Source organism: Melitaea cinxia, chromosome 3 (genome assembly GCF_905220565.1).
Source record: "Melitaea cinxia chromosome 3, ilMelCinx1.1, whole genome shotgun sequence".
Classification (NCBI taxonomy): Eukaryota; Metazoa; Arthropoda; class Insecta; order Lepidoptera; family Nymphalidae; genus Melitaea; species Melitaea cinxia.
In genome coordinates this window covers 6,573,732-6,645,820 of record NC_059396.1, presented here as the reverse complement: position 1 = coordinate 6,645,820, position 72,089 = coordinate 6,573,732, and the positions used below count along the sequence as shown (strand labels likewise).

General features: G+C 33.8%; 4 protein-coding genes across 4 annotated transcripts in view; 3 read left to right on the top strand and 1 right to left on the bottom strand.

Moving 5' to 3' along the window:
• Positions 1-4,645, top strand: part of LOC123669129 (NHL repeat-containing protein 2) — a 10,112-nt gene extending 5,467 nt beyond the window's left edge. Inside the window, exons 10-11 of the mRNA XM_045602763.1 lie at positions 3,252-3,364; positions 3,523-4,645. Coding sequence (XP_045458719.1) covers positions 3,252-3,364; positions 3,523-4,329 — 920 coding nt within the window. The 3' untranslated portion in view covers positions 4,330-4,645. The remainder of the gene's footprint in view (positions 1-3,251; positions 3,365-3,522) is intronic.
• Positions 4,646-10,460: 5,815 nt separating this feature from the next.
• Positions 10,461-11,243, top strand: LOC123669739. The gene has a single exon (XM_045603329.1). The coding sequence runs from the start codon at positions 10,461-10,463 to the stop codon at positions 11,241-11,243; it is 783 nt and encodes a 260-aa protein (XP_045459285.1).
• A 15,178-nt stretch (positions 11,244-26,421) lies between these two features.
• On the top strand, positions 26,422-57,515 carry LOC123669347. Its single transcript, XM_045602953.1, has 5 exons — positions 26,422-26,508; positions 41,227-41,335; positions 55,007-55,186; positions 55,352-55,488; positions 56,863-57,515. Exons 2-5 carry the CDS (start codon positions 41,227-41,229, stop codon positions 57,106-57,108), a joined length of 672 nt encoding a protein of 223 aa, XP_045458909.1. The 5' UTR covers positions 26,422-26,508; the 3' UTR covers positions 57,109-57,515.
• Positions 57,516-58,939: 1,424 nt separating this feature from the next.
• On the bottom strand, positions 58,940-60,469 carry LOC123669738. The gene is made up of 5 exons (XM_045603328.1): positions 60,311-60,469; positions 60,035-60,235; positions 59,647-59,793; positions 59,427-59,538; positions 58,940-59,352 (listed from the first exon to the last, which is right to left on the bottom strand). Exons 1-5 carry the CDS (start codon positions 60,467-60,469, stop codon positions 58,940-58,942), a joined length of 1,032 nt encoding a protein of 343 aa, XP_045459284.1.
• Between the last annotated feature and the right edge of the window lie 11,620 nt (positions 60,470-72,089).

The following is a 72,089-nucleotide window of genomic DNA, read 5'->3' as shown; positions in this document are numbered from 1 at the left end:
ACCCCGCCAGCGCCGCCTTCGCGCAGCCCGCGGGCCTGGCGCTGCGCGCAGGTGACCGCCCCTGCTGGCCCCGGGCCGCAGTGCGACATAGTGACTTAGTGTGTAGCGGGCTCGGGCGCGGAGGCGGCGCGCAACAGCTGCTACCCCGCCAGCGCCGCCTTCGCGCAGCCCGCGGGCCTGGCGCTGCGCGCAGGTGACCGCCCCTGCTGGCCCCGGGCCGCAGTGCGACATAGTGACTTAGTGTGTAGCGGGCTCGGGCGCGGAGGCGGCGCGCAACAGCTGCTACCCCGCCAGCGCCGCCTTCGCGCAGCCCGCGGGCCTGGCGCTGCGCGCAGGTGACCGCCCCTGCTGGCCCCGGGCCGCAGTGCGACATAGTGACTTAGTGTGTAGCGGGCTCGGGCGCGGAGGCGGCGCGCAACAGCTGCTACCCCGCCAGCGCCGCCTTCGCGCAGCCCGCGGGCCTGGCGCTGCGCGCAGGTGACCGCCCCTGCTGGCCCCGGGCCGCAGTGCGACATAGTGACTTAGTGTGTAGCGGGCTCGGGCGCGGAGGCGGCGCGCAACAGCTGCTACCCCGCCAGCGCCGCCTTCGCGCAGCCCGCGGGCCTGGCGCTGCGCGCAGGTGACCGCCCCTGCTGGCCCCGGGCCGCAGTGCGACATAGTGACTTAGTGTGTAGCGGGCTCGGGCGCGGAGGCGGCGCGCAACAGCTGCTACCCCGCCAGCGCCGCCTTCGCGCAGCCCGCGGGCCTGGCGCTGCGCGCAGGTGACCGCCCCTGCTGGCCCCGGGCCGCAGTGCGACATAGTGACTTAGTGTGTAGCGGGCTCGGGCGCGGAGGCGGCGCGCAACAGCTGCTACCCCGCCAGCGCCGCCTTCGCGCAGCCCGCGGGCCTGGCGCTGCGCGCAGGTGACCGCCCCTGCTGGCCCCGGGCCGCAGTGCGACATAGTGACTTAGTGTGTAGCGGGCTCGGGCGCGGAGGCGGCGCGCAACAGCTGCTACCCCGCCAGCGCCGCCTTCGCGCAGCCCGCGGGCCTGGCGCTGCGCGCAGGTGACCGCCCCTGCTGGCCCCGGGCCGCAGTGCGACATAGTGACTTAGTGTGTAGCGGGCTCGGGCGCGGAGGCGGCGCGCAACAGCTGCTACCCCGCCAGCGCCGCCTTCGCGCAGCCCGCGGGCCTGGCGCTGCGCGCAGGTGACCGCCCCTGCTGGCCCCGGGCCGCAGTGCGACATAGTGACTTAGTGTGTAGCGGGCTCGGGCGCGGAGGCGGCGCGCAACAGCTGCTACCCCCGCCAGCGCCGCCTTCGCGCAGCCCGCGGGCCTGGCGCTGCGCGCAGGTGACCGCCCCTGCTGGCCCCGGGCCGCAGTGCGACATAGTGACTTAGTGTGTAGCGGGCTCGGGCGCGGAGGCGGCGCGCAACAGCTGCTACCCCGCCAGCGCCGCCTTCGCGCAGCCCGCGGGCCTGGCGCTGCGCGCAGGTGACCGCCCCTGCTGGCCCCGGGCCGCAGTGCGACATAGTGACTTAGTGTGTAGCGGGCTCGGGCGCGGAGGCGGCGCGCAACAGCTGCTACCCCGCCAGCGCCGCCTTCGCGCAGCCCGCGGGCCTGGCGCTGCGCGCAGGTGACCGCCCCTGCTGGCCCCGGGCCGCAGTGCGACATAGTGACTTAGTGTGTAGCGGGCTCGGGCGCGGAGGCGGCGCGCAACAGCTGCTACCCCGCCAGCGCCGCCTTCGCGCAGCCCGCGGGCCTGGCGCTGCGCGCAGGTGACCGCCCCTGCTGGCCCCGGGCCGCAGTGCGACATAGTTGACTTAGTGTGTATCTGGCGATTGCGGGTTCGATCCCCGCACACGACAAACGTTTGTATTGGCGATACAGATGTTTGTCGTGGTCTGGGCGTTCGCGCTTGTATATTGTGTGTGTTCCTGGACCCCCGACACAGGAGATAATCCTACTGGGAGCCGTGAGTGTGAAGCGTTTATTTATTTATAAACTAGCTGACCCCGCAAACGTTGTTTTGCCATATATGTTATTAACACCCTTAATCCCCCCTCCCCTTATAACTAGATGTTGGCCGATTCTCAGACCTATCCGATATGCCCACAAAATTGTATTAAAATCGGTCGAGCCGTTTCGGAGGAGTTCAATGTTTAACATCATGACACGAGAATTTTATGTATTAGAATAAACTAAGTGTGCGAAATTATATACTCTTCCGTCAGCGCAATTGTTGTAAAAAGGGGTACAAAATTTTTACTTCACGTATTAATATATAGATAGAAGGGCCGCCTACCAGTTATTTATTTATTTATTTTATACTTTATTGTACACCACAAATATATTACAAACAAAGCATAAAGATAGTTACAGACAGTGAGGTACAATGGGCGGACTTATGGCTCATTAGCCATTTTTTCCAGACAACCCAGTTATAATTTTGTTGAAATTTATAGCACATGCAAATATCTTTGTACTTACGATCAACGCATTAGAATCTTGTACTACGCCAACTTGGTGAAATTCTAAAATAAATGGTTCTTACTTAACCAGATTTGTATCTTAAATTTTATTTCTAAAGGCTTGGTCATTTGGAGTTCCACACTTCGGGTAATTTTATTTATAGTCAATTCCTGCTTATATAAATTTTAGCGAAATTCATGCTGACAGTAAGAACTCACGCAGCTTTCATTCGCCATCCTCGTCTAACAAGTGGTGTTGCGCGATAGCTCTCTTACACTTTGTCTTTAGTACCTACTTTTTTAAATTGCTAGTAAACCTTATTTGTGGTTATTTTCTCACAGGTAGTGGCATATTATTATCATATTAAAAAAAATAAGCTTTAGTTTAATATAAAAACATAAATATATCATACGTCACGAACGTTTTTTACATTACAACAAATTATTACCTGTTTACATCTGACTGCTAAGTAGTTGCGGCCGAGTGGGCATCAGCACCCATGTCTTTTCAATGTTTCTATATGAATTACTGTGATGTGAATAATATTTCATTTAATCAAGAAGTTAATGGTTTTTTTTTTTTTTTTTTGGAAAATAAATCATTATAATTAAAAGTGTTTGTGGGCACTTTTTGACTGGCACCCTGTTATCAATATATTTGCCTGTTCACAAAGGATTGTAGAAATTAGAGTTTGGTTATCTATCTACGTATCTAATGATGAATGTAATGATTTTGCAGCGGGATCTTAGTCTAATCATTTCATTACTATTTTATTAACAATAACCTTTTTATTTTATACAGGTCATACCAACTCCGAAGTATTTATAGCTGATTCGGAAAGTTCTTCAATTAGAAGACTAGCTCTTTCGACTGGACAGGTTTCCACGCTTTGCGGAGGAGATCGAAATCCTTTAGTAAATATTTTATGCCTATTCTGCTTGTCAAATACAGATAGTTCTCTTTTATGTCATCTCTTAACACATATTGTATTTATTTATGTTAATTTCTATGAATTTTATGTTTTATGTTTGTTAATTTCTATGAATGTTAATATAAAATTATTTTGTTTTAGAACCTTTTTGCTTACGGGGACGTAGATGATATCGGTGTCGACGCAAAACTCCAACATCCGATGGCAGTCGCGTACTGTGAATCTAACAAAACTCTTTACGTAGCCGACACATACAATAATAAAATCAAGAAGGTGGAAGTTGGATCCCAAAAAGTTACCACTTTGAACCCAACAATGATCGAAACAACAGATCCAGCGAAGTTCAACGAACCGTCAGGTCTCTCGGTTAGTTCGGACGGAAAGTATCTTTACATAGCGGACACGAACAATCATAGCATAAAAATTCTCAATCTAGCCAAAAACGTATGCCAAGAATTCAAAGTACGTCTTCCAGATCCAAAGTTCACTGAACCCGAGAACCTCATACTGTACAAGAATGACTTGTTCGTGAACAGAAAATGCGGCAATCTTATCATATACTTTAACGTTAATTTAGACGCTGAAACGAAAAGCGTTAAGTTTACACCGGGAGCGCCGCAGAACTGGCACGTTTGCGTTCGTGATGAAAATAATAAAGACGTCACTCTTGACGATTTCGAATTCGTCGGTAGTTCGCACAAAGGCACTAAACTACCAGGTCGTGTGGAAATGAAACTTAAGACAAGGACTGATAAGACACATTATCGCTTGTACCTAAGCTTCCAGACGGCGCTGTGCGACACCACCGTATGTTTCGCTCACTCGTTCACGATACGCTCTACGATTTTAGTTCGTGATTCCGTAAAAATGGTTGAATCTTACAAAATAACTTGCAAAGTAAACCCTGTTAATCGTAATGAACAAAAATCGGAAACTAATAAAATTTAACGCTTTTTGTTTGCTAAGGTCTCACATGCTTTAAACATGACCAATAAGGCCTTTTATTGCAAAAATAAATATTTATGTAAATTAATATTTATGTGATTAAAATTCATTTACATACATGTAAAAATACCTAAAAAACCTAATGAAAAGTAGTATATTTTTTCATATACTACTTTTCATTAGGTTTTTTCACAATTTCTATATGTAAGCACAAGTTTTTTTAAAATCTGGGTTATATGTTAAGACGTTGTTACCTTTATATATATTTTTCCAATTAACATAATATACGAATAATATAATAAATTTTTAATTTTGTAAATTTTTATTATTTCATTCATTTCTTTTTTCAATATTAGCTTAAAATGGCCTAAAATAAAACGTTTGTCCGGGTACCTCACCTGTTATAATTGTTTTACCGCAAAAAAAATTGCTGAAATAATGAAACAACCAAACACAATGTCTAATCTGTTAGTGCTCGAGTAATATCCGTTTTAAAACGCAATAATTATTATTATTTTTGCATTTGAAAACGGTTATATTAGTAGGTACGGTTATTACCATGTAATCAAAAATTTTGAAGATAAACAATATTGTTATAAATATAATGATACGAAATTGTGAGTACTTACGTACTATCATATTAAAAACATCTCAAAGGAAGCCTGGAGCTCCACGATCGTCAATGCTGCGAATAACTTTTTTTTTGTAGAATAAATATACTCTCAATATCAAAAGCGTTACTGTTACTCCTTAGTAAGAAACAATAACAACGAATACCGTAGACTTGAATATCGGGAACATAAATGTAATACGGTACTCTTAAATTTGAGTATATCCCTAAAAAATGTTTTATGTAAAAGATTTTCGTTACTTAATTTCAAATATCTTTTTCTATTCGTCTCTTTTCCATAAAAAAAAAAAAAAAAACAATCTACGACTATTTCCAAGCACAGAATTTTTTGAAATACCAAGTCTTCAGAAGCTCAGCTTTGCTTGTTCAAATCAGAATTCAGGATCACTGTCTTTAATGTATCTATGTATATTGAAGTTGATAATACCTAAATAAAAGTCTTGGAATCTTGTACTACCAATACCAAGAAAGGTGGCTTTGACATTTCTTACCAGGATACGAGTACGTGATAGAAACAACAGCAATTTATATGATCACGACCGCTGTGACCTCGCCAAATATTACTGTTGAAGCAGTAAATGAATTGTGTTTTCTCATCTATAGATTTTACGCCAGAGCAACAGGATACAACTAAATAGTTATTTAATAGTACCGATTTTGTATGATTAAGAAACAGATTGAGCTTGTTGGTAAAGTATCGACAAACAGCTCGATACAACAATCTTTTGATTTGCTTAGCACAGTTAGCAGTGCTTTCCGCTTTAAGGCTGTAGGTCCGATTCCCCTAGTATGAGTATAAATTGCTTCCTTAAACAGAGACAACAATCTTCCTAACTTGGAAAAGACGACCGAATATGTTCAGTGTTAAACTATTTGTAAAATAAGTTTAATACAGGTAGCACACAATTACACAGGTATAATCGCATAATTGTAAGACAATAAATGTAAAAGAATGTCGAAATATTTTATAGAAAGGACTTATCATTATTATTATTACCTAAATCTCAACCTAACGAGTAAAAGAGAGAAATAAAACGTATAAACGGTCCTTGTATCTGTAGATGTGATCCCAGTTGTAAAATTTGTTTCTTTGTTAAAAAATCACTTATTTTCAAGCAAGGTTACATAAATCAAAAAATCGAGATCAATAGAGAACCAGCTACATGTTACATTGTAAGTAATAGGCTTCGTAGTTGTTGAAAATGATCCATCCATCGTTGGTATTTTTTTTTTCAAATTTTGGAAATTTCAATAAATATTGACTCGCATGTAGGAGAAGGATCAGAGTTTAATCCACCACGCTACTCCAATGCGGGTTGGCGGATATATTCCCTACTATGAGTAAAGATTGCTCTCAGGTATACATGATAACAACCGAGACCGACGGCTTAACGTGCTCTCTGAGGCACGGTGGGGAGACTCAGAAGGACTGCACAAACACCTAGACCACGGCAAATGTGGCCAATACAAATGTTTGTCATGTACGGAGATCGAACCCGCAACCGCCAGCCCAACAGCCACAAACCAGTGTTGTGACTGTTGCGCCAACGCGTCGTCATTGATTCGTCTGCCATAATATAATTACATTATACAATTTTTTAGTAAAACAAAGATGTGTTAGACTTTTATACCGCATTGCATTATTGTATACAATAGGCACTTACTGATTTTGCAAATTAGGAGTCTACAAGGATTACGGCGGTAATGAGCCATGTGACAATGGTTGCATAAAGGCCGGCAGGAACCGTTTTTATATTTTTATATGATGTTATAAAATTACTATATCAAACGTTCAGTTAGCGCATCCGATCAAAAGACCCTGATTATTGATACACGATTTGTTTTTACTGAGGTCTCGGCAGTTCGCATAAATAAGCGTAGGAACCAGATCAGTGGCCTCTATTGAGCTCAATTCAAGTCATTACTAAGGAATATAACTTACACTTATGAATTAAATGCAGATACTTTGCTTGTATGCCCATAATTTGGGTAGACGTGAAGTCACGATAACGGGTCGATTGAATGACCTTTAATAGTGGGTATACCTGCTTTATTTAAGCTATCGCCCGAAGCTTTTCAAGTTTACGCAATGCTCCATTCCTTAGCCCCATTTAAAGATAGCAATAATTGCTAATTCTTCTTGCATTAGACACAGTGGTATAAAAATTAAAGGTCATTTATTGACTAAAGCTACTTACTTATTAGTAACAATTTACTGAATTAAACAATTACCTTGATATTGTATGAACACTTTAAATCTGCGTAAAATTAGCTTTACCTATTCTTAGAGTATCGAAAACATTAACGTTAATACAATATTGTGTGTTATTGTGTGACCTTTAATAAACCACAAACTTAGAATTATAGCAATAAGTAGTGACATCTTAGTGAGTGAATGATTTGAACAATTCACCGCTATCAAGTGCAAGATGCTCGAGCAAGCAGGCTAAGGTCGCCCCAATCATTACAGCCTCAATGTCCCAAAACAATCACATCGTGGGTCGTCAATTAGTTGCTTCTAGTTCGTGCTTTAAAAACTCTTTAAAGTTTTAAATAAATTTCTGTAAGCTATGATTACTTTTTAAAAAATTAGCAAATAATTATACTCGTCAAATATGACATGACGAAGCCTGATTATTTAAATTACAAACGATGTTGTTATTTACTTTTAGTATTAGGTAACATGTTTTTCGCTGATTAAGTATTCGATTTAAGGGTTCAAGTAATGCATAAGTACCTATATGAATATATAATTTTCTAGATAGGTTTTAATAAGTGATGTAGTAGTTTTTAGTTTGTTATAATTTAAAATATTTTGTCATGGTCAAGGAAACTTCTTTTTTCCGATTTTTATAAATGCGTATATACAATATAAAATCTCAAATTTCCTTGTAATATAAAAGTCGCTGACGATTTAGACATGGATAGCACAAATATTACCTAAGTTTCAGAAAATGCGCCTAAACTTTATAAATATTATTTAAAGGTTTGAGAAAAAATCTAATTGAATTAGTAAAATTATCATATATACTAATTAATTAACAATCTTTATCACCTTGTTAAATATACTATGATCAATTTCAAAAAACAAAATATTTATTAATTTTTTATTTATTTATTTACTACTTCTTGCATAAATATAGTCAAACACTTTTACGTAGTAAACAAAAAGGAAAAAAAGTAGCAGTACAGAAATAAAATTAAACAAAAAGTAGTTACAATGACAGCATGCAAAGGCGGTCTTATTGCTATAAGCAATCTCTTCCAGACAACCCCAGGTAAAGGAGATTATTAGTAAGAAAATATTTTAGATTTTATCACAAAATATCGCGCTCAACCTATTTTTTAATACCTCAAAGAAAAACTGCGAAATAATTTACGGCCATCGGCATTTATTACTATCGGCTAGTACCTATGTATTATGAAGAAATATTGATTTAAGATTGCCTATGTAATTTTCGTGAGAGTGCACGTCACCAGCGCTCTTTAGGATGAGCCGCCTCTGTACAAAGCTAAAATAAGTAGTTCATCTTCACACACTCGCATGCATAATAGGTATAAGATGTATTTATGGTTTAAGCTTCCGTTGTAATAATTCTTTTGACATATTATTATTAGCCAGTTACTGGTAATAAAAAAACATTACTTGTACTTCGTTGATCCAGGCTCAGCTGATTAGTCATATATGTTATAGCTGTTCAGTATATACATATGTTAGGTATGCAAAGCTTGCCTTCAGTCGCGTTACAAATAAGTGAATAGAATTAATAAGCGCTTCACACTCAACGGATCCCCCAGTAGGATTTTCTCCTGTGCTGGTGGTCCGGAAACACATACAATACACAAATACAACGCCCAGACCACGACTAACATCTATATGATCGATATAAATGTCTGTCGTGAGCGGTAATCGAACCCGCGACCGCTGGCGCAACAGCCAGCGCGTTAGCCGTTGCGCCAATGGGTCGTCTTAACCGTTGCGCCAACGCAACGGGTCGTCTGTAAATAATACGCACATTCTAAGAAAATGTATAATACAATATATATATATAAATATATATATATATATATATGTATATATATTATGTTTTATAATAGTTGTATAATACTAATACAATCTACATAAATATATTCTAACATTACTATGCAATAAAAATAAATGGAAGGTAGTTATTTTTGTAGTGCAAAGACTTAAAATCTCGGAAAAAACTCTTACATACCTATAGTATAATACTATATACGCAGTTTATTTATGTTACAATTGCTTCATATTTTATTTTCCTAAACTTGAAATTCATTTTAATATATTTTCATAACTGGAATATAAAAACGTATATACAAATACTACGCTATGAGTGTTTGAAAGGGAATTGTAGGTAACTATTAATGTCAACAAAGTTTTAAGTGTAAGCGTTTAATAAATAATAGAATTCGTGTATAAAAAGTAAACTTGTTTATTATTTAACTTATAACACACATATACTAATATACCTAAGTAATTGGTTTGTTTGTTCGTTTGGAGTTATTCGTTTGAAATCTCTATGTTATGATATGTATACGAAAAATTTTATTCATATTAATTTGATAGTATATAAAACAAATAACGAGTACAATAAATATTAATGTTGTAGTATAAACTATATTACTAGTTTTGCTCGCGACTTTGTCCGCGTGGAATTTAACAAAATAGTTACTGTTCAGTTCGCAGTTATAAAATAAAAATAATAACTCATATAGTCTTGTCAGAACTACGGAAGATAGCGGAAGTGTTTTTGTTACTAATTCAATTATTAACCTTTATTTTCATTTTATCAACCTCTTTGTTTTTTCGAGGTCGAAATAATTTACTTATTTATGAATCTACATAGTTGAGTGTGTGTACTTTCACCAGTTAAGTGCTTAATCATCGTTTGGTGTTGGTGTTTTACATTGTTTTTACATCGTCACTGTGCTGATTTCTTGATGAATATTGGGAGATACCCTCATAATCATAATTATAAACTTCAATTACATAGAACATTATAAGGAACAAGTTTTTCGCTGATCATTAACAATACAACGCTGGCGCAGCGGCTTGTATGACAGAATAGAAGAATTAATCAATCGATATAACCCGAGTTCCAATCCAAGTCTAACACCGAGACAATTTTTGTATATTCAATTTAATCTTTGGTTTATTTGAAGTTTATTTGAAGTTATTGTAATTTTTAAAATGAAATACGCTTGTTGCAAATCAACGGCAGGGGACGCCACTGGCCGTATCAATTGTAAACAGTGTAAGGATACATATCATATTAAATGTTTATTTCCTTGTGATAGAAACAAACAATTGTCACCGGAGTATATGAGGGAATGGGCATGTCCTGTATGTGTGTCTGCACGCGATCGTCGCCTTAATTCAGATAATACCCCTGTACGTGGTTCAACCTCCACGGGATCTCCCAGTGAGAATATAAACACAAAAAGAGGCGGTTCGACTGTGTTGAATCAGTCACCTGAGATTATGACGAGCGATTTTGATATATCCACTCAATTTGAGGGTATTAAGGAATTTATAGCCAGTGAAATGGCAAAGTGGAAAGTAGATTTAGAAGCGTCGATAAGCAATATGGTGTCAACACTTCTTCAACCAATTAAGGACGATATTACAAGTTTGAGGGAATCTGTGTCTTTTATCAATTCGAAGTATGATGAGTTTAATAATAAAGTCATTGGATTAGAAAAAGAATTAAAGTCCTTATCCTCACTGTCTATTGAACTGAGTACTTTAAAGAAGAAAATTGATACTTTGGAAACTGAAAATAATAGCCGAGAGCAATGGTCACGTAGATCAAATATTGAAGTTTATGGTATACCTGAGAGGAAGAATGAAAACCTAATGGAGATTTTAAAAACAATCTCAGATCGTACTGGTTATCAATTAAATCCTTCTACAGATATTGATTTTGTTACCAGAGTTGCTCATAGTAAAAGCGAAAATCGGCTTATTAAACCTATAGTTATTAAGTTCCTGTCACGTTGGAAGAAGGATGACTTCTTGGCTTTAGCTAAAAGAATAAAACTCCAATGTAGTGATATTGGTTTTGCTGGTAATAGCTCTAATGTGTACTTTAAAGAACACCTGACACGTTCTAACAAAGCTCTTCTGCAGGAAGCTAAAAAGTTGGCCAAAGAGAAAAATTTTTCCTATGTTTGGATAAAGAATTGTACTATTATGGTCCGACGTACAGATACCAGTCCAGTATTACATATATTAAGCAACAGCGATTTGAAAAAAATTGTGTGAATGTCGTTATACCTTCCTCTGATTATTTTTTATTATTTCATTATTATTTTTTATTCTTTCATTATTATTTTTTATTCTTTCATTATAATTTTTTATTTTTTTATTTTATATATATTCATTTTGTAAAAATAAATTTATTACTAATTGAATTGTCACCCTATTGTATAACTAATATTGTAGGTAGCGAGGACATCTTGACTTGTGATTGTTTTGTGTTTGCTAATTGCTTTGACTTTTCTGTTGTGTTTCTTGAGTTGCATTTGGATCGTCTTTATACTTTAGTATTACTGAACTGTGAATATGTTTTCTACGGAAATGGATGATAATATCTCTATTTATTATCAGAATGTTCGTGGCTTACGTTCTAAAACCAATTTATTTTTTCGAAACCTACTTAAAACAGATTTTGGAATTATATGTCTGACAGAAACATGGCTACTGGAGGGCATTTTTAACGAGGAATTGTTTGACTCTCGATATTGTGTCTACAGATGCGATAGGGATTATAAGGTACGTGGAAACACTTTAGGTGGTGGTGTTTTAATAGCCGTCAGGCGGGACTTTTTTGTAGATTCTGTTACAGCTATACCTATTATCGGTGCAGTCGCTGAGGTTATCAAAGTGAAAATAAAACTTAGTCGTGAACGAAGATTGCATTTTTTAAACATTTATACTTGTTATTTTCCTCATTGTCAGTTGCATTTTGAGGCACTGTGCGGGTGTTTCGAAATTATTTCAAATGACGTGATTAACGGCCCCGAAGAAGATTATTTTATAGCGGGTGATTTTAACATTTCCGTAGCTAAATGGTATTCTAATGACTCTGTTATGTGTTTGGATAGTTCTAATTTAGATAACAATCTCGTCTATACATTATTTAATTTTCTAAGTTTTACAGGTCTGAATCAATATAATTGTATTCCAAATGTAAATCATAAGTATCTGGATTTAATTATTTGTAGCTGCCACTGTGTAACTTCTAAATCGATTTGTGCGCTTGTCCCCGAGGATAGCCATCATCCGGCAATAGAGGTATGTCTCAATGCTTTTAACCAACAAACCCTTTCTTCTAAATCAAGGACTGTGCGACTATATCGTGCCGTTGATTACAATATTGTCAACGGGATTATTGATAATATTAATTGGTATGAGTTACTGTCGGGCCTCGATATCGATACGTCTGTTACTGTCTTTTATCAAACCATTAATGAAATCATATCCGAATGGGTTCCTGTTAGGGTCGTAGCAGATAGTAGACATTATCCGTGTTGGTATTCGAGCGCTTTAATTAAAATTGTTAGGGAAAAACTCAAATATCACAGAAAGTGGAAAATCTACGGAAGGATTAGTGATTATGATACTTTCAGATTATTAAGGGATAGACAAAAAAGGGCACAAGTATACTGCTATGACACTTATATTAATAACTCAGAAGAGAAAATATTACGACACAGTAAACATTTTTGGTCATTCGTAAAGTCTAAAAAAAGCTGTAATGAATTACCTGGCACGATGTTTTTGGATCATTTGTCTGCGTCAAATGGTATAGAGATTAGTTCTCTTTTCAACAATTATTTTAAATCAGTTTTTCGATCTAATACGCCCAACACAGATTACGAAGTAAATAACTTTAACACGTCTCAAAATTGTCATGATAGTGTTTCAATTGGAACTGTCGATATATCGCGTGGGATTGTATCAAGATATTTAAGGAAACTTGACGTTAATAAGGGTTGTGGCCCTGACCTTATACCTCCATATTTTCTAAAAATGTGTAGTGACAGTCTTGCGCTTCCAATATCTCTGCTTTTTGATAAGTCCCTGAAAACCGGAGTTATGCCGCTGTTATGGAAACAGTCATTTGTGGTGCCCATTTTTAAGTCTGGTAATAAACATAATATTCAGAATTACAGACCTATTTCTAAATTGTGTGTTATCGCTAAATTATTTGAAAAAATTATATATGACAGCATTTTTCCAATTTTTAGGCCTATAATTATTGAACAGCAACACGGTTTTATGAATAAAAAATCTACAGAGTCTAATTTGAATGAATTTTTACACCGAATATTGACTCATATGGATAGTGGTTGTCAGGTTGACGTCGTGTATACCGACTTCTCAAAAGCATTTGATAAAATTTCGCATTATTTATTAATTCGTAGGCTTGTAGAAGTTGGTATACATGGCGATCTCCTACGTTGGATGATTTCGTATCTTAGGGAGCGGAGTCAGGCTGTGACAGTTAAAGGCTTTTGCTCATCTTTTGTACCCGTTACCTCAGGAGTGCCTCAGGGTTCTCATCTCGGCCCTCTACTTTTTAATCTATTCATAAATAACATAAATAAGGTATTTAAGAACTCGGAAATATTATTATATGCTGACGACATGAAAATTTTTAAACCAATTAATACACCTACTGATTGTGCATTGTTGCAGGATGATTTGAACCGTTTATTTGATTACTGTCAGTGCAATGGTCTTATCTTAAACATCGAAAAATGCAATGTCATTACTTTTTCGCGTAAACGTAATACAGTGGAGTACAATTACTGTTTTAACAATGAACCAATCAAGAGGGTTACTGAGGTGAGAGACCTGGGAGTGTACCTTGACTGTAAACTTTTATTTAACTGTCATATTGACTACATTGTTGGCAGGGCGTTTCGAATGCTGGGGTTTATTCTTAGGATTGGAAAAGATTTTCGTAACAGTGCCACACTCTTTACTTTGTACAATGCCTACGTTCGCTCAGTTCTCGAATATGCTTCAACTGTGTGGAACCCAATATACAATGTATACATTGATAGAATTGAGAATGTTCAAAAGAAATTTAGCAAACATATTAGTTTTAAAACTAACTACCTGTTCGCGAAGCCATCCGCTCTGATCTCTTTAAAGGACCGTCGAATGGTTAGGGACGAGCATTTGCTTTATAAAATACTAACCGGTTATGTTGATACACCTTATCTTTTGAGTAATATTAGTTTGAGATGTCCTCGTTTACAAGCTCGTAAAAAATTACAATTTTTTGTACCTGTAATTAGAACGAAATATGCTCGGAATATTTTTCTTTATCGTGCATGCAACTCTCATGACAATGTGTTTGGTGACATTGACATGTTTAATGTTAACTTAAATAGATTTAAATCTATCACGATGAATGTCATTTCTCGATGATATTTTAATTTTAATTAATTTTTAATTGTAATCTTAATATCTGATATTGTTAGAATTCTGTCACTTTTTTTGTTGTCATTTTTTTTTTTTTGTTTTCAATCATGCTTTATTGGCATTTTAATTTGGTATAAGAAAATATATATCTAAATTTAGACCCTTAGAGTTGAAATTAGTATGCTTTTTTTTAATGTACTAATTGCTATTATTTGTGCTATTATTATGTGAAGACTTAACTGGTAAATGTATGTCATTTAAATTTAATTTTTAATGTATATCAAACTGTATGTCTTCCTAATAAACATAAATAAATAAATAAATAAATAAAATAAAAGTAGTTTAAAATACTCCTTATTACATCAGCTATCTGCCAGTGCAAATCCCGTCAAAATTGGTCCAGCTGTTTCAGAGATTAGCTGAAACAAACAGACAGACAGACAAAAATTAAAAAAACATGTTAATTTGGTATATGTACCCGTATACATACCTACGTATGAATTTAGTAAAAAGCGGTTATTTTAATATTACAAACACACTCCAAATTTATTTATTTGTATAGATGTATAGATGAAGTCACTCACAGATTTAAATATTGACGGGTGTCTTGAATAGGAGAGCGACGTCACGTGTCGCTATGCAAATTATGCATTATTAGCGAGCGTCACGTCGTTAGATATCAACAATCGTGCCTGGTATTAGCGGTCTTTACGTTAAATAGGTAAATGTATTTTAAAATTATCTTAATGTTAACTTTATATTACAAAACTTTATTTAGTTTATATTTTGTTTTTTCTTTGAAATACTTCGTAAATGAAAAACTAGAAAATAATTTTTCATTACAAAGAGCTTATATTACAGTAGTAGAAGATCGAACAATTAACCATAATTGATTCCTTCAAAATAAAATTATAATAAAATTTAAGTTATTAAGAGAATGATTCAATTCAAAGTAAAAAAACGTGGGGTGCATTTTACTATATTTTTATAACTTTTTACTATGTTTTTATAACTCTCCGCAAATAGATAGTTGTAAGTAGAATAATTGTTACGCTTAATATATCAAGCACCTAGTCTAAAACAACAAAAACGAAAAGTAGAATACTAAAAGTTATAAGGCATTAAGGGCCTGTATCACTAGTTGTGGATAATGCTATTTGACGGATGATAGCATCCGACAGTAAAAAGTTTTTGATTCATTATTCTTTTTTACCATCGAATTCTACTAAATTTACGAGATATTTGTATTCGCGTAAAGTAGAGTAAAGTTGCAGTTTATAAATTGAGGAGAAACAGGTCCTATTTGTCTATTCTACCTCCTGCTGTTAAAGTCTATTTGTATCGTCATTTGATTTCATTTGGTTTTTTTACCTGGTGGCCCTGGTAGTAACCAGGTAAAAAAAAAAAAACAAATTTCGCTTAAAATGTCTGTTGGTGATAAACACCGCACAAACAGTGGTTGGTCATTCAAACTGGTGGTACTCTAAGCGGCTTGGCAAAAAAATAAGTAGATACCCTAAATATTCACAAGTTTATACACTATGCGATTTATTTTATTATAATTTAAAAGATATATAGAAATATAATCCACATAACACTAAATACAAATATTTTCTTAGTACCTTAGTACGGAGTTGAACTTGATGTATTGTCTCGACCTATGTAGACTCATTTTGTTGAACAATGCCTTTCTCATGAAGAACACAATAAGTAACGCTTGGCAATTGTTTTCAAGAGGACCGACAAATACTAATATGTAAACAATGAAGTCCTGAATAAACGATAAATAAAAGATCTCTTTTAATTACGAGTAAACATTTAATGTAGTTTACTGGAGAATGTCAATTACTGCTGACATTAAGCCTTTATGACTTACCATATGGTTATGTAATTGGACTATTTTATGTCGGTTGTAATAATTTCTACACGTTCGCTCTAATAAATACATTATACATGACATACCTTTCATATTTCTATTTATTATAGTTATTATTAATTATATTTATTAGGTGTTTAAAGATAATTGCATAATATTATATTACATTTAGAAGTCAAAACTTTCTTCACTTACTGCCACACCTTACTACGCCAACCCCATTGTACCAGTAAACACCGTACAAAGGCAACGATATTGTAAAGGTTGAGTATATTTAAAATATTAAACCACTAAGATTTTTTTTTTTTTTATTAGGAATTTTAAATATTACTTTTTTATTAGGAATTTTAAATATTACACAAAACATTATAAAGCAAAATGAGCGTGTGAAAGAGTAACATAAAGTAAGGGATGTTTTTGGAACGTAGTTTAATTCAATAAAATTGTTATAAATTCTCGAACAAAGCTTCAGGAAACAGCTAATCTAAATATGTATACTATACCTACATAACATGATCAATTGATAGATTTATACACATTAAATTTGTGAAAACTCATTGCTATTTTTTTAACAAACGCTTTACACTTAAAGGTACCAGGATATGAATCCTGTTTTAATGTGTGGGTCGGGAACATACACAACATATCATCAAAAATCATCAACAATCACATACACCCAGATCTCAGAAGATACAGACATTTTAGATATAAACATTTTCAAACACATTATTTTTTGCAAAAATCGAACTTGGTCTTGGTCGGTTGCACCGTTAGAACATCAGTCAGTTTCTATCTCACCACAGCGTCAATGCGTCATAAATTATCAATATTTACTCAGCAGTAAATAAAAAGTGTGCTACTAATTTCGAGGCTTTTCGTTTTCCCTGTATTACTTGTATTGCGTAATAATATGCATGAGGCCGCCAGATCCTTTTTAGCACTCTGTCCTGAAAAGTATTCGTATTCGCATACAAATCATAGATTCTACTTCACTGAATATACTTTTTTAAAAAAATGTATACTCGTAAGGTATTAACTATTCGGACTTAATTCCTCCGTTTAGTCTTGATTTGCGATATAACTCCTTTGTTTTAAGAAACGAAAGATTTAATATATTTATTTGTCTCCATTATTCTACAGAGCAATCAATTTGTGGTTTGTATTTAATATATCGTTAAAGAGGGTATTTTAGATAATTCGAAGGCATAAGAAAAATATACTATTTAATTAAATTGATACAACAACGAAACAAATTAAGGTTGTAGAGAGTTATTAATATATCTAATAGTTTCTTTAGTTAAGTCTAGTCTATATCATAGTCGCACTAGACAGTTTTCCTAAAGTATTGTACAAATAATTTGTATTTGTACAAATATTTCTTTCCAGTTTGGATGTCTGTCCTTGTGGCTATTAAGCTACATAAATGCATTGAGCCTATTAATCTGCCAGTCTCAGTTGTTATCATAAATACCTGATGGCGATCGTTACTCATAGTAGGGAACATACCCGCCAACCCACGCTAGAGCAGCGTGGTAGATTAAGCTCGATCCTTCTGCTACATGGAGAAAGAAGCCTAAGCCCAGTAGTGCGATATTACTGGCTGATTGTAATGATAAGTAACTACTTCATAAGATAAAAATCTTTGACTATAGATAGACCATTAGAAGCTTGTTGGATAGGTTTATAGTTTGCATGGTTTGTTTATTTAAAGCTATTGAATACATTCCTATATGTAGATTATTCCATAATAATACAAATCTTTACCAACACTCACTCATAGCAGGTGCATTTTTGAAGAATTTCATTTTTTTTTTTTTTTGTTGTGGTAGTTGTCTAATGTTATGAATAATTTACATATTAATTACAAAAAAATATACTCATATTCTTTTATTTGAAACTTGTCCGACGTTTCGATATATATCCCCCAAATTGGCACTTAATTACGTCTTAACTACCATAAGCCAATTTTATTTTAGTTATGTAATCAATTTCAATATAAAAAACATACATAAACTGTGAGTATCAGTAACATATGATGTATAATTTGGTACAATCACATGAGCTTAAGAATTAATTTACTCAAATAATTTATGAGCTAAGATTTTTTACTTAGCGACTATAAAAGGTTCAGATGAGCCGGAGATCCGCTACTCAGATCCGTGTATGTTTCCTGCGATAGATTGGTACGTAACGTACGTAAGTACTAAGCCAATAGAATGAATTACAAAATCTTACTGAGGCTGCGTGCCTTGTAGAGGCAAAAGGCTTTTTACATTCATTAAGAAAACTAATTTCATTTTGTTTCTAATTCACTACAATTTTTTTATAAATAAATAAATAAATATCTACACAATACACACACGGTCGTCTGTTCCTAAAGTAAGCAACTTAATGCTTGTTATAGGTAACAGCCGACTGGTATAGCAACATTTTTAACCGACTTCAAAAAAAGGAGGAGGTTAATCAATTCGACCGTATATATATATATATTTTTTTTTTATGTATGTTCGGAGATAAATTCTTCGTTTATGAACCGATTTGGATAATTCTTTTTTTGTTGGAAAGGAGATATTCATAGTTTGGTACCATGATAAGGAAACCAGGATCTGATGATGGGATCCCAGAGAAATCGAGGGAAACTTTCAAAAATCGTAAGGGTGACTAGTAAATTTAATCATGTTTTCATTGAGTACTATAAAGCACTACTATTTAATAAAGGTCTGAAGTCGATCTGATAATGGAGAAGAAATATAGTCGAGGGAACTCTTTAACAACTTATAGCAATTACCTGCTGTTTGAACTTAATTCGTTTCTATTGATAAGAACTTTGCACCTATACGAGTTACAAGTGCCATTAAAGTCTGATGACGGAGACGAAAGATAGTCGAGGGAACTCTTCAACAATTTATAGCAATTACCTGCTGTTTGAACTTAATTCGTTTCTATTGATAAGAACTTTGCACCTATATGAGTTACAAGTGCCATTAAAGTCTGATGACGGAGACGAAAGATAGTCGAGGGAACTCTTTAACGATTTATAGCAATTACCTGCTGTTTGAACTTAATTCGTTTCTATTGATGAGAATTTTGCATATATATGAGTTATAAGTGCCATTTCAGTCTGATGATGGAGACGAAAGATAGTCGAGGGTACTCTTCAACGACTTATAGCAATTACCTGCTGTTTGAATTTAATTCGTTTCTATTGATGAGAACTTTGCACCTATATGAGTTACAAGTGCCATTAAAGTCTGATGATAGTGACGAAAGATAGTCGAGGGAACTTTTCAACGATTTCAACGATCTGTGTCGCAGGACCAGGTTTGATGATGGAGCCCATAAACACTCGAGGGAATTTCTCAACAATTTACAGCAGTTACCTTTTGCTGTTTGACGACCGCTTTGATATAATGGTGCATGTGCCGTGTCGGCGGCGCCTAAACACCGACGGTCGCGGGTTCTATTCCCGCTCGGAGTGGATATTTATGTTTATAAAATATTTATTTTCGGTCTAGTTGTTAATCCTTGTGGTTCTCCCAACCTAGCCTCGGAGAACACGCTAGGCTGTCAGTCCCGGTTGTTATTACGTACACCTGATAGCGAATTTTACTCATAGTATGTCGACGCGTTAGCGCAGTGGTCACAGCACCGGCTGTTGCGCTGGTGTTAGTGGGTTCAATCCCCGCGCACGACAGACATTTGTATTGGCCATATAGATATTTGTCATGATCTGGGTGTTTGTGCTTGTGAATTGTGTATGTTTCCGAACCCCCGACATAGGAGAAAAAGCATCCTTGTTAGGTCTACCCATCACTAAAAATTGTAAAATAAAATAATTTTTAACAAAAAAAAAAACCGACTTCAAAAAGGAAACTAAAAAGTGAAAAATAAATTTACTTAGTACAAAGTAATTCGTATTTTGATTTAGTTTATCAGAAATGATTAAATAAATATTTTATAATTTTGAAGTTGGTGCCAAATAAAACAATAACTACTCTAGTATCTACTCGTAAGTTGTATTCAGTTTTCTTTCATAATTTGTTTCATTGACTGTTGGTGTTTTAAGAATAGAACGACCTCTTATATTTTAGTTGGGTTTTTCATTTACATAGTGTGAAGGGCATCTATCCCGCACTACAGACATCTATCCTTCTTAGTATTTTGATGGTGGGACTTTCCATACGGGAAGCTATCTATCCTCAAAAAAAAGGTCCACAAAAAGTTAAATTCTCTAAAATGTATAATGCTTGTGTTTTAGGTAACGGCCGATGATATAGCTACATATTTCTTTTTTCGACAATCTTACACACAAATAGCATATATATAAACAACTATTTAATTATTTTTTTTACAATCGATCCCACAATTCTCGGAGCAGAAAGCAGAGTCACTACACTGTGACAAATTGGTAGTCAATAATACATTTGAAGTTTTATATTTTAATTTGATTAAAGAGTAAATTTATCAAAACTAATGATTAAGATTTATCCTGAGACATCGATAATAATCAAAGACAAATTCAGATATCATAGGAAACTATGAAATGTATATACAATACAATAATTTACCTGTTAATTCAAAATAATGACGTATGTTTTCTCGGTAAATTATATATGTACCTAATTGAAGTCGTTCTTATGAATATGTCGTGCTGTCTTTATTCACTCACTCACTTCAGCCTATCGCAGTTCACTTCTGGACATAGGCCTCCCCAAGTTTTTAATTAAATTTTATTTATATTACTGAGGTGGTGATATAAAACCAACCAACAATTATTTTGCCATTACAAATAAAGTTTTATTATTGTAGTATTGTTATTTATAAAATGTAAACAACAAAACTGCAATAGACATTCGTATTATCTATACATAATAATAAAATGGTAGGAAAGTCAAAACTGTACATTGAATATTTTTTTAAAATAATACTTGGGGTGTGATCTACAATCGATACCGAAGCCAAAAATATAGTTTTTAGAATTTTTGTCTGTTTGTCTGTTTGTCTGTATGTATTTCCGGGATAAACGCAAAAAGTACTGCATGGATTTACTTCAAATTTGGCGCGAATGTTAGTAAGAACTCGGGTCAACATATAAGCTACATATTATCACGCTATCACCTATGGGGAACGACCAACCCAAAGAACGGTGAACCTTTATTTCTTCAACGCATTCTGTAACAATGTGTATAAAATCTAACGATGCATATTTGAATGTTGTTGTTATTTTGTTAATAACCATGCTATAAGCTAGCTTCACACTACAAATAAAGACATTCTGTAGTAAGTATATTTAGTATCAGCATTGCACCCGTACGAAGCCGGGGCGGGTCGCTAGTTACTTTAAAATTTTCTTTTTGCCAACAAAAAATACGTAATGTAATGTTTTACGTAGAAATAGCAATAATCATAACGGAGTGAGGAAGTCGGCGTTACCTATGATATTGACTATTTTAAATAAACTGCAACCAATTATACATTTCTTTCAGCACAAATAAATGTTTAATCTACCCATAAATTTTAATAACTCCTTTTTAGTAAACTATAAAGTTAATCGAAATGTAATTAAATAAAATTTTATGACCCATTTACGGCACAGTCAACGTTTATTTTAAGTATTAATATTGAATATTAAAATTAAAATATTTAAAGTACTGAGGTTTTTTTAAATCTACAATATTTAATATTATATTTTCAAGGTATTTTGTAAAAAAATCCTTATATAAACCTTGTTTAACGACCTGGACCTTAATCTGTTACAGGATAAGAATTATTTTTTACTTAATTTCAGCCTATCTCAATCCTCTGCTGGACATAGGCCTCCTTAGGTTCGAGCCAAACATACCGATTTTCCGCAATCCTCATCCAGCCAGCGTACCAGAAGGCATCCCACACTGCGTTTGCCAACACGCGATCTCCACTCCAGGACACGTCTGTACCAGGCATCGTATGTTAAAAAAGGCAGGACTCATTTCTCGAAGACTTTTGTCTTCAAGCATTGTGCAATTTTCAAAGTGAATACTCGACGAAGCCTGCCAAACGCCACCCTGCCCAACCTAATCCTCCTATCAGCTTCCTTCTCGAAGATTTTTCGGCCTAGTTGAATGGTGTGGCCTAGATACACATTATCCTGAATAACTTCGAGAAGGATACCGTCGACCGATACCGGTCTCGGTATGACTTGGTTGTTAAAATACAAAATACAAAATAGTTTATTGGACTAAAATAGGAATTAATAAAGTAAATGTTATACTATATACCATAATAAAATTTAAACTATATAATACTTTAAATTATAAAATTACTTTCGTTTTGTCCAAATTCATACCGAGATCGTCTCTTCAGCATTCGCCGTTAAAGTTGATGCCTCGTTTCCCCAAATGCAAGGTTTTAAAGACATCCCACAGCACAGTGGTAAATAGTTTCGGTGATTTTAATTCTCCTTGTCTTATCTCACGCCGGAGAAAAATGGGTCTTGTTCCCTGGTCTTGGATATGGACTAGCTATCGTCGACGCCGCGTCGTACATACATCTCAGTACCTCGATATATCGCCAGTCGATATGAGATCTCTGCAGAGAATCCAGAATAGCCCAGGTCTCGACAGATTCGAAGACTTTCTCGTAGTCCACAAATACCATCCACAACGGCTAATTATATTCTTTTGTCTTTCGTATAATATGCTGAACAGTATGGATGTGGTCTACGGTGCTGTAGCCATTTCGAAACTCAGCCTGCTCCGGTGGTTGTAATTCGTTCTTCTGGTGAGACGTTTTGTAACGACCGTAGAGAACAACGTATAGACGTGGTTCAGAAGTGAGATTCTGTAATTTCTTAACAGAGATTTATTGCCCCTCTTGAAGAATAGTAACACCACACTGCTGGAACACGCCTCCGGCGTGGTACCTGGGTGGATGACGGCGTTAAAGAGTTTCGCCAAGGCTTTTTGAACAGGTCACCCTGCAGCCTTAAGGAGCTCCGTCGTCCCTCGGGCCCTCACGCTTTTTTACTTCGATATGCGGGATGTCCTCCCAGTAATGGCGCAACAATGGTGCACGTGGATCCCTGGTGTCCCAAGTCTCAGGCTTACGTGCGCTCGACGAGTGTATGTGTCCATAATCATATATTTTTTTAAATATTTTTAAATATATGAAAAAATATTCTTTGTTTTTTATTTATAAATATAATTAAAATGTATAATTTTATTAAATATATAAAAAGTATATAAAGTTAAGACTTCATCTTCCCATCTAATACGCATTAAGTTTAAAGGAAAAATAGATTTGATGTTTACGAAGACTACTTTGTCATATAAAAAATTGTTTCATTCTAATATACGTAACACTATTTATTCCTACCACAAAAATAATCTGTAATCAATATAATGAGGTGTTGTGTCGTTTGATTGCACACTGTATAATATATATCTAATATTAGCGTTAAGAGGTTATTTGAGCTTATTTTGCAATTGCATAAATTAGATGTTCTACTGTTATGTTCAATTAATAATACCTCTGCTATTAACTTGCTATAACAATTTACATATTTTATGTTTTGATCACATGTAACTAAATCAACAATTATATTTAAAGACTAGCTGACTCGGCAAACGGTATCTTGCCGCTAAACGCTATTTAAAAATAGGGGTTGGTGGTAGAAGGGTGAAAATTTAGGGTTGTATGTATTTTTCAATGCCAAATCATAATAAAATAAAGAATAAATAATTTATATAAAAATTAAAAAAAAAAATTAGAGGTGGACTACCCTTAACATTTAGGGGGATAAAAAATAGATGTTATTCGATTTTCAGATCCAATATGTACACAAAATTTCATGAGAATCGGTCAAACCGTTTCGGAGGAGTCACCGCGACACAAGAATTTTATATATTAGACTAGCTGACCCCGCAAACGTTGTTTTGCCATATATGTTATTAACCCCTTTATCCCCCCCCCCCTTATAACTTACAGGTATGAAAAATAGATGTTGTTTGATTCTCAGACCTACCCAATATGCACACAAAATTTCATGAGAATCGGTCAAGCCGTTTCGGAGGAGTTTAACTACAAAAACCGCGACACGAGAATTTTATATATTAGGACTAAATATTGCTTTTATGCATGTTTAATATTATTATTATTTAATAATAATACAATTTAGGCACCTAAGACTAAGTTTCACCCGCGTAATTTCTGTTTCCATAAGAAATCGGGAGAAAAACCGCCTATGTGTTATTCTGAATCTCCAGTTATCTACATATTAATTTACACTATAATCAGCTCAGTACTTTTAATCTATAAAAAAGGGGGGGGGAGGTTATCAATCGACTGTGTTTTTGTGTATGTTACTTCAGAACTTTTGACTATGTAGACCGATATCTATAATTATTTTTTTAATTGAAAGCTGATCTTTGTCATGTAGTTTCATTTAATCTTTATCGAGATCTGTCAAGTACTTTTTGAGTTATCTCTAATAATATGTATTTACTTGACTATTTTGTTCGTGAACCTACGCTGTATTGCTCGTTGATGTAATTGATGTCGGCTTTTGTTTCCTTTGCAAGCAAACACATTTTTTTCGTGAAAGAGTAACAAACACCCGTCCATATAATATCATCATGCTCAAAAATTTTAAAATTTACTATAGGATCAAAATATTGTGTTTACAAATGTAAGTTATTATTAGAACAAATATAATAGGCATGGCGTTCTAATTTTAATGGTAGATTATTATTCGTTTTTAACGTTTCGATAAACGTAGTTTCTTTATAATTTAATCTAAATAAATTGAGATCATCTTAAAATGTCAATGCTGTTCCTGACTCCGATACAATCTCTTCCTTGACTTAAATCGATCCGAATTAAATAACGAATACTAAACTGAAGGTTTTCAATATATTTGTGTAATAAAAAAAATAAGTAACGTACAGAAACAGAAGGTATACCTATTAAAACCAAAAAGTAAAAATGTACTTTTTAGTTTTATTAATTTTTTATATTACATCTCCGAAAAACGATAATTAGTCAATTTACAGTAATAAGTTCTGAGATAACACATATAAAAAAAATACAATCGCATTCAGAAACTCCTCGTTTTTATATAATATAATAATTTATTATATCTACCAAGTGTCAGAATCCATCAAGATATAAATAGTTAATACGAGACATGCATGGTAAGAAATCACTTTACATCTCCCGTTATATAAATACACGAAAAAAAATCTAATGCAAAAAAAATTGCTGGTTTGGACATGCATATGGAATTCTAATTGGTTTGTTTTTTCGAACAGCTGGTAAATAAATATCGATGAAGGTGAAGGTTCATATTTGGACTATATCTGAATCTATTATGATTTTAAAAAAATGTTTTAAACTCGTGACCCAGTGGTGTGTTATGTTACTCACGTCACAAATCGAGCTTAAGGTTATGATAGCACTACGAAGAAATCTTTATGCTCAACCAATATACATTTACTGTCAATGAATATTTATATTTTTAAGAAGTGCTATAGATTATATATTTTTATCTTGTGAGTAGATAACATTGACATTTAACCTTTTGTGACTAATAGTCACATTTTATACCAGTTATTGTTATTATAACATCTCAGAGCCTTGCCAAAGCTATAAAGTAAAATACCTAAGTTTTTAGGGGTTAGGCGTTGTTTCATTCTGTAAGTCTGTAGATATTCCACTATAGGGTAAATATCTCTTCTTATGTATACACATAAGAGGTAGAATATATCTTTTTAATGGCAAATTTAATCAGGAATTTTCAATTTCAATAGAGATGCCTCGCCCCTCATTTAACTCAGTGATCTTAACGATATTTTTTTTTATATAAATTAATTACGTTTTATTTACGTCCATTTCAACTGGAGTGTAATTTTTCGTACAGTGCAGTACGGTTTTTTTAGTTTAATAATAAACCCTTGAAACCTACAAATGCAACAAAACTTTTTTTTTACTAAAAATTGTAAATAGGTATAAGCCGTTATTCGCTATACATAGCAATATGATTATATTTCTAGCCCTTTTCTAGGAGGACCATCAGGGGTCAAGTTACGCTGGATATTAAAGCGCATGAAATCGTCCCACCATGCGCGTGCGCCTCATCCCCGCTACGTTGACTATAAAAGACTTGGTCAAAACCAGCCGCGCGCTATTACAACAGTGTCTCAGTGAATTTTTCCCGCCGCATTTTTATCATCGAAAAAGGTAAGTAACACTAAATATAGGGCAGTCGAAGGGATGATTTGGGATAAAAAACCTAGTTGTGAAATTCAATAATTAGGTAGTGATTTACATGTAAAAAATCTTAGATAATAATAAAAATAATTCCAAAGCTAAGTTTTTTATACCCGAAAAAATGCAAGAAAAAAATATATTTTAGTTTGTTGTTAATTTTTGTATATCTTATCTAACCTACTTGATAATACAAAATATAAATTAAAAAATAATATAGCTTACTTCACAAGTCTATCTATTAAAGTTGCGTCAAAGTTCGCGCAAAGATTGCAACTATTATAAAGACAGCTTGACACAAAGATTGACAATAAGATTGGCCACATTGTTCCAGTTGTGTCCTTTTGGTTAAATTTTTTTCTTGCGAGAACGGTGCGAAAGTTGTATTTGTGTCAAGCAGTTGCAACACGATGTTGGAGTAACCGCATACCCTTTTCTACTCAACCCTTTATGTTTGTGACCCACTTACATAGAAAAAAAATATTTAAAATGTGTTTTCTGAAATATGTTTTTAATGTTTTTGAAATCGAAATAAAAGAAAAGGAAAATCGACTTCTAAAAAATATTTTTATTATATTTTGTATGCTTAAATTTCAAATATATATTAATGTTTAATAGTTTGACTTATTCGGTTAATTAGAATAATAATAGTGGAAATTCCTAATGACGATAGTAAAAAAAAAAACACTTGATACATGAAATATTTTTTAGGACGGATTAAGTACAAGCAGTATTTTGTTGTGAGCTTTAAAATCTAGAGTATTTTTAGGTTAGCGATAGTTATCAAATGTTTAATATTTCATTTAATCTGTTTTAGTTCAAAATATTTTTTTAGCAGATGTTAAATAAAACTGCAAAAAATGTATAAGTAAATAAGTTTATGAATGCATTATTTACAAAGCTTTTAGAATTTCATAATAAATAATAATTTAAGATTCGTTTTACCATTATAAATTTCGCTTTGGTTGCAGTGGCCTTATTTATTATATACCTGCATATAATAATTTGGAATGATTATTTTAATCGTTAAAAATAAAAAAAATTGGGTTATTAATATAAATATAATGTAAATCACAATAAAATAACGTATTTACAACTTATTTTTATATATATTTTGGTATTGGATTCCGATTGTGCAAGAACAACACGCACTTAACATTTTCTGTACATAACTATTTAATCACACAGTAAGTTTATTTGTTGTATGTCCTAATTAATGGATCAAAGTCATTAGTTTCATAACGTATAGCACTGTGAAGGTCACTTTGCCGGTAAAGATGCAGACTTTCAAATTAATATTCTGTGACAAAATATAACCAAGATACGACTTGAAAACCTGTTGTTAGTAGCCTTTTAGAGAAATGCTAGTAAATAAGCCCGAGTAGACCAATGCAATATTTACTTCTTAATGCATTGCATAAATTGCATTTTTATCTTACTATATCTATATTTAAGATTTATACTTTATAAATAAATAAATGGATAATAAATAAACAATAAAAGCATTTAAAATCCATCAAGTTCGTTTAGGTTAGAAACAACTTATTTTCGCAGATAAATTTTTTCAAGCCTTAAATCCAATAATTATAACAAAAATTCAATAAAATGACATAATATAATTAAATGTTTAATTATTTTTTATACAATGAAGTCTTTAATTTAAATCATTATTTTTATTTATTAAAAAATAATAGTTCTATTGTTCATAAAGTGTTTATTTTCCGCTGCATTGTTACAATGTTATTTTAAATTAATATCTAATACATATTAATATTTGAATGCTGATTAATATTCGAATATTTTAAACATAAATTAAATTATGTTAAAATGACTTAGTTTCTTTCCTCATCCTTACTAGTTTATTTTCGTCCTTATAAGGAATATTTTTTATTTTGAAATATTTTATTTTAATAAATTTGCATTAACCTCGTTTATTTGATACTTATATGTAGAGTTATTGCATCAAATGCCTAAAATAAAGGATATAACCGGTTACGTAATGTAGAGCATGCCTAAACTAGTGTTTACTCGTGATCCCTGTGGGGTCACATTTTAAATTCTTCTAACTTACATAGTGAATACCGATTACAAAAGCGCTGCACGCTGTTACGTAAATTAATACGACAACCGAATAACTTCAAAATAACTACAAACTAAAAAACCGTATTAGATAATTGTAGAACTTTGAATAAACATAATCTTCTCCAATATTCATTCTGCTCCGCTTGGTAATCGTTGAATCTTCTGCTCTCGAAATTATCGACAAGAATGGGTGGCTTTTGCAAGTGGGCGTATGACTTAAAGCGAGCAGATTAAGGCGAATAGTGAAACTGAAAAGAGACTTGAATCCAATATATGTAATAACTAAAACTGCATGTAATTAATTTAAAAAAATCTCGAAATTATCGACAAGAATGGGTGGCTTTTTTTTGAGGCGTAAATTAAAAAAAAAACATAAAAGAATACGCGCCAAAATGATTTTATGAAGTAGGATTGTATATTAAAACAAACGGAAATATCTCATATGTGACAAAATTTTATTCTATTCTTCAATGTTCAAAAATATATATTCATTTTCCAAAAAGAGATTAATCGCTAAATAGGACGGTTGAGTAGCTTTCGGAAAGACTCAAGGAGATAAATATGCACGATTTCTTAGTACTGGAAATCGAAAGATAAGTCGCAGATTAAAGAGACCTAGGCTAACTCAGCGAATTAATAGAAAAGAAATTCTTAATATATCTCAGAAATAGTCTACAAATATTTCACTGGACAAAGGTCTATTCTTTTAAATAGATGAAGCGTTGAAACTTTATTAGCCTTATTGATTCTTTAACGCCGTACAAGGGATCATTCTCTAATAAAAACTCTCTCCACAACGTTATTATAGTGAACTTTAAATTTTTCTTAAATATAGCTTGTAACGAAAGGTTAAGTTGTTTTAAATTTAGGTTCCCATTCAACTCAAAAGGTATAATATTACGAGTATCTTCTTATATAATTTCGAAACCGTGTAATAACAATTGACAACGTATACTTAATATAAACGTTATTATTAAAAGCAAAAGTTCTGAAGTTAAAACTAATTTGTATGTCAGGTGTGTAGTGCAGGCTATTATGAAGTCTGACAGGCATTTCGCGTGCAATAGCCTCTTTGACTCATTGACGATGTTACGGCTTTATCTGTGTCAACAGAAATAAGAAATGTATTCGCACGCCCAATGTAAGTGAAGTATGAGAATTATTTACAACAAACTTTCTTTCACATATACCGCCGAAAATGTTACTGTCAAAGTGATAAATTGTAAGAAGATATTAATTCAAAACATTTTGCGAGGAAATCCTTAAATTATATGTAGGAAAGGTTACGAAAACTATGTCTTAGATCGACATTATGATAAAAAAAAACCGACTTCAATTACATCGACAAGTAATATAACGTAGATCGACGAAAAAATAGTCAAGCAACTACGCGTTATTAAAGATTACTCAAAAAGTAGTTATCAGATCTCGATAAAATTTATATGTGACCACATGATAAACATCAGCTTTCGATTAAATTAAAAATTATCAAAATCGGTACACCCAGTAAAAAGTTATTACGGATTTTCGAGAGTTTCCCTCGATTCCTCTGGGATCCCATCATCAGATCCTAGTTTCCTTATCACGGTACCAAACTAGGAATATCCCCTTTCCAACAAAAAAAGAATTATCAAAATCGGTATATCCAGTAGAAAGTTATGTGGTATAATACAACGTAGGTCGACGAAAAAAGCGTCAAGTAAAAACACATTATTAGATATAACTCGAAAAGTAGTTGTTAGATCTCAAATAAATTTAAATGGGACCAATTGGCACACACCACCTTTCGATTAAAACAAAATTTGTCGAAATCGGTCCACACGGGCAAAAGTTCTGATGTAACATACATAAAAAAAAAAAAAAAATACAGTCGAATTGAGAACCTCCTCCTTTTTTGGAAGTCGGTTAATAAATAGTGAAAATAATTGTAATTTTTATTAAATCTTCAAGAACATAAAGTATAACACGAGTGCTAATGTCTTTGATATGACGAGCAATAATAGTAACACGTTTCTTAACAATTAAAGCAATAGCAGGGTATACTTCTACCAATACGCTTCAGCCTGTAATATTCCACTACTGGGCATAGGCCTCTTTCCCCATGTAGGAGAAGGATCAGAGCTTAATCCACCACACTGCTCCAATGCGGGTTGGCGGATATATTCCCTACTATGAATAACGATCGCTATCAGGTGTACATGATAACAACCGGGACCGACGGCTTAACGTGCTCTCCGAGTCACGGTGGGAGACCCACAAGGACTGCACAAACACCCAGACCACGGCAAACACCTGTATGACCAATACAAATGTTTGTCACGTGCGGGGATCGAACCCGCAACCGCCAGCGCAACAGGTACAACAGGCTGTAACCGTTGCGCCAACGCGTCTTCTACCAATACTGTTTAATAAAAAGTTTTTTTACAATATATTTACATAATATTTGGTTCCATACCGGCCCATACAATTTTCTTAACATTTTAATTCCTACTTTGGAATTTTCCACGTGAAGCTGACAACTAAAAAATGTTGATAGATGTTTCTGATTTTAATAATATTCGAATATGTTATTATTACATAATTATGCCCTCAATTCATATGTAGGTATAGTATTACATAGTTAACGGGCTATAAGACATTAAAGTTTTAAGTAACTAACATGTACGCGCTTTTGTAAGTTAATAAGTAGGTATTTAAAAGTTATTTTAAAATAAACCTAATAAGAAGTGTTTGAATAACGAAATGAACATTGGTTGAAATTTTTTGTTTTTTTTTTTATTTTTAAGTTGGACCGTTTTAATTTTTTTATATAGACGGTCCTTGCAAAATTTGTCGTGGGTTTGAAAGTCGTTTAGAAGTTCAACCCCTTTTGTTAAAATAAGTTATTTTTTTTAAGCAAGTGTACGGCTATATTACCAATTTCTCTAATGAGTAAGCTCCTGGGGAGCTCTGATCATCTTACTTACCAACAGGAACACAATACTGCTTGAAAACAGTATTATTTAGATATGGTATTATGTAAGGTCGAAGTACTCCACTCGGGTTGATCCATATTTTGAGCAGCACATTTCCTGTTGTGCCTTACCTCAGTTAAATAAAAAGTATATAATATATATTCTTTATTGCACTTAAAATTTTGTACAGTTATTTATATACAAATTTAGTTAGCAACGATGGACTCATCTCTAGAAGAGATCTCTTCCAGCCAACCTGTGATGGTGGGAATTAATGTTACACAGCAGGCTAAGAAAGTGCAGTTATGTAGTAGATATAGTCTAAAACATTTTTTGATAAAGTGATTTACAATTTTTACTAAGCGTATTTTCACTCTATTAGCTATTAGGTATTGCTTTAGAAGATTTGATGACATCTAAAATTCTATAATTTCTATACTAAATTCCCGTCGGAAACAACTACGTAAAGTTAAAAAATGGATCAGCTATTTTTAACCGACTTCAAAAAAAGGAGGAGGTTACTTAATCCGACCGTATATATATACATATATTTGATGTATGTTCGGAGGTAACTTCGTCGTTTATGAACCGATTTTGATAATTCTTTTTTTGTTGAAAGGAGATATCCCTAGTTTGGTACCATAATAAGGAAACCAGGATCTGATGATGGAGTCCCAGAGTAATCGAGGGAAACTCTCGAAAATCCGCATAACTTTTTACTGGGTGTACCGATTTTGATTATTTTTAATTTAATCGAAAGCCAATGTTTATGATGTGGTCACATTTAAATTTCATCGAGATCTGATTACAACTTTTGGAGTAATCTTTGATAATGCGTATTGACTTGACTATTTTTTCGTTTGCCAGCAAATACAATTATTTGATATACATTTCTATTTTACAACAACCTTAAATATTAATTTTGAAGCAGAATTTTAAAATAATCAAGAAATCAGTCTCAATTTAACAATACTGTATTAATGGAGGTTTTTGTTTGTGAGAACTTACCTTTTGCTGCTACATTCGGAAGGCAGTAAATAATATTCGCATTGTAAGTAAGAACTCGAGTCTCACGGCAGCAATACGATGGAGCCACTGATTATGGGCTCCAGCACCTAAGGCCGAATTGAGTAACAACTAAGATAATTAACTCGAATATTCACTTAGCTCTGAAATTAATCTAGTAAAGCTTGCTATATTATATTGCTTTTTTACGATTTAAGTGATGTTTTAGATCTGAATAAAAGCTCAGTCATATTAATTTTATTATATCATCAAAGGTATTGTCAATAAGGTGATAACACCAAATAGCTTTATCTACAAAACATTGTATGGTATGATTTATCGTACCTTTTGTTTGCAAATGGTTTCGTGATACTCTATTACAAAGGTACAAAGATTAAGGATGTGTCTACAAATTATATTTTTAGTATATCTTAAAGGATTGTTAAGTAAGGCAATTAGATGAAATTACATGTTTTTTGTACTATACCATTTATGTCAATGTATATCTATGATAGTAGGTATCTCTTCCGGATACATACTAAATGACTGCGATGTCAACATACATGCCAGCAGGCAGTAATGTAAATGCAATATTTTACATACTTGCTACAATTAGCTAGAGTTAACTTTATTTTGAGACGTCTTTTATTTTATCTAGGGCTTTTTAGTTGGCAAATATGTTATTAAAAGCGCATGATTTCATTCTATTAGTTTGATTTTCACATTTTTATGAATTAGACCAAATATCGCTGAACACTGAACACTACGATAAATCGTCCTTTTTTACCATGAATTTATGCCTAAGTGGTGTTTGAATTTTAAGACACGAAACGAAACCCTAATTATGTTGCCTAATATGAATGAAAATTGTAATTGAGCTTACGAAATATTTTTTATCCAATTATGTGCTGGATGCCATTTCTAACGAAATGATTCTTTTCTGAGTTCGTCTGCGTGGTCGTTGTGGGACAAATGGCAAGTTATGCAACGGTTCAAGGCTACTATGCTGAACATAATAACATAACATATATAACTTTTTTATTGTTTGATCACCGGATAATTTTTTTATTCAACATTGTCTATATTATATTGGAACGAAGTTCCTTATGGCAGGTTTGATATTTGGCTGGGCGACCGAACTGAAAAAAATGTGATACTAAAACCGTAAGAAAAATATATAACGGAAGTGACGTAATATCAGTCACACGGCTGTATAATATGACGTTTGTAAAACTAAAATATTACTAGTAAGCTTTTTTTAAAAATATTTATGTAATTTTATAGAGTCGACAAAAATAAATAGACATATTTTTTTTTATTTGACTTAATAGTTTAAATTATTATTATTATTATTATTTGGTTTGATTTATTTTATTTTAGGGTATTTGTTATTTTCTAAAATACTAAATTTCCTAAATACTTTTATGTACTTAATTAAAAACCAATCAACAAAATTAAACACAAATCAAGCACTAGAATATATATATATATATAATTCAACATTTTTTTTTCAAATTGTGTTGCTTCTATACTATCGGAAGGAACTTCGTTCCTACCCGGTGTCCCATGACATCATATATTTTTTTTAATTTGAATTAAAATAAACTGAAGAGTTAGTATGATAGTTTTATTTTAGATCAAAACAAGATTCTAGATTTTTTCCATGTTCATGTGACAAAAATATCCCTAATTTAATTTTTCTTAGCATTACCTACACTAAATACTCATATTGGTTTTATTAACGATAGCTTTTGGCACTTATGAGATTGTTTAATGTTATTATTTTATTTTAAAAATTTGATTCTTGATAACGTATGAAGCAATATTTATATTCTTCCAAGCAATTGCAGTGACATTGTCTAATCAGTTCCTGCTAAACTCTAAAAAAGTGCGTATAAACGATTATTACGTAGATACGAAATTTTCTGCTTAAAAAGGAAAACACTTATAGAAATAACACAACTACAACACTTCAAAATCACAATTAAGCTGTCAAGACATTGAGGAAAAAAAAAGAAAAAAAAATAGAAATGTTCAAAAACCTTCCTTTCTACTTCAAATTCAAGTTTAACTTTCAAAAAATACTAAGAACTTAATATTTGTATATAAAATATTTTAACAGTTTATGTCATTGGAAGCCGTTAATAAAGTTGATCTTGACGAGCTCGTTGATGTCTTCTGCAAAGATTGAGCATCGCGACTGATTGAGTGCCGCAAATCATTGAATATAATCGTTTTACATTTAAAACCAGTTAAATAGTTGCGCATATAACTCATTATTAAGCCTAGGAGATATATTATAGTAATTTGGCCAATCATGATATGGCACATGTTGCAACGATGCGATCAAATATTTCACAAGACACGATTCGTGTACAAGCGTCTGTTTTTAATGTGTTCAGTTTTTAATACAATGAATTTATTTAACTTCGTATTTTAAGGGTCAGTGGTACATTCTAAAATAAGACAAAGCAATCATTTTTTTTTCTCTTTTACGCAAGTTAATTATTATTATAACTCTAAAAAGAGCTTATTAAAAATAAACTCTTACAAATTATAACATTCGTCAGATAAAGAATAAATGTCATTTTTAATCGATAAAACTAATAACTCAAACTAATCCGTACAGAGCGCTCGAGAGAGAATAGAGTTACAGTAGAGTTAGATTCAAATATTACCACTATTTCTAATTGCCTTAGGCAGTATTGAATTAAGTAATGAACTTATGATATTTTGTTACACGAAACAAAAATTATTCAATGTTCATTACATCCATTGCAAACAAGAAAAGGCACCCTATGTATATTTGTTAAACTAAACTTTATTTACTCAGTCATTGCATTAAAATGCTTAAAACTATCGTAGTTTTAATGACCAATTAGCAGGAATAATTTGTAATTTTTATACAAAAATACCTAAAACGTCAATCTAAATAATGTTTATAATTTTAAATTTCAAAATGCGGTATAGGTTACCTATATAGAGAGTACATTCGTTTTGTTATATAAAGTTGAGTTATTAGTCATTACATGTTGTTTGAGAATATTTACAATGAGTGTTTCTTATATGAACGGGACACATAAAAACTATTACTACGTGTTCAAATCCGAATTGCTAAAATTATTTCTAGTAATTTGTTTGAATCCATCCATATAATAATAACGGGAAATGAAAATGTTAAGAAACTTACAAGGGCTTTATACATATATACAGTACAAGTCCTTTATGGATGTGACCGTGGCAAAATATACACAACTTACTGACACATCAATGTCCAGTAAAAAAGAATATTACGTTCCGTACTTTTTTACTAAAGAATGAGAGTAACTAATTTTGCTATAACTTGGCTTTCTACTATTGTCTAGCTTCTTGCTGTTTTTTATTTTTATTTTTTAATAAAGCTACTTTTCAATATTAACACAAAACATAGATAGAGAAACACTACGTAATTAAATCATGAGCTTAACAAATACAACATTGAACTTGGCTCCGACTAAGCGATCATAAAGATATATCACTCTTCTAATTAATGGGTAAATATTGCTTACGATCCGTGTGATTTCCTTGCTAATATAAACATTTTATATAAAAGGTAAACAATAAATACACGACGTAACTGAGGTATTAGGTAATCACTTTGATTGTAATCACAAACAGCTTCAAATTATCTAAATTTATACCTTTTTAGGGAAATTTAAATGAGGTGGATCAAAAAAAAAAGTCATATTGTTAAAAATGTTAATGTTTAGTTTTATTTTTTTATTTATTTCAACAGGATTGCAAAATATTTTCGGTTCATTAAGTAGTAATAGTGAGTGGCATTATAATGAATATAAACAAAATTTATTATCATGCATCAAATAGATATTAGTTTAATTAATTATTTATTATCATATATATATATATATGTATGTATGTGTGTATGTTCGGGGATAACTCCGTCGTTTATGAGCCGATTTTGATAATTCTTCTTTTGTTGAAAGGAGATATCCCTAGTTTGGTACCATGATAAGGAAACCAGGATCTGATGATGGGATCCCAGAGAAATCGAGGGAAACTCTCGAAAATCCGCATAACTTTTTACTGGGTGTACCGATTTTAATGATTTTTAATTTAATCGAAAATCGTTGTTTATCATGTGGTCACATTTAAATTTCATTGAGATATGATTACACTTTTGGAGTAATCTTGATTGATTGATTGATTGATTTATTGGTTTAATGGCTTTCAGTTGTGCCAGAGAAGCACGGTTGATTCCGCCAATGTCACGTAAAGTGGGAGTAATCTTTGATAATGCGTATTTACTTGACAATTTTTTTGTCTACCTACGTTGTATTACTTTTCAATATAATTGAAGTCGAGTTTTGTTCTTTTGCCTGCAAACACAATTATTAATTAAATACCTGTATATCTTGCCACGGTTACATCCATAAAGGAACAAGATGCTCTTGTATCAGTTCCGCGTGTATTTTAGTACCTACATCGAGGGCGTATTTTTAATTGTCTTTGTACCGTAGGTGTGGCATGTTCATTAGCATTATTATCAAGGAATGTTGCACAAAAAATGAATAATAAGAATTAAAAACAAAACACAAATTAATGATGCAAGGACTTCATGCTTATGAAAATAGCACAGATCAAATTAAAAAAAAATATGTTCAAGCTTAAGTATAAATTTTAGTATAAAATTTGTAATTACTGACACCAACCTAATATTATATAATAATATTTTGAAGCCGGTTAAAAAAAAGAAGTGCATTTCTAAGCAGCACTAAAGTGTAATATGTTACCCTGAAATAAATATTTTCATTGAGATGACCTAGTGGGTAAGCACGTAAATTGCAACCGAAGGTTCTGGATTTTCATTCGACATATCACAGAATTTCAATGAAGGTACTAATATGTTTAAAATTCATCGCGTGCTAGACGATAGTAAGCATTGAGACGACAACTTACGTGTGCTAGAGGAAATTTTGAGGCATCCGTAAACCGTAGTGGCCTGTGCAGTGGCCACAACCGCAAATATGTATGTAATATGGTTGTTACGATTTCACTACAATTGTTTATATAGTCATAACTTGACTTCTTGATAGCATATCAAGATGAAAATAAAACCGCTTCAAGTTTCACGTTGCAAGTTTTTTTGTGATATGGAAATTAAATACAGTGTTACAAATAAAAATTCAAAAATTATTTTAATTTATATTGCTCATAAAGACCGCTTATTCAGAACTCATTAATCCTAAAATGTACTACACTACTAAAATTCTAACTCTACTGACTGTTGCATATGAATGATGATGAATGAAATAGAACGATTACTATAATAATTAATGATCTACATCGAGAAATATATTACTCGTGTTTATTTCTACAAATATTTTCCTTTCAATTGATCCGAGTTGTTTATGATTAGAACATTTCATGCGTCAACGAGGTGTAGTAGATTGTCTGTCTGCATAAAGAACCTCACGAAGCATCGTGAGTCGCGAACAAATCTGATGGTCCGACCTCGAGAGCTTGCAAAACCGTGGAACATTGCGGTGAGCCTCGCACTAAATTCGCGATTGGTAAATATACAGAATACCATTGAATTTGTCAGCTTGTTTGATGGATGTTCGACATGTGGTTAAGTTAAACTTAACAAAGTGTATTTGATTTTACTGTTCATACGAACACTGAGATTTTACTGTTTTATTTGTAATGTTTTTGAAATATATATTACATACGTACTCAGTAGTACCTTCGTGCTAAGCTTTGTACTTATTTTTCTTTGAGATAGTTTTCAAAACGTAAACATGTTATAATTCAAAACCTTACAATGGTTTGTAATTTGTATGTTAATTATTTGTCAATTTATTACCTAGCTTTACATAATATATGTCTAGCAATAATCATAGGAACTTGGTTTATATGAATATTCAAAATTTATATAGTAAAATTACCTATGATATGACACTTTGTGTCCTTTATATGATGTCGTCTTTGACGATAAATAGCATAGGTTTATTTTAATTATAATCAATTTAGTCTTGATTCAATACTGATTGTTGAAATTCTAAGGTGATCGTATTAATTAGATGTAACCCTGATGTTACACGAAGCGCCTTCACATCTGCGCCGATGGTGACGAATTGGCTTATTTTTAACCGACTTCCAAAAAAGGAGGAGGTTCTCAATTCGACTGTATTTTTTTTTTTTTTTTTTTTTTTTTTTATGTATGTTACATCAGAACTTTTGACCGGGTGGACCGATTTCGACAAATTTTGTTTTAATCGAAAGGTGGTGTGTGCCAATTGGTCCCATTTAAATTTATTTGAGATCTAACAACTACTTTTCGAGTTATATCTAATAATGCGTTTTTACTTGATGCTTTTTTCGTCGACCTACGTTGTATTATACCGCATAACTTTCTACTGGATGTACCGATTTTGATAATTCTTTTTTTGTTGGAAAGGGGATATCCCTAGTTTGGTACCGTGATAAGGAAACCAGGATCTGATGATGGGATCCCAGAGAAATCGAGGGAAACTTTCGAAAATCCGTAATAACTTTTTACTGGGTGTACCGATTTTCATAATTTTTAATTTAATCGAAAGCTGATGTTTATCATGTGGTCACATATAAATTTTATCGAGATCTGAGAACTACTTTTTGAGTAATCTTTGATAACGCGTAGTTGCTTGGCTATTTTTTCGTCGATCTACGTTGTATTACTTGTCGATGTAATTGAAGTCGGTTTTTTTTCGTTTGCGAGCAAACACAATTATATATTGATGAAGTGGATCGTAATTATCCGTTTACGGCAATTACATCAGTTCAAAGCGGTAAAACGTGTCAAGGCTGTTCTACTAGGCAACTCCTCTGCATTCCACTTAACGACAGCCACCTGCTTCCGGGTGTTTATCATATGCTGCTTTTATTCTTATGCTGATGCCATGAGGTTTACATTAGCATAACGACACGTGTGTACATAAGAGCGACAAGTTTTTACTCATCGACGTCTATAGTGACATTCATTCGATCCTTTAATTATTTTGATAGACCTTTGTAATAGGTAAACATTACTCAACTACGACGGTAATGAGCGCTATGTGTTAATTATGTAGAGGAATACGGTAAAAAGGCCGTATTAGCTGGTGCATTGTCGCACGGATTGTGACACGGTTAAAAGTTGACGCTTGTTTGTAAATTAGGTCGAAGTGTTTCGTTTACATGTATATTGTCGCCGGTGGCGGCTCCGGCTCCGATTTTGTGATGTCAGGCGCGCCCGTTGTTTCGCGTTTCGTCCGCCAACGTTGCGTAACATGCGATAGTCTTGCAGGGCCGCTTAATCGATATCCGATGGCGACGAGCCGACAGATTGTTGAAACTCATCAAAGTACGCATACATGCACGCAGTCATGTTCTCATAAGCTACAATAAATCTCATAAGTCGAGAAAATTCATATAATTCTACTCTATGAATATTATATATTACATTATGTAGTTCACTTGTGTAGTTCTTTGTGTAAAAATAAAATCAAATTAACATTTATTTTGCAAACACAGTAATAAAAAGGAAGTAACATACATATTTATGAATTACAAATTCATAACTATGTTTCAATTATATAATCCGCATACCACTAATTCATTCACACTGCCCACCATAACGAGGTGTGACGGGTTAAATAATATGTAATATTGCACTAAACTTGAAAATATTGAGATGGTGAAACAGTGCCAAATCATAACTTGTAACATACATAGAATAGTAGATAGTACACTAGTAGTAACATACATATTGGTCTACTTATGTTAATATAAAGCTCTGTAACTTACGCGCTACTTCTTTAGTATCATTAGCAATATGTGTCCCGTATAAATTATTAATTAAATTGTACATTTTCATTTCGATGAAAACTGATGTTTATCTGGTACCTAATGTTAAAATATATTTAAATGCTCAGACAAAATTTCGTAACAAAATACGAACGTTAAGTCGCTAAAAGTCAATCGTGAGTTCGAATACCTCTCGCTCATTATTCTTGTAAGTTCTGACGGCCTATTAAAAATCTATCAAATCGTTATATTGGCATTTCCATAATTCCAATAAGTCTTAAAATTTAACGAAAAATACTCTTCTGGTTACGCAAGACGTTGCTTGGACCAGTCCATCCGGTGACAGATTAATTATGAACAACATTTCTGCTTGGTTACGTTGTACGTTATCCGATCTCGGCGTGTGATGCAGATTTATTATAATAAGCGATGAAGCATTCACGCAATGCTTTATAAAACATCTTTTGTTTAAATCCTATTTTACACAAGACCTGTATGCAATTGAATTGAGCCTTTTGTTTATTAGACAGATTGCAAGTATCTAACGAAATAATGTAACATCACACCATTATACATATTGTATTGTTTTGATTTTTTTACTTTAACAGTTAGAAACTTAGTATGATTTGACTATCTTTCTGGTATAAACAATGTTTCCTTATCACACAATGAACCTACCGAATATTCGTAAGAAAATTTTATAAATTTTGAATCCTTCCTAGTAAAATTAGACTTCTGATACTTTCATAGCGACCTTTACGACGATTGAATTTGTTTAGATAACGTAAATAAAGTTGTTGTCATAAATAATGAATTTTGTCTTCAGATGCAGACGTGGTTGTTGGTTGCGTGCGCAACAGCGCTAGCAGCTTTGGCCTCCGCACAGAAGCCTGGAAGATTCCTATCATTGCCAGTTCCGTCGAAATGCGCCAACAGTAAGTAGATATCTTAATTTTAACTGTTTGCACATGCTGCCATATCTGCATTATTACAATACTAGGTCAGGATGCAAGAGTTGGCAAATACGGTGCAAGAATTGCATAATTTATTTTCGGGTTAAAAATGTGCTCTACGAAATACACCTCGATTACCTCGATTGATAAGAGTTTTATTATTACTTTTCAAACGGAAATAACTTCCTATTAAACAGGGATGTAAAAAGTAACGGGAGTTTGAACGCTTCAACCTGTAATATCCCACAGCTGGGCATAGGCCTCTTTACCCACGTAGGAGAAGAATCAGAGCATAATCCATGGCGGTTGGCGGATATATTCCCTACTATGAGTAACGATCTCTATCAGTTGTACATGATTACAACCGGGATCGACGGCTTAAAGTGCTCTCGGAGGCACGGTGGGGAGACCCACAAGGCCTGCTCAAACACCCAGACCACGCCAAACATCTGCGTGGCTATAATACAAATGTTGCCATATACAAATGTGCGGGGATCGAACCCGCAAGCGCCAGCGCAACAGCCACAAACCAGTGCTGTGACCGTTACGCCAACGCGTCGTCAACGGGAGTTTATGCAGGCGCAATATTCATAGACAAGATATACTAGATAACATAACATAACAATACACTTTATTGTACACCGAAACAGAAATAATACATATCAGATTGATTTTAGCAAAGTATCATCAGGTGCAAAAGGATGCCTTTATATATATATACCTATATCATCATATCATAAATAAATAAATATCATATAACATACACACACGGTCGTCTGTTCCTATGGTAAGCAACTGAATGCTTGTTACAGGTAACAGCCGACTGTTATACCTTTTTTTTTTGATAAATATACATAGAAATAATACATATATAAATATAAAGACTCAGGCGGGAATCGAACCCGCAACCCGCGGCACAGAAAGCAGGGCCACTACAAACTGCACCAACGGACTAGTCAATATTATATATCTGCGTTTTAGAAATTATATAATTTTAGTAAATCTACTCTTCTACGTTAGGATAATGTTGTTTGCATGTCCTTTATAGAATCGTAAACTATGCATTTGATCATTTCATCGTCTTCAGCAATAAGTGTTGTGCTGAGCTGGTACGACAAAAAAAAGCGTAGTAACGCGCCCAGGGCATAGCTAGTATTTATTTCTGTGGGTAAAATTCTTTGTTAAGTTTATAAGTTGAAGAACAAATGAAACAAAAATCATCAATCACATTTTTTTGCTGATAAAAAGTTTAAAAACTATATAACGAACAATAAAAATATAATAAAATTAAACAAATATATATTTATATATATAGATATAATAAAATATAGTTTTGCATATAGACATTAAAAGTTAAAATACCTAAAACTGAAATTAAGTAAATTTGAAACATCGTGTGTTTGTGTAGATTTGATCACTGACATTTTACAATAATTGTGTTTGCTCGCAAACGAAAATACTCGACTTCAATTACATCGACAAGTAATACAACGTAAGTAGATGTAAAAAATTAACAAACGCGCTAGTCACCACTACGATTTACGAAAGTTTCCCTAAAGTTCTCTGGGATTCCATCATCAGATCCTGGTTTCCTCATCATGGTACCGCACTTGGGATACCTCCTTTGAAACAAAAAAGAATTAACAAAATCGGTTCATAAACGACGAAGTTATCCCCAAACATACATGGTCGAATAGGCTATTTGACTGGTTTTCAAAATCCATTTTATCTTATTAAGTAGATATTAAACAACCCAGTAATAGCTTTTTCTTTTAATTCTTGTAAATATTTGCTGAAAAATATCAAACGAAAAGTACAACATTTAAATATCACGCCAATACGCTATTTTGACAATATGGCGCTGCAACGGGGTCGGTGACGTCACTTGCCTGTAGTCTGATCTGTGGCACCTGTCATTTATATACATTTGTTGCAAACAAAAAAAGAAAGTGTTATTATAACAGTGATTTATGTAATAAAATAAGTTACAAATGGTGTGCAGTTCCAAAATGTACGAATACGTCGATAAATACTCCATAAAAACTATTCGTAAGTGTTCCAAAGAATGTCAAAGTGCGCCGAAAGTGGTTGGAATTTTCTCGGAGGGATTATTACATAGCGAATAGTACAAATATTTTCTCCTGTGAAGACCGTTTCGATGTAAGTAAACATAATATTTATATATTTTTAATAATTTATTACATTCTGAATGTAAATAATTTGTATTGATTTGAGGTTATAATACCACTAATGTTTTTAACAGAATGTCTTGTGCAATTCACTTCACTAGTATAATATTTCTGCTGTTTTCCATAATATTAATTACAAATTGTAACTACAGACCTATGATTTCAAAAAGTATTACACTTAAAGGTCCTGACAAACTTGTTTGTTTGTTACAGATGGAAAAGTTAAGATATTCAACAACCTATAATAAACAATGATGAGCCTACTGCTACTGCAATCGAAACTTGTACAAAAAGTATGCAAACTTAGTCTCTACAGCATACTGAAATTATTTCTACGCTTCCAGAGTTTTATTCCAATTAACTGAGACAGTAATATCATATAATTACTAAATAATTTATAAATTAATTAATGAGTTTTTTATTTCAGAATTATCCCAAAAATGTGAGAGAAGTATGTTAACAGAACCTGTTGTAATAGTAGAAAAATCAGTCCAGTGTCATTTGATAAATAAAGTGCGTACGAGAAGCAAGAGAGTGCAAACTAAGTCCCTAACAAGAGATACAGCTATTTCTCCTCTCAATACTACTGTTTTGTATAGTTATACTTCTCCATTGTAAATGAATTTATGCTTTTGCCAAAAAAGCCATCTACGTCTGGTGCTAATAATATAAAGAAAAGGATCAACTTCGTGGATGATGAAAAATCTTTATGCAAAGAAAATCCTTTGCAACAAGATTCTTCCTGACTTACAGCTACTCCATCAAAGGTGTCTGAATCCAGTACGAGCATTACATGGATAAATGAAGATGTTAAAAAATGAAATGTATGCAGAATACTTTGCACTTAATCATAAAAAAGCCAATGATGTATATTGGAATCTCTGTTGACTGCTATTTTTTAGTTCATTTAATACATAAACACACCCACATACCACATGAAAATATATTAAATATGAATATGCTTGAAAAAAATTAAATAGTACTTTTTCTGACCTTGAAGATAATTTTAGACTGTTTGTTTTAATTAATTAATTTATATTTGGGAGTTTTAAATAAAACTATTCCCTTTGGTGAATAAATTTAAAAAAAAAGGTTTTTTTATTTTTATTCCTGACAACAAAGTCAATCAAAATTTTATAAAAAGACTATCATCGTTTATAATGTAAACCTATAAAAATTATTGCTTGCTAGTGCTAGTGCGTTTGTTAATTTATTGGTCTACTTACGTTGTACGACACACTACTACTACAACTTGTCGATATAATTGGAGTCGTTTTTTTTTCGTTTGCGAGTAAACACAATTATTTAGTTCCGAAGCAAAGAAATCGGAATTATTTTTGAAAAATAATCCGACCATGATTGCGTCGACTTGGGGCAGGTTTCTGCTGTCTGCTTTTACAAAATCGTTGTCCATGATAAAGCTGACAGAATTTGTAAAATATTGCAATAAATCACCCGAAAACAATGGATAAAATAGGATATTCTTTTAAAACAAATTCGAAAGCATAGAAACACAACAAGCAGGTAAATGCGGTTACAGGCAAGTGACGTCATCATAAACTCGACCAATCAGGAAAGTTCTGTGTCACGTGACATACGCTTCAAAAAATGAATTTGTATTTATTGATTTTTAAATTAATTAATTATTTTTTCCAACTTATATTAATGAACTAGCTGACCCGGCGAACTTCGTATCGCCTAACAGTGACTTTTAAGTATTATCACAAATCTTTTGTATGTGAGTATAGAAAAGTGTTGTTTTTAGACTTTTTCAGGAAATTTAATTTTTTTTTTAATTTTTCTCTCCGTAAGAACCATCCCCGTACTTCAAGGATTATTTAAAAAAAAAAGAATTAGCGAAATCGGTCCAACCGTTCTCGAGTTTTGCGCTTAGCAACACATTCAGCGACTCATTTTTATATTATAGAATAACCACTTTTAAACTCATAATATATAGTGATAACAGCAATTTACACTTTATTTTTCACATTGTCAAATAGCCCATTGAGTAACCGCCTCCTTTTTTGAAGTCTGTTAAAAATAAATTTGTTTGATTGAGATTTCTTCATATACACATATATTTTTTAATTAACAGGTACAGGTAACTCTTAAAAGTGGTTATACTGAAGATGTAGGTAGCTCATTTACAAAACAGGTTCACGAACTTCTATGAAGCAGATAATTAATGAATCAAACCAGTCTTATATTACTTTTATTAAAATATTCTCTTACGTAAGATTAGAGTAGAGTTGTTGATGTTTATTAATATTTACCCGTTCATTACTTATGTGTTCTCTATTCCATACAAATTGTGCTGAAATTCAACTTACTAAAATGTAAGCTAAAAGTCAAATTATATCAACCGAAAAATGAGATATATATAGATTGTTAAGAATTAAGAAATAAATAATTGTGTTTGCAGGCAAACGAAAAAAAACGACTTCAATTACATCGACAAGTAATACAACGTAGATCGACGAAAAAATAGTCAAGTAACTACGCGTTATCAAAGATTACTCAAAAAGTAGTTATCAGATCTCGATAAAATTTAAATGTCACCACATGATAAACATCAGCTTTCGATTAAATTAAAAATTATCAAAATCGGTACACCCAGTAAAAGTTATATGGATTTTCGAGAGTTTCCCTCGATTTCTCTAGGATCCCATCATCAAATCCTGGTTTCCTTATCATGGTACTAAACTAGGGATATCTCCTTTCTAACAAAAAAGAATTATCAAAATCGGTACACCGAGTAAAAAGTTATGTGGTATATAATACAACGTAGGTCGACGAAAAAAGCGTCAAGTAAAAACGCATTATTAGATATAACTCGAAAAGTTATTGTTAGATCTCAAATAAATTTAAATGGGACCAATTGACACACACCACCTTTCGATTAAAAAATTGTCGAAATCGGTCCACCCGGTCAAAAGTTCTGATGTAACATACATAAAAAAAATACAGTCGAATTGAGAACATCCTCCTTTTTTGGAAGTCGGTTAAAAACTATTTTTTATTTAAAAAGGTATGATGCTAAGTCAGGAAAAAATTGTGGAATTTCAAGGAATCAAAGAAATTCCTAGAGAGAAAAGGCAGGGCGCTTTTGATGTATGAATGGAAATAAATTAACTTCCTCGAAATATATATAAGATGAGATATGTATAGCCACCTCCTCTCTTCCCGTGGGTGTCGTAAAAGGCGACTGATCCATTACCGCCTTGGAATTTAAAAAGTCGATCGATGGCGGGATAACCATCCAACCGCTGGCTTTAAAATACACAGGCCGAAGACGGGAAGACGCAGCGTCTTCGGTGCAACAAAGCCAGCCTTGCGGTAACCAATCTGCCTGCCCAGCGTGGTGACTATGGGCAAAACACATGAGTTCACGCTATTTTTGGCGTGAACTTGTGGAGGCCTGTGTGCAGCAGTGGACTGTGATAGGCTGAAATGATGATGATGATGACACGAAATTCAGCTATGGAATTTATAAATTTAATATGTGAAACAGGAAAATATTATGGCCACAGTTCCCCTTACCTACTGGGTGAAGTGTTACACAACAACTTAGTGAAAATGAATGAATGACGTAATAAAATTAAAACCAGTTAATACCTAATATGATAAGGTTAATCGAACCGTGAACCAAGATCGCAAAACTTTCGTTATACATACAACTAAACGAATTGATACTTACTACCAAATTTCTTTACAATTTGTCGTGTACATGTATGATTTTTTTTTACTTTTTTATTCAAAAGCTCGATCATTTTAATTACGTTTGTCAATATTGTATTTATTTAAGCAAGATAAAAATATTATTAAAATGAACTTTCAGTGTAACATATGTTGATTTTGTATCTACTCGTATAGTACTAATAAAATTGAAGCGTCAGTCTATGATTTTCAAATAAAATTATTTTTAACCGCCATCCAAAAAAGGAGGAGGTTCACAAGTCGATTGCATTAATGTATCAGAACCTCAAAACTTTTAACTGGGTAGACCGATATCGATGATTTTTTTTTTTAGTCGAGAGGTGGTGCTTGCCATGTGGTCCTATTTAAATGTATTTGAGATCTAACTAGTAATTTTTGAATTATATCTAATAATTTAATTGTACTTGACTATTTTTTCGTCAACCTACGTTGTATTTATACCGCATAACTTTTCACTGGGTGTACCGAATTTGATGATTTCTGTTTTATTCGAACGCTGGTGCTTGTCTAGTGGTCCCATTTACTTTTTATCGGGATATGATGACTACTTTTAGTAATCTTTGATAACGAGTATTTACTTGACTCTTTTTTTTTTCGTCTACTTACGTTGTACTCTTGTCGATGTAATTGAAATCGGTTTTTCTTTTGCGAGCAATCACAATTATTCAAGTGCATATAGTTATTTACATGATACTACAAACAAATTACAAACAAACGATTTTAAAGTTTTTGTCTGTATGTCTTCCTGTTTTTCCGAGAAAATATTCAAAACGGTTGAACCTATTTTTATGGGACTTTCACTAGAATAAGCTAGGATAAGCTACTTTTTATTCTTGAATTCCTGTGAAATTGGGATTTACGTTGGAAAACCGTGTTCACCGCGCCCGAGTAGGTACATACCGCCCAGATATGTAGATATGAAATAATATATGAAATAATATTATGTAGATATTAAATACGATAATTTTGTGACCAAATTTGTACTATAATAACTTTTTAGTTTTTTATTTATATGCTTGATTGTTCACACGCGCTAATCTCCGGAACTATTGGCTCGCAATGAAAAATTATTGTTGTGGCCATAGACTATTATCGCCTCAAATTAACGTGGGTAAAACGTCTTTAATATTACTTTTAAAATTGATTTCATACTAATATATTTCTAAATTTGATTTTTAATTTGACCCTGAACGAATGAAAAGTATTAAGAAATTTATGAATATAATAACTTTAAATAATTATTATCTATGTACATTTTACTATACTCGTATAGGGTACATTTTACTTTTTGAAGGCAAAGGATATGATATGATTTTGTAGCATGTAAAAGAAGCCATAGCATTTGAAAGTCAAAATAATTTTACATCTAAACAATTTATTTAAACCATAAATAAGTTACATCTTTCTTGCAATCTATTCAACTGTACACTTTATTGTGTTTCCGTTCCTCCTACAAATGGTTTACCACAACTAATAATTTAAAAAGAGGAAAACAAATTGTCAACTTTAGTATTCAATATTTTATTATTATAAACCGGAAATTAACCAACCGGAATTAACTGACTCATATGTATATATATATATATATATATATATATATATATATATATATATATATATATATATATTTTCCGTGAATATCTCGTGTAACGTCGTTGATGAACCGATTTTAATAATTCTTTTTTTGTTGGAAAGGAGATACCCTAAGTGTGGTAGCATGATAAGGAAACTAGAATCTGATGATGGGATCCCCGAAAAATCAAGGGAAACCCTCGAAAATTCGCATAACTTTTTACTGGGTGTACCGATTTTGATGATTACTAATTTAATCGAAAGCCGATATTTATCATGTGGTAACATTTAAATTTCATCGAGATCTGATTACAGCTTTTGGAGTAATCTTTGATAATGCGTATTTAATTGACTATTTTTTCGTCTATCTACGTTGTATTACGTGTCGATGTAATTGAAGTCGGTTTTTTTTCGTCTGCCAGCAAACAAAATTATTCTTTAATTTAATGTCTGGTAAAGATTATATCACTCACTCACTTCAGCCTATCGCAGTCCACCACTGGACATAGGCCTCCCCAAGTTCGCGCCAGACTCGTTCTACACCGGCAATATTACGTAGATCGTCGGTCCAGCGGGCCGGAGGATGTACCACACTGCGTTTGGTAAGACGCGGTCTCCACTCCAGGACGTCTGGTCCAACGGCCATCGGTCCTGCGATACAAATTACCAGCCCACTGCCACTTCAACTTGCTAATTCTGTGGGCTATGTCGGCCAGAGCAGGATGGGTTTCGAAATGGCTACAGCACCGTAAACCATATCCATACTGTTCGGCAGATTATTCAAAAGACAGAAGAATATAATCAGCCGCTGTATATGGCATTTGTGGACTACGAGAAAGCCTACGACTCTGTCGAGACCTGGGCTGTCCAGGACCGATAGCCGTTGGAGCAGATGGGTCCTGGAGTGGAGACCACGTCTTGGCAAACGCAATGTGGGACGTCCTCCGGCCCGTTGGACCGACGATCTACGTAAGATTGCCGGTGTAGGCTGGATGAGGATTGCGGAAAACCAGGATGTCTGGCACAAACTTGGTAAGGCCTACTTTCAGTAGTGGACTCCAATAAGCTGAACTGACTAACTGAATAATAAAAGGTATTTTTAATAAGAATATATTAAAACCATTGAAAACAAAACATAGTTAAATTTTGAAAGCCACCATTCAAATATTAATTTATACATATTTTTATTAAAATAGCTACAAGGGGAATGAACAAAAGTTTAATGGAATGTAATCAAATAAATTTGAACATCCAATTCTATGCATAGTTATTAAAGTTTGATATATAAAAACCAATTTATTTGTTTAAATTGGTATTTCTCACATTTAAGACGAGATCGTAAACTAAAAAATAAAATCAAAACCAAGGATGTTGCAATACAACCTTCGTCGGATTCCAACCTTTCAATTCTATACACATATTGTGAAAATTTCTAAAAATTAGTCTAACAGAAACTACTACATTAGTGTTAGGTGTACTTAACTAGGTACCAACCTAGACTACGCAAGTAGTGTACCTGCTACCTACGTAAATAGATGGTATAACGACTTTAAAATTGTTCTACTTGATTGATTAATTATCACTGAATTAACTTAATTTAGTAACTACTAACTGTGCCCGCGACTTCGTCCGCGTGGAATTTAACAAAAAGTTATTGTTCAGTTTTCAGTGTTATAAAATAAATAAATTTCTAAAAAGCCTAAGTTAGCCTAAGTTAACTCCTTATTGCATCAGCTATCTGTCAGTGAAAGTCTCATCTAAATCGGTCCAGCCGTTTCAGAGATTAGCCGGAACAAACAGACAGACAGACAAAAATTGTAAAAAATGTAATTTTGGTATATGTACTGAGTATACATCCATATGCATTTAGTAAGAAGCGGTTTTTTTTAATATTACAAACAGACACTCCAATTTTATTTATTTGTATAGATAATTTTACGTATGTTAAAGTTTATATTAGGTAAGCTTTCTGTATGCTTGACATCATATAAATTTTATTATTAATTTAATTTATTTTATTAATTTTGTATTCTTTTTTTATAAAAAAACAGACGCCTTGTAATTTTAGTTGTAGAATTTTTATTTCGTCACAAGTACGTTCCAAAAGAATAATATAGTTATATCACTTAGTTCCTATTGTGATAATTACTGCCAAGCAATACAGATACAGAACTTTTGGAAGAAATAATTGGATTAAGGATTAATTAAAAAAAAAAAAACATAATTATGGTCATACACACATCTAGTTTCTAGGTACCCTATGTTATTTATTCAGTGTAATTGACGTTACCAAATCCACAAAGTACACGCAAATGTTACTTTAACATAGGTAGATACATAGTAGGTTCTCATTGAAACCTGTTGAATATTTTACCATTACAATATGTTAAATAGCGATTATTCGTCGAAGATTAATGCGGAGAACCTCTCGCTAAGTTTCTATTGTTGTGTACGATCTATCCGACACAATCACACATCTGTTTGTCTGTCAAGTCTGCGCAAGGCCCCATTCACTATAATAATAATTGTCCGTCGTGCGAATCTTAGCTCATTCAACTTTGCAAGTACGACTATCATTGCAAAGGTTTGTGTAATATTCTCTTGTAATAATTTTTAAAAGTGTAATCTTAAATAGTTTTCTTATCTATATTAGATACAGGTTGACTGGCGAACTTCGTACAGCCTTATTTTTTCGACTATATCAAATACTATTATTATTAGTATTAGCTATTATGTACTTGTGCGGGCTACTGCACATTCAACAATGTAATTGTCTTTGCGATCTAATAACCTTCTTTAATTTATACAAATTCTTGTGAAATTACCTGTGAAATTACCCCCTTTAATTCAGGTTTGTTCTTGTGAAATTGCTGTTTTGCATTTCATTACTGCACATGTGACGTCTGTTCTTTTACCTATGTATACTTATAATTATCTTAATAAACTGAGTGTTAGATCGACTTTCATTGCGTTTGGTTTACCTCATGACCTTCCCTCATATTTATATATTATTTTATTTATTATACATTAAAGTTATTTTGGTCCTTTGAGAATAAAGCTTTGCTGTTGACAATACAGTCATATTGGACCTTCAAGCAAACTACAGTCTTTCTACGAGACAACGCTACAGTCATTCTGGACCTTCGAACATTATAGTAATTTTAGTCATTAATTATTGATATTATTTAAGCGTGGTGACAATGGGCAACACACATGAGTTCACGCCATTTTTGGCGCAAACTTGTGGAGGCCTGTGTACAGCAGTGGATTACAATAGGCTGAAGTGATGATGATAATGATGTGATGATTAATTAAAAATCTTAGAAATTATTTTTCTGCTAGACATTATTATTCCCAGCTTTGGTTGTGAGGGTATTATTCAGACTGCGTCTCTTCCACTTTGATCGATCCCTTACATCATATGTCATTAGATCATTGATTTACAAATGGTTAATATTATTTAATAACATACAGTTATCTTCATATGTTACAAAGCTTGCAGAGATGTGTAAGAACTTTTTATCAAATATATAGTTTAAAATAATATATCTAGATAAAAATACTAATAGATGCAACTTCGACCATGTAAATAAACAGACCAATCAAAAATAACACAAACTTCAAACCTCTAAAAACAAAATTATTCCCCAACAGTTATGGAACAAAAGTTTGACTTACTTTATAAAAGATCGATACTTCAAACACGGATTTTGTTCATGACGAGACTCGTCAATCAAAATATTTACAAATATATATTTGAGTATGTGAGAATGGAATTTTTTGAATTCATTATTATTTATTATTAATAAGCGTATATATTACCAAAATATTTATCCTACATAAATAATATAATCACCTTATCCAATATTTTTTAAATAAAATAGTTTTGGTCTGAGCATAAAAGTTATCCTTAATAAGTACCTAAATAAAATGTAGGTGGTTACAATAAAGTATTTAAACTAATATAAATATACCTACTATATAAACAATCATCAATTATTTTGGCAGCATATACTTGCACACGCTAGGTGTCCACGCTAGTTGCACAATACGGAAAGGTCACTACGGGGTTATGTAAAGACGTGTTCCATACGTCTTTGCGACATGTCCCGTTAATTTGGACACGTTTATTTAATACAATTAGACGTCAATGTCGTGACCGTGATAGAAGTCTTAAGGTTCATCGTTCATAAACAAAGCTCTAACCAAATATATGACTATTGCCAACCGTGTGAATAAAATTTATTTATTTAGACGCACTACCGACTCGTAACGTCAGTTACTTGAGGTCATAGCGTAATATTATACATATATTGTCTTGTCTTAGTAGTTCATAATGACTTGTCGTCGTTAAAAAGCATACGTTATGAAGAAACAATCTAAAATGTCAAATGTTGTAGTAATAACAGTTGATAGCGCTTTATCCCGCTGTCCTTGGGCAAAGACAAATGGCGTAAGCCTATAAGTAATGCGTACCGTTGACCGCGTGGCCGTATGGAAGAGCAAGGAATTACATAGCCGGTTCTCCAAAGTTCTGACAGACCTAGATGTAGACCAGCCTAGCTCTATATCCTGGTTTACAACACGGGAACCTCTTCGGAGAAACCGAAGGTTTTGTCTATGCAATTATGGACGAAGTTATTAAGACGAATAACTACCGGAGACATATCATGAAAGACGGAACTCCAGACAGCAGAGCTTGTCATAAGCCTGGAGAATCCATTAAACATATTGTTTGCGGTTGTAATCATCTTGCTAACGGTGATTACTTGCACAGGCATAACCAAGTAGCCAGGATTACACACCAACAACTTGCTATTCGATACGGCCTCGTTGAAAATGAGTTGCCTTATTATAGGTATAACCGAACGCCATTTCTTGAAAATGGTCGTGCATTGCTCTACTGGGATCAGTCTATTGTCACTGACAAGTTTATTGCAGTCAATAAACCTGATATAGTGTTAGTAGACCGATCAGCGCGCCGAGAAATTATTGTTGACATTACAGTTCCACATGACGATAATCTCGTAAAGGCCGAAAAAGAAAAATTAAGTAAATATTTAGGACCTTGTCCACGAGATTATCAGCATGTGGAATGTAGACTCAACAATAATTGTTCCTATTTTTGTATCGGTACTACTATTTTTATATTTTTAAATATTTTTATTGGAACGAAGTTCCTTACGGCAGGCTTGACATTTGGCTAGGCGATCGAACTGAAAACAATGTGATATTAAAACCGTAAGAAAAATATATAACGGAAGTGACGTAATATCAGTCACACGACTGTATAATATGACGTTTGTAAAATTAAAATATTACTAGTAAACTTTTTTTTTAAATTATTTATGTAATTTTATACTGTCGACAAAAATAAATAAAGACATGTGTTTTTTTATTTCACTTAATAGTTTGAATTATTGTTATTATTTTATTTTAATTTACGGTATTTGTTATTTTCTAAAATACTAAATTTCCTAAATACTTTAATGTTAAGTACATTAAAAACTAATCAACAAAATTAAAAAAAATATCAAGAACTAGAAAATATATATAAAATTCAACATTTTTTTTTTTCAAATTGTATTGCTTCTATACTATCCGAAGGAACTTCGTTCCTACCTAGTGTCGCATGACACAACATAATTATTTGTCTTATTTATAAATATATTTAAAAATGTAATCATAAGGAAATATATTGAATAAAAGAAAATAATAATAATAATAATCATAATTTATTTCAGAAATATGTCCATATTTTTGTTAGTTATCTACATTATTTTTTCTTAAACTATATTAGTTTCAACAATTGTGACAAAACAAATTATACCAAATCAAAATCCAATCAAACAACACTAAAATCAAAATCAATATACCTACTAAAATTCAATCAAATGCAAAATTAAAATCATCACCAAATTCAATACTAAAATTCAACCAATATTACAATAATTAAAATTAAAAAATAAAATAAATACTAAAATTCAAAATTACAATAATTAAAATTAAAAACAAAATCAATAGTAAAATTCAATGAAAATTAAAATTAAAACTTAAATTAATATTCAATCAATTAAAAGCTTAAAAATAATGAGTTATTTAATTTAAATTCAAATTAAAAAAATTGCAAATTATCATTAAATTATCACATAATTACCTAAGCATTTATTTTCAGGACCGAAAGAGTTCTTCTACCGGGGTCACAATTACTTCTACAGCGGACACGTTCCTGAGCTCGCTAACAGGAAAGTAGACTGGTTGGACGGACGCAACATCTGCCGCGAGTATTGCATGGACCTTGTTTCTATGGAAACTCAAGAAGAAAATAATCTAATCTTCAAGCTCATCCAGCAAAGTAAGTTAAAAATAGTTTAATATTATTGAAATTCACTTAAAAACTTGTTTGTTATTTGATTATGTTAAGTTTATTTATTTAAATGAATTATAAATTTATCTAAGTTGTATATATGTAAAGTCGTTCTAGTTATATAAATACGTATTTTTTTTTTTAATTTTTCAGACGATGTACCATACATATGGACCTCGGGCCGTCTCTGCGACTTCAAGGGATGTGAATCGCGTAGAGATCTCGAACCCAAGAACATCTTCGGTTGGTTCTGGTCTGCTAACCGCGAAAAGATGTCACCCACAAACCAGGTCTGAATTTTAAAATGTTCAACATATGATTAACTAGGTACTAATCCCGAAGTAGACAATGCACAAATATAGATCACCTATCCATATTATAGTAGTAACAAAAGATATAAAAATTAAATCATTAAAACGCTTAATTATAAATCGAAAAAAGTTCAATGTGTTTTTTAAATAATTCAATTAGAGATAAAAAGCTAGACACGCACAACTTAGAAGAATCGTTTAGTTATGAAGTTGTTAAAAGATTATAACATATTTATTTCAAATAAATGTCATCATCATCATCATTTCAGCCTATCACAGTTCACTGTTGGACACAGGCGTCCACAAGTTCGAGCCAATAATGGCGTGAGCTCATGTGTTTTGCCTATAGTCACCACGCTGGGCAGTTGGGATGGTGACAGAAGGGCTGACTTTGTCGTACCGAAGACGCTGCTGCCCGTCTTGGGCCTGTGTATTTCAAAGCCAGCAGTTGAATGGTTATCCCGCCATCGGTCGGCTTTTTAAGTTCCAAAGTGGTAGTGGAACTGTGTTATCCCTTAGTCGCCTCTTACGACACCCACGGGAAGAGAGGGGGTGGCTATATTTTTTACTACCGTAGCCACACAGCGAGTTCGACGAGTTCAAATAAATGTATAACATTTGAAACTTTCATTCTATAAAAATTTGCGAACTTCCATAAAAAGACACAAAATCATAAATCATCTTTAAAAATATAATATTTTAAGACAACTATTACTATAAGAAAACTATTACATCTACAGTAAAGTACTTTAAAGACTTATTGACTTACAATAATAGCAAAGTAATACCATTCCCGTAAAATAATAATCTGACCTCTCTGACCTGAATATGAGTATGATATTCATAATTTATGATATTTATAATTTGACTAGCTGACTCGGCAAACGTCGTTTTGCCGCTAAACGCTATTTAAAAATAGGGGTTGGTGGTAGGGGTTATATTTATTTTTCAACGCCAAATCATAATAAAATAAAAAATAACTAATTTATCTAAAAATTAAAAAAAATGGGGTGGACTACCCTTAACATTTAGGGGGATGAAAAATAGATGTTGTTCGATTCTCAGACCTACCCAATATGCACACAAAATTTTATGAGAATCGGTCAAGCCGTTTCGGAGGAGCTTGAGCTTCGGAAACTTGAGCGAGTGAAAAATGTGATAGCGTCCTTAACTACAAACACCGTAAAACGAGAATTTTATATATTAGTTATTCTAAACCAGGAGGGACGCCTAATATAAAAATTATGTATGTACCTAAAGTTTTGACATCTTTTGTCAATTTAAATCAATCTTTAAATGTCAGACAGAAAACTAAGATTATTTGTTATACTCAAATGCATCTTGTTTTTCTAGATTCCCAACGGTTGGGGCTACAACCCATGGTCACAAACCGGACACAAAAAGCAACGCCAGCCTGACAACGCCGAGTTCGACATCAACGGAACCACCGAGTCATGCCTCAGCATTCTTAACAACGTTTATAATGACGGTATTGCGTGGCACGACGTTGCTTGCTACCACGAGAAACCCGTGGTGTGTGAGGATTCAGATGAACTTCTCAACTACGTCGCGAGCACCAACCCTGGCCTCCGTCTTTGATTTTAATCTCAACTCCTAATCCTATCGCAATTTCACTTTTATTAACATTATACCGTAAATCGATACACGATTTATCCCAAAACTGTGTTTATGGGTCCGGAGCACTATAGCACCGCTGATTTTTTTTATAGAAATGTAGTAAATGCAAAAGTGTAAATGGAACTATAACCTGAGCAGAATAGGATAACGTCAATGTATCAGCACCATATCTTATCACGCACATTTCATATTAATTAGGACTTGCCATATGCTCAACGCGTAGCGATTTCTACACGCACTGCCCTTCCGTCGTACAAAGTTGTTGTACAGAATAGTATAAGTCTAAATAAGTTAAACTAATCGTAAGTTTATTATATCTAAGGAAAGAATTTCTATTTGTATATAAAATAAAAACAAAAAACCAAAAACAAAATTGTTTTATTTGAAAATTAAGTCAACACTTTTTGTTCCAATAAAAAGTTATTTATGTTAGAAACAGATCGTAACAAACAGTATAGGTCAGCTTTTTTTCTTCTGTGTGATAACAGAAGCACAATTATTTGTCTAATTCGTGCTTTAAAACTCAAAACTGAGCAGTGACTGACCAGTGCCCGAGTAGTCATTTTCTCAGTTATATAATTTCGATACTTTTGGCATTTGATTTTAGCCTGCCAGTTTATAATTAATTAACATTTATACGATCACTAAGATCGATATTAAAAACACAATTTAATTTAAATATCTAAACATGCCACATACTAAATATAAAGTCTTTTAATATATTTCGTACATACTCAAGAACTCAAGGAACTCAAAAAAGTGACAACTAATGATTACATGAATGTTTATAAACAGTAGAAAAAAAAATACCAATTAACTACGAAGAAAACCTTAATCAAATTAATCTATAAAATCTCAAATAATGTCCATAAGGACATGTTTTCATACCTACTATGTACCAAGTTTAAGATTGACTAAACTATTTTAAAATATACAAAAACTGTTTTACAAAGTAAGACACACTTAAAATAAGAATCTAACCTTCTCGCGCAATCTATAGTTTAGCTAATTTGCCCACTTAAAATATGGGGATCACTTAGAAATTTATGAATAAACGGCCATTCACCTATTTTACGTATAAGCAAGCAAATTTAGTAAGGGCCTTCCCTATACGACAGTATATGATGATAATGATGATGATGATGATAGGATAATTAATTCAAATTTAAAAATTCTTATTTTTTACAAGAATATACCAACCAACGTCACATGACCCCTATAGTTATAATTTATGTTTTAAGGTCTTGAGATCTTTCCAAATAAATTAAGAAAAAATATATTTCTTAGTGACATTTAGTACAATTTGTTCAAATAAAAATAAGTCAAATTAATTCGTTTAGATAATAATTTTTTTGCTATGCTATGCTTAGGGCCCCATTCATTCATTACGTAAGGATGATTGTGGATTTTTCAAATTATTAATCACGGTCGTAACATAAGCAAACATCTCAATACAGTTCTTATTCTAATGTATACAACTGGAATCATTATTAAATTATTTTTAAAAACCTTTTTGTGTAAATACATATTTACAAAAATTTGGAATCTAGATTGAATGTTTTGTCCACATTTGTTGTATATTAATTTAAAATAAAACGCCATACATAGTGCTATTATTTTATTATTTTTTACGCCATTAATTCTTTGTAAAACAAGTAATAAACAGCTCATCCTAAATAAGGGTACCCCCCCCAAGTAAGGGTACATAGGGACTATTCCATTCCCCCTGGAACCCTTACGTAGTTAATGAATGGGCCTTACATAAAATTGATATAAAAAAAATATGAAACAATTAAGAAAAACTGTTTCTATAAGAATAACCTCTACCAACAGATTTAAGATCATGATCCTTATAGCGCTCACAGATAGATAGGTCCCGAGCTTTGTTTATTAAAATACTTAAAACATTATACTTACAACCATTTATTATTACATATTTGTTAGCATATTTCTCAATGTCTTCTGGAGATATTTTGTAAGCACTTTTATCTTTGGTTGGTGCCACCGATTCTACTACAGTGCTGTCGTCTCCAGATAATGAATCTGTTTCTAAAAAGTTTTCTAATTTAGGACATTTTTCCAATATCTCATTGTATTCTTCTAATGTTGTTTGAAGTGTTATTTCTGCTAAATCAAAATCAGGTATTTCTGGTTTTAGTGAGCACAAGCGGTGTTTCCTTCGACTGGTATATAGTTTCATAAAATCTAGAAATATAATAACAAGCTTTTTTACTTAAGTTTTATGAATATTTAATTATTTTCAAATATTTAATACCTACTAGTGACATAGGCTTCTTTATTTCTCTCTAGAAATACTGGCCAACTTTCAAGTTCATCTATTATATTAACAATTCCTTTTTCTTCTATTTCAAGAAATAAATCTCCAATGACCTAAATAAATATATAATATATGTACATAAACTATTTGAACATATATAATTAGGCTGAAGAATTAGAATTGTATAATCTGTAATACTAATATAAATTTAAAGTAGTTACCACATGATTATGAGATGTTGTTAAGAGAGCAATAGGCTGAAAAAATATTGTTGCTGCATTTTTAATCATTTCCTGACATCTTTCTATGCAACCCTTAGTCCAAGTTGTTGTTACAAAATTCCTTATTTGACAATCTTCTGTTAGTACCTTAAAATATTATACCTATTTAAATAAAAAATTAAATATTGTTTATTAAAGTACTAATCTATTAAAATATATATATATATATATATATATAATTTGACTTAATAAAATATTTTAAAATAATTAAATTTTATTTTTATCATTATTTTGTTAAGTTCTATCAGATTTACAAAGACAAAATAATTCAAAATCAAAAATACAGCAGAGTTAAATGAACAGAATAAAAAATATAAAATAAAATTACTTTATCTACTGGAACAACGCCGTGAATACTGGCTTCGAATACTTTAGTTGGTAATTTTCTGTACTCTATAGGAAGATCTACGTATATTGTTTTATCATTTGGACGTAAAAATATTCCGTAATCTAGCAACCAGATCAAAACTTGATTTTCCATTGAAACAACACCACGAGCCCAGTTTTTGTTCCACATGACAGCAACATGCTGCAAAAGTATTGAAAAAGTTTATATTTATAATTTACATACCTAAACCGAATTTACTAAACGTAACGAACTAACTTGGCCGTGGTTTATTTTTCCAATTTTACTCGTATTTGTGGAATTTTTACCGAGATCCGATTCAGATTCAAGTGTCAAATAATTATTATGTTTCCTATAATCTTCATTCACACAAAAAAATGAAAAAGGATTCGTAAAAGTGGTTATTTTTATATTCATTTTATGAATAATATATAAGAATTAACTTTAACTTGCACAACCGTTTTATTTTTCTAAATATAAAAACGTTTAAAAGTTTGTTCTATTCAAAACGAATTTATTTCCTTTTTCAAATAAGTAACGTAAATAGAGGTAGGTAAAGCAAAAAATATTGACAGTTACTAAAATATAAACATTCTTAAATTTTCGCGCACGCTTCATATTTTTAAATCTATACAAATAAATATTGAGTGTCTGTTTGTAATATTAAAATAACCGCTTTTTATTAAATGCATATTAAGAATGTATACACTGTACATATACCAAAATAACATTTTGGAAATCTGTTTTAGAATCCCTATAACGTAATAACGTAAGATAATTTTATTACACTTGAGATATAAGAGTATATAATTTCTATGGTTTTAATCCAAAGTAAGCTTTTTTGTCCTAAATCGATGGTTTTATAAAATAATGCTAAGCGGCTAATAAGGTCCACTGGAGTAGGTCATGGGCCTTATTACCCTACTTTTCTTATATAACTCAACATATTTTTTCTACTCACAGATTTAATAGATATGCCTCCACGACGGGCTCAGTGGACCCATGAAAACTTGCGTTCTGCTATGGCAGCTGTAGAAAGAGGGCTGTTGATTCAGTGTAGTGTAGCAGACCAATATAACATTCCTAGATGTACGCTGAGGATCCACTTGAAAAGTGGCAATATAATAAAACGCTTAGGACACATTTCAACGATAAATGAAGCTCAAGAACTCGATCTTGTCAAGAGAATCATAAGATTTGCAAACATTGTGTTGCAACTAATCCCTAAGCTTATTTGTAGACAAGCAATAATGTTTTGTGACAAATATAAGCTAAAACATAACTTCAACAAACACGTTGGCCTTGCTGGCAAAGATTGGCTAAAGATGTTTTTGAAGCGGCATCCAGAAATTTCAAAAAGAAAGGCAAAGTTCATGAATGAAAGCCAGGGCACAAAAATTGAACAGACCAATCGTAAGCCAACAATTTGGAGAAGTTAAAAAATTATATGACGAACTGGATGTACATATTAACACACCCGGAAAAACTTTACAACATAGACGAAAAGGGATACCGGTTGACTTTTTATAATCAGCAGACTGTTTTAGCGCAAAAAAGAGCTCGACGAGTCCATTTAATTGCACCAGAGCATGCTGAAAATGTATCAATCGCTATGTGAATCAATGCTATCGGGACTCTTATTCCGCCAATAATAATATTTATAGAGCAGAGGCAGAAGCCTGAATTTAGTGACAATTTACCAACTGGCGATTTCATAAAAATGTTACCGAAAGGCATGACAACCGAATTATTTCTGGAATTTATAGGAGAATCTTGGTTTTGCTCCGCTTGCAAAGAAGATCGTGCGTCGGATGTGACGGTGAGGTGAGACGGTGTGTTAAATGTCACATATGGTACCATGAAAAATGCCTAGGATTTACCAAAATTGATAAGAAATTATTTTATTGTCAAAACTGTGATGAATAAGTATCGTTGTCATTAGGTAAATTAGTACCTGTTTTTTAAATGTTTTCTTTTTATGTTTGTTTACTCGTAAGTTCTTAGTCGTTAAAGGACAATATTTCTAAATGAATATAGTTCCGAAGCTCCTAATTGCAAGTTTGATTTAGAGTATGTTATTTAAGTCACAAGAAATTTTGCGATAACTTAAATAGTGGCTTAATTTAAGTGGATTTTTAACTCTTAGGGGGTAACCCTAGGAGTTAAAAAAGCCCATTGTCAATATCTCTTAAGTTAATATTAAAAAAATAGTTGGAATGATTAGCTGAAAATGTCAAATACTTTATTTTGTTGATAATTTCAAAAAAAAGAAACTTTTAATATTGGGCCTTAATTTACAGTGGTAGTTTAATGAGGCCCATGGCAAGAGTTTTTAAAAATGGTTATATTTCTTTTCATGCTGATTTCTATATTACTCTTTATCTTTTATTCTCATCTTAAATAAAAAAACTTTTTCCTGAACCCATTTCTTTTTAATATTTTAAAATATTTTTGGATTTTTTTAGTTTTAAAGTTAGGTGGGCCTTATTTGCCGCAGGTACCTTAGTTGGTGGTACAATGTATAGGCTGACCGAAGGCTAAAGCTATTTTCGTGTAGAGAATTTTTTTTTAATGTACAGAATCAATGATCTACGTTAAAAGTAGTATTGAATTAAATTTTGTGCTCTTTACATTAAATTAAGATTATCTTGTAAGAAAAATAATGTGCGTCAAAAAAGCGTAAGGCGCGTTGGTATGTTAAATGATCATTACATAGTATATAAAACAAAGTCGCTTCCCGCTGGTTGTATGCTTAGATCTTTAAAACTATGCAACAGATTTTGATGCGGTTTTCTGTAGTAAATAGAGTGATTTCAGAGAAAAGTTTATATGTATAATACATACACAATAATACTGATAGTTTTTGCAACCGTGCGAAGCCGGGGCGGGTCTCTAGTAAGTACATAATAAGTTATTATTTCTTTTATTATTATTATATAATGCCTTTTTCCTATCTATTTAACCCGATTACTTCTCTTATTCACAATAACAAAATAAGTAACTACAAATAAGTATCTTATACATTGGCGTACCCAGGATTTTTATAAAGGTGGGAATAGAAGTAAATAGGTATATGTAATTATGTAAAAAAACTCGATAAGAACTAGAAAATTAAATATTCTCTTCTTGAAAGTTCACAATTCAGCCAGTAACATAGGCCTCTTTCTGCATGTACGAGAAGGATTTTGAAAGTCACTAATTTATTATTTAAAACTGTAATTGATGGAGCTGGATATATGTAACTAGAACCATAACACAACGAGACTTATCTAATACTATTCAACGAGCAATTCTTGTATATAAACGGCTCCAACGATTTTCATGAAATTTAGTATGCAGAGGATTTCAGGGGCGATAAATTCATATAGCTAGGATTCATTTTTAGAAAATGTCGTTTAATCCCTGTGTTTAGGCAATAAAAAATGGCTACAATATCGTTAAAAAAATGGCTACAATAAGGTAAATTTCGCAATTGTTTATAAAGTTGTAATAGCTCAGGTAGGAAATCACCCGGTCGGAAACGAGTGAGAAACCATAGTTCAAATCCCTATGTCTCCAGGTCGACTATTTTTTTTTTTAATTGAACTCGTGATTTATTTAAATAACCAGTTCATGTGTTTTATCGTTATGTCGGTAAAATCAGAAAATTATTATTCATATTTTATTAATACGTAATTCTTATTTAAATATGATTTCCAAAAACACGATTTACAAACAAAAATTACAAACGATTTACAAGATAGTCAAAAATTTTAACTTCAATAGCAACCAAGGATGGTACCTACATATGAAATTTACAATTAAAGAAGGAAGAAAACCTAGAGCATTTAAACCACAATCATGTGTCAATACTAGTGATGTGCCGAATCGTCAAAAATGCATATCCGCGGATACGGATATTTAGTGTCAAGATACGCGGATACGGATACGGATACGGGTCTTTATTTACTCACTCAATAGGCGTTGCGCGCGACCTTGAAACGATAGTTGACGTCACATTTGCCGCAATGACGAGCAAAATCAGGGCTGTCAGATCGAATGGCCCTATTATCGGTAAAAAAAAAAAAACAACTTTTCAGGATATTGAGACTGGTCGGGAAAAACAAAAATAAAGTAATATTAAAGTTCATATGTTTTTAAAACAACAACATTTAACGTTATTGTTACATCGTCCGCTGCCGTTGCAAATGTCTATATGAATAAATGCTAACAAAAAAAAAAACGCTGAAAATGGTTTTCTCATTACTTATATTATAATATTATATATATAAGTTAATGAAATTTAATCATTTGTAATTCAAACTAAATTTACCTCGTGAGTGATATTATAACCTCTGCTTTTTATGAAATACCTAGATTGATCAGTAAACTTAACACTCTTGCACAATAAGCATTAGTTACTGGAAAAGACTGCACTCACATCATTATCACTTCAGCCCATGGCAGTCCACTGCTGGATATAGGCCTCCCCAAGTTCGCGCCAGACATCCCGGTTTTCCACAATCCTCATCCAGCCTACACCGGCAATCTTACGTAGATCGTCGGTCCATCAGGCCGGAGGACGTCTCACACTGCGCTTGCCAAGACGCGGTGTCGACTCCAGGACCCGTCTACTCCAACGGCCATCAGTCCTACGACACAGATGACCAGCCCACTGCCACTTCAACTTGCTAATTCTGTGGGCTATGTCGGTTACTTTCGGTCTCTCGCGGATAGCCTCATTTCTAATCCTATCTTTGAGAGAAACCCCAAGCATAGCCCGTCCCATTGCACGTTGAGCGACTTTAAATTTGTGGACCAGTCCTTCGTCAGTGTCCACGTCTCGGCTCCGTATGTAAACACAGGCAGGACGCATTGCTCGCAGACTTTTGTCTTCAAGCATTGCGGAATCTTCGAAGTGAAAACTCGACGAAGCCTGCCAAATGCCGCCCAGCCCAACCGAATCCTCCTGTCGGCTTCCTTCTCGAAGTTGTTACGGCATAGTTGGATAGTATAGCCTAGGTAAATATAATCCTGAACAACTTCGAGAAGAGTACCATCGACCGATACCGGTCTCGGTATGACTTGGTTGTTAAGCATAACTTTTTTTCTAACGTTTATGTGAATTTTAATCATTTAAATGAAACAACTTTTTCGGATTTTATCATCCGAATTCGAAATTCGATTTTATTGATTATAAGAAATTATTTGTAACGTTGAAGACTCTTTTGAGAAACAATATAAAGAAGGAAGATTCGGAGGCTATCAGACAAGATCGTCAGCATTACGACGAAGTTCTGTGCCGAAACTGAATCTTCCCCGCGAACAATTAAAAGCCTTATTAGATCTACGAAACAGACGTGAATTAACGGTTCTTCGTGTAAATAAGGGTTATGCAATGGTTGTGATGGTTACGTCAGATTACAATGATAAAATTCAACAACTATTATCGGATGAAAGCACTTACACAAATATCAAAGCCGATCCAACTAACAAGGTTTTGGAAATTACTAGTAATCTAATTAAAAATTACTCCGAGTCGTTGAATCTGGACGTCAAATCTTTGGTTCCTTCTTGTCCAAAACCACCTAAGCTGTATGGTTTGCCAAAAATACAAGTCTAATGCTCCACTACGTCCAATTGTAAGCCAGATCGATTCACCAACCTACAGACTGGCTAAACATGCTGCCCGTGTACTTTCGCCACTACCTGGACAAACCAGAGCACATACACGGGATTCGTACCACTTTGTTAAGGAGATCAAACATCTACATTTCAGTGACAATAAAACTATGGTTAGTTTTGATGTGCAATCACTTTTTACATGATTACCGGTTGAAGATTGCATTAGTATTGTATTAAGAAAGCTGAGATAGAATATGCTGACCTTCTCAAGCATTGCCTTACATCTGGCTACATGTTGTGGATTAATCAGTTCTACAAGCAAGTAGATGGCGTAGCGATGGGCTCACCAGTATCCCCCGTTGTTGCCGACATATTTATGGAGGACTTCGAGGAGACTGCTCTGCGTACCTCGCCCATAACACCCAGGTTCTACAAACGGTATGTAGATGATACTTTCACAATATTACCATCTGATAAAGTATCCATATTCTTACACCATCTTAGCTCAATAAATTCCAAAATTCAATTCACAATGGAGTTAGACGCAAATAATTCTTTAGCTTTCTTAGATGTATTAGTCATCCGTAATCCCAACAATACCTTAAGCCATACAGTGTATAGAAAGCATACCCATAGTATGTACCGGATAGGTACTTAAACGGTGAATCTTACCATCATCCAACTCAGTTAGCTACCGTGGGTAAATCTTTGTTTCAGAGAGCACAAGGGATCTGCGATGAGCGACACCTGGAGACCGAACTTCAACATATCAAGCAAGTACTGCGAGACAAGAAGCTTCGGGTACCGCGTACTCATCACAGTGAACTTGTGAAACCAGCCACCGTCGAACGAGTACCTGCTGTACTACCTTTTATAAAAGAGGTCACTGACAAGATTGCCTTCATCCTAAAGCGAGCTTCTATAAAAACTTTTTTCAAGCCGTCAAAAATGATAAGTCAATTTTTACCATCTGTCAAGTGTCATGTACCCTTACAATCAGCATGCAGGAGTATACAAGCTTGATTGTGACTTTGGTCTCTCTTATATAGGACAAACAAAACGATCAATTAAAACTCGCGTTAAAGAACATATAGCTAACTTAAAACATCGTCGCTATACTAAGTCCGCAATCTGTGAACACAGTCTAGACACAGTTAGCCATTATATTAGATTCGATAAAACATATATCCTCGCAAAAGAACACCGATTTCAACCAAGGATGATCCGTGAGGTTATTGAAATTAAAAATATATATATATATATATATATATATTCTATAGTGCCGTAGCCACACAGCATAGACCGCACTAAACACTTATATGTTTTTTAAAAATTTTACTTACTAATAAAATAGGCGCATTTTTTTCGACGCCGCGTTGGCGCAACGGTTACAGCCATGGATTGTACCTGTTGCGCTGGTGGTTGCGGATTCGATCCCTGCACATGACAAACATTTGTATTGGCCATACAGGTGTTTGCCGTGGTTTGGGTGTTTGTGCAGTCCTCGTGGGTCTCCCCACCGTTTCTCGGAGAGCCCGTTAAGCCGTCGATTCCGTTTGTTATCATGTACACCTGATAGCGATCGTTACTCGTAGTAGGGAATATTTCCGCCAACCCGCATTGGAGCAGCGTGGTGCATCAAGATCTGATCCTTCTCCTACATGGGGAAAGAAGCCTATGCCCAGTAGTGGGATATTACAGGCTGACGCGTATATTTTGTCATTGGACATTTTCATTTTTCCTTCTGGGAGGTGACTTAAATTAAATGTTTTTTTTAAAAGAAAATAATCGTCGTATTATTTATCATTATTAATCCAAGAGCTCTTTACATAAGTAAAAGTCTCCTTTTTTAGTGAAAATTGGGAGAGTCTTTTATATAAGGAGCTCTCACTGAAATCAAATCGTTCTTCTATGTACTTAATAGTTCGTTTGAAAAGCTGCTCTGCTTCTTTATAAAATTGTTCCTTTTCAGCATTGGATACTCTAATTGATCTACTCTTGATGCCATATAATTTATCTTGCATTCGGCCTTTGAGCTGGCTAGTGACTTTCTCATTACAATTTTTTTTTTACAATTCTGCAAACAAGCGTAAGGCTCACCTGATGGTAAGCGATTACCGTAGCTTATAGACGCATGCAGCACCAAAAGCATCGCAAGCGTGTTCCCGACCCTTCCCCCAATCCCCCCCAGAACACCTCAATCACCCCAGAAACACAAGACTGCTTGAAATCAGTATTATTTAGCTGTGATCAGTATTATTAAGGTCGAGGTACTTCCCCAGTTGGGCTGCTACAGATTTTGAGCAGGATATTTCCTGCTGCGCTCTACCGTTTTACTCTCCTCAGTTGCATAACAACACGCGCCAGTACTACCGAAGTTTCGTTTATCGAAAATTCGAAACTTAAAATTATTGTTTTCTAAACTGAAGTTGTTTTTCGAGAGATTTTTTCTTTCTGTACAAAAATTCTGAGAATCCCTCCAAATGCCGACCATCTGGCAACCCTAGGCAAGGCAGGTTTCGACTTGCATTGCGCGCGTATTACTTTTGTTTAACAACCAGGTCCAGGAAACGTCTGGCATCTAAAAAACTTAATAAACCACGATAAAATCCGAAAAAGTTGTTTCAATAAAAAAGTTATTTGTTTTTCATTTTCTTATATCTATATAAGTAATTTCATAACTTTCTATGTATAATAGTGATATCACAAGATAGTTGATTTAGTATCTTTGAGCTATTTATACTATTAGTATGGTAATAACTTAATAGAATATATGTTGGCAATTAAAGGTGCCAAATATTTTTAATTATACTACTTAATTATGTAATCTTAGTTATTATGGAGCATTTTATCCTGTCAATCCGTAAAGATCCGTAAAAGATCCGCGAGAAAAGTGACGGATACGGATACGGATCTCAATTTTCACGCGGATATCCGATACGGATACGGATATTCGGAACATCACTAGTCAATACCTACACAGGAGATAAGAACTTGAAAGTTCCCACAACAATCGAGTCTTAATCATTACAGCCTATACAGTCCACTGCTGGACATAGGCCTCCACAAGTTGACGCCAAAAATAACGTGAACTCACGTGTTTTGCCCATAGTCACCACGCTGGGCAGGCGGGTTGGTGACCGCAGTACTGGCTTTGTCGCACCGAAGACGCTGCTGCCCGTCTTCGGCCTGTGTATTTCAAAGCCAGCAGTTGGATGGTTATCCCGCCATCGGTCGGCTTCTTAAGTTCCAAGGTGGTTGTGGAACCTTGTTATCCCTTAGTCGCCTCTTACAACACCCACGGGAAGAGAGGGGGTGGCTAAATTCTTTAGTGCCGTAGCCACACAGCAAGCGAGTCTTAATGTTCAAGTCAAATACGATAAATTCTAGGAAATATTAAATAATAATAATAATAATAAAACTCTTAATTGTACGCTAAGAATGAGCAAATTTACACAAACAAAAACAGGAGATAAGTAAAAAAGGCGGCCTTATCACTAATTAGCGATATCTTCAAGGCAACCTTTGGGCAGAGCAAATGGTATATATATATATATATATATATATATATATATATATATATATATATATATACCATTTATATTATATATATATATATATATATATATATATATATATATATATATGGTTTATGTGTACAGTTTTTATTTAAGCATATACAATATATTTAGACAAAAATAATGTAAAAAAAAAATAGAAATACGTACATAGCGTATATAAATGGAAAGTTTTCATAGACACACATAAACGTATATATAGTTAATGAATTATGAATTATTGTGATACGATTCAAAGTGAAGACATGAGATAATATGTGACTAGATGGACCGATTAAAATTGAAGGAAACAGTGTTTTATAGACTTCTTGAAAATTGCAAGGGATTCAGCGCGCCTAATGGGCAGATGTAGGGAGTTCCAAAGCCGAACAGCTTGGACAGTTAATGATTTAGTATAGAAAATAGTGGAGTGGGGAGGAATTTTAAGGAGTAAACTATCATCGGAGTGAAGGCTTTGCTCATGGGACTCGTTGAGATACTTAAAACGTTCTCGTTGGTAAGAAGGAGTAGCAGGATTAAATAGTATTTAGTATAACTAAGTAACAATGTGCGTATTCCTGTAAAGATGAATTGGGAGCCACTTGAATATTTTGCGAAAATAAGAGATGTGATCTTATTTGGTAGGCCAAATATGAAACGGATACATAAATTCTGAATGCGCTCAAGCTTAAGTTGCTCCTCAGTAATGTCAAGTTAAGTAGTGTCAGCATAATCAAGAATAGGTATGTGGCGACATCTATCGCGCGAAATACGAACGACTACAAACTACGTAATTAGAGAAAACTGACGTATGCTACATCGCGCTATCAGAGTTTTCAAAGTGAATAAGTATATATACAAGATCCCGACAACAACCGTTGGGGCGTTAGCACGCCAGCCACAACACCCGTCTGGTTGGATGATCCTCCCTTTGCGATGGCGGACGAGGAATTCAACACCATGTTCCTCACACATCGCCAAACTGGTGACCCCGACGTGATTCCTCTCGCTACCAAAGGTAAGAAAAGGCAAGCGCAATTTTGGTGGAAATAGGAAAAAAAACTTTGCAGCCTACGGAGTCGTAGTCGTAATCCTACAGCAGAAAAACTTTCCAATTCAATTCACATATCTGTGGATACAAAATATATATATATATATAGGGTAAGGTTGCTCAAGTCGTACTACCGCCTAAGTCGTACCTCGGTGATATCCCAGCTGTTGCGTATAAAAATTGTCATGTTATGAGGTAGATCTGAACTATATAGCCAAGCAAGCACGTGAAAACAATCGGACGGCCGGCCGTGTTGCGGAGCAAAAATAATCGAAAAGTAAGTTTTTTCAACAGTTTTCAATTAAATTTTCAGCTCATTCGTAAGTTTTTTTATAAAAGGAATGTAATTTTCAACTTATTTTTTTGTTTACGTCTATTTTTAATGATAATTTGGCAGTCGTTTAGGTACACCTAAATAGTAGATTTTTTTTAGGTTATAACAATAATTTTGTTTTGAAACTTAGAATACCTCACTGCATAAGTCGTACCTGTGCAGAATTCTTTACTCGTACCGGTACGACTTAGGCATTCAGAAAATTGTGTGTTTAATTTACTTAATTTTTTTAACCTTTATAATAGTTGGAAGCGGAAAGATATGAACGAAACTTTAGAGAAGGATCGGAAAGGTGAAATCGGATTTAATAAAGCTTGTAGAAGACATAATATACCAAAACCTACATTACGGAGACATTTGAAAGGATTGAATAAGACAACAAAATTTGGAAGACCTAATGATATGTCATCAGATATGGAGGAGATGTTGGCACAGTATTTGATAAATTTGGAGTCTTGTTTTTTCGGGTTAACTACGACTGAATTTAGAAAACTTGCGTTCAAGCTTGCCGAAAAATTTCAACTACCCCATCATTTTAACAGAGAAAAGAGAACAGCAGGCTAACTCACTTAAACATATTATCTCCTATTCCTTGCATAATAACATTTATTAAAAAAATTAATAAAGGTACTAAACCAGCAAACTTTAACTTCCAGTCCCCACAAAAATGAATTAGAAACCAAGGAAAACATAAATAAAAGAAAGAAGCCTGTATTGGATATTAAAAAAAAACAAGAAAATAAACCCACAAAGAGAAGAAAGACGGACGGAACATCTAAGAAGAACAAATAAATAAAAGGAAAAGAATCGTGGCTACGTCAACTATGTAAGAAAGATTATCAAGAAAATATGATTCAGTGTCTAAAATGTAAAGGTTGGGTACATGACCGATGTGCTGGCATCGAAAGTAAAATAAAAAAATACGTTTGTGATATGTGTTCAACCACAATAATTGTCTAAGCTTAACTTTGTATGATTCATCATCATCATTACAGCCTATACAGTCCAGTGCTGGACATAGGCCTCCACAAGTTTACGCCAAAAATAACGTGAACTCATGTGTTTTGCCCATTGTCACCACGCTGGGCAAGCGGGTTGGTGACCGCAGTACTGGCTTTGTCGCACCGAAGACGCTGCTGCCCGTCTTCGGCCTGTGTATTTCAAAGCCAGCAGTTGGATGGTTATCCCGCCATCGGTTGGCTTCTTAAGTTCCAAGATGGTTGTGGAACCTTGTTATCCCTCTGTCGCCTCTTACGACTCCCACGGGAAGAGAGGGGGTGGATAAATTCTTTAGTGCCGTAGCCACACAGCACTGTATGACAGCTTTGTATGATTAACAAGTTATAATTTTGCTTCTTGGCTTTCTGCTTTTGTTTTGTCTGGCACGAACTTGGGGAGGCCTATGTCCAGCAGTGGACTGAAATAGGCTGAGCTGAATTTTGTTTTTTATTTTTAGTTTAGTTTGTAGGTCACTATGACTGATTTTGTGCC

What these genes read in the sequence shown, in the direction of transcription:
- LOC123669739 (XM_045603329.1), top strand. Translation starts at nt 10,461, where the DNA reads ATGACGAGCGATTTTGATATATCCACTCAATTTGAGGGTATTAAGGAA.
- LOC123669347 (XM_045602953.1), top strand. Translation starts at nt 41,227, where the DNA reads ATGCAGACGTGGTTGTTGGTTGCGTGCGCAACAGCGCTAGCAGCTTTG. An exon ending in CTTCAAGCTCATCCAGCAAA is followed by an intron (nt 55,187 to 55,351) that starts GTAAGTTAAAAA and finishes TTAATTTTTCAG; the next exon opens with ACGATGTACCATACATATGG. An exon ending in AGATGTCACCCACAAACCAG is followed by an intron (nt 55,489 to 56,862) that starts GTCTGAATTTTA and finishes TTGTTTTTCTAG; the next exon opens with ATTCCCAACGGTTGGGGCTA.
- LOC123669738 (XM_045603328.1), bottom strand. Translation starts at nt 60,469, where the DNA reads ATGAATATAAAAATAACCACTTTTACGAATCCTTTTTCATTTTTTTGT. An exon ending in GAAAAATAAACCACGGCCAA is followed by an intron (nt 60,236 to 60,310) that starts GTTAGTTCGTTA and finishes ATACTTTTGCAG; the next exon opens with CATGTTGCTGTCATGTGGAA. An exon ending in CAACATCTCATAATCATGTG is followed by an intron (nt 59,539 to 59,646) that starts GTAACTACTTTA and finishes ATATTTATTTAG; the next exon opens with GTCATTGGAGATTTATTTCT.